This window comes from Notamacropus eugenii, chromosome 6 (assembly GCF_028372415.1).
Source record: "Notamacropus eugenii isolate mMacEug1 chromosome 6, mMacEug1.pri_v2, whole genome shotgun sequence".
Taxonomy (NCBI): domain Eukaryota; kingdom Metazoa; phylum Chordata; class Mammalia; order Diprotodontia; family Macropodidae; genus Notamacropus; species Notamacropus eugenii.
This window is the reverse complement of record NC_092877.1, coordinates 303,943,937-304,016,025: the sequence shown is the minus strand read 5'-3', so window position 1 is coordinate 304,016,025 and position 72,089 is coordinate 303,943,937. Positions and strand designations below refer to the sequence as shown.

General features: G+C 38.3%; 1 protein-coding gene across 2 annotated transcripts; it reads right to left on the bottom strand.

The window, feature by feature from the left end:
- Nucleotides 1-28,714: 28,714 nt before the first annotated feature.
- CPO (carboxypeptidase O) lies at nucleotides 28,715-67,660 on the bottom strand. 2 transcript variants are annotated; one of them, XM_072617390.1, is made up of 9 exons: nucleotides 67,544-67,660; nucleotides 57,563-57,662; nucleotides 55,441-55,542; nucleotides 52,499-52,603; nucleotides 51,307-51,417; nucleotides 45,104-45,194; nucleotides 42,270-42,472; nucleotides 30,261-30,345; nucleotides 28,715-29,065 (listed from the first exon to the last, which is right to left on the bottom strand). In XM_072617390.1, the coding sequence occupies exons 1-9, from the start codon at nucleotides 67,621-67,623 to the stop codon at nucleotides 28,803-28,805; spliced, it is 1,140 nt and encodes a 379-aa protein (XP_072473491.1). In that variant the 5' UTR covers nucleotides 67,624-67,660; the 3' UTR covers nucleotides 28,715-28,802. The 2 variants fall into 2 exon arrangements, with proteins under 2 accessions (XP_072473491.1, XP_072473492.1); XM_072617391.1 differs by lacking the exon at nucleotides 52,499-52,603.
- Nucleotides 67,661-72,089: the final 4,429 nt, after the last annotated feature.

Genomic DNA, 72,089 nt, shown 5'->3' with positions numbered 1-72,089 from the left:
TCACCTGGTAGATCTCTACCTCTACCCCTTTTCTTTGGTCTTGTCATGTATCGAGAGCTGTTTCAAGTGTCCATCTTTTGAAGAATCTGGACTCTGAGGCACTCATCTGGAAAAGCTCTGATAAGACCCAGCATGGCTCTCATTTCAGCCTTCTGCCAGGAAGACAAAGCAGAGGCTGGGGACCTCCCACCTCAGTGCTGATGATATTTTTCTGGGCTCTGTTATTGTCTTTGCCACAAGGGAGAAACCCCCCTGATGAGAGTCACATTGGAAACACTACTTTAGCAGGCATCTCAGATAGCACAACTTCCCTCAGTGTTATAACAGTCATCTCAGGGCTGTCCCAGCAGACTTCATTTTCTAATATTGGCAGAGAAATGTAGAAGTACATGGCTCTGCATCGAGGCTGAGCTGTGGTGTCTGGGCTTGAGGTGCTGCTGATGTGTTGGCAGGCCTTACCTCTGGGAAAACGTTTTCTATCCAAATGGATACACGTGCGCACACACACACACACACACACACACACACACACTTTGACAATCTTTTCTCCGTCTTGTGTTAGCCATTTTAGACAGAGAGACTTTGGTCGTTGGTTTTCTGTTGTCTGAAGCAATGTGGTCACATGGATGTAGTTCTGGATTACAACGCCAAAGTACTAACCTTTATTGCTGGTTTCTCTGCTTGGTGGCTGTGTGATCTTGGCCAGGTCACGTGGAACCTAGGGCTTTCTCTTGTGTAAAATGAAAACCAAAATACTTCAAATTTACCTAGTGCTTTTAACATTTCAAAGAACTTCAATATAAACTATCCCATGTGGCCTCCAACATCATCATCATCACATTCTTCATCTTCATCCTTGTCTTCATCCTTATAACTAGGCTTCAAATAACACAAAATGTTTGCAAAGTCCTCTATATGTATCTCATTCAACTTGGCAAATCAATTCCTCTTTTAATCGATGAGGAAGCAAAAAGACATAGCAAGCTTCAGGCCTGTGCTATTCGTGTGGGCTCTGTCATTGTTTCTGCCCCAGAGGAGAAACCCCTCTCTTAACTGCAAATACAAACCATGTCTCTCAGTCAAGAGACGGATTCATTAGACCACTTATCTAACCCACAGAAAAGAATACAACACTTCATCAACTTGCTGTATTAGTTTTGTTGAAGCTAATGCAACTAAGTGATAGAGAAATGATCAACTTTTTCCACCAAAATAGTTCTTCCTTCCAACTTTCCTCTTTTTTGTTAATGCCAACCAGTTTTTCCAATTACCCAGACCAAATATCTCACTATCCTCATAGAAAAGTGTTGAATTTGGAATCAGAATACTTGAGTTCAATTCTATCTCTACTTCTGATTTTTGTGACTTAAGTAATTTTCACCTCTTTGGGTCCAAGTGATCACAACTGTGAAACAGGCTAGGAGAACAGGTTAGGAAATCCAAGATGTCATCCAACTCTGAATGTAGGATTCTTTGCCTTCTAGAGACAAGACCTCCTGAAGCAGTTTTGGTAGGAAGCTTCAAGCAAAAACTAAATAGTTGGGCATCTTTGAGTTAATTTCATCACTGACTATTCTGCTTTGTTGGTTGCTTTATTAGAATCCCATATTCCTTGCTTCCAAGGTCTCAGGTAGCTATAACATGGTCTAGAGGAATACACACAGGATCAAAATTAAGAACTGACCTCTACTGTAACCAAGAGATGCTATAGAACAGCACACAAAGCAGACTCAGAAGGAAAAGAGGATAGCCATGATGGCAGCACTGGGTAAACCTTCCCTTTCAACTCTCTCTAACCATGGTCCTTCATGCAGCCAAAACATAACAATGACCAGGGATTCAGTGAAATTCCATTACATCCAGTGAAATTCCATTATATCCTTTCTCCTTGAGCTTGGCATCACCATGTGACACTTGCCTGATTGTTGCCCATTCCTTTCAGTGTTTCTACTGACCCTTCCTCTCCCACATTCCTCAAGTCTGATCAACTGCTCAGTTCTATTGATTTCGACCAAAGAAATGCCCCTATCATCAGACCCATCTTCTCCACTTCCACCAGCACCATCCTATTCCACTGTTTATTACCTACTGCCCTCAAGAGTAAAGATCACACCTTATTCACCTTATGTATCCAGTAGTAATGTATAGTAAATAATCTTAAGTATCTAAGAAGTGCTGAATGAATACATCTATTGAATTGAGAATTTGTATTAACTTCTTTAAAATCTAAACTCCTTGAGGACAGGGACCATTTTGTCTTTGGATTCTTTGTACCTAGCTTAGTCCCTGGTCCAAAGTAAGCACTTATGAGTTTAACCCAACATGAGAAAGCTATTTCAATGCGTATCTATTGTTTGTCTCTTCCTGGGCTAAGTGAATCTTAAATGTTTTGTAATTCTAGAAGATGAAACTTGTTTTTTTCCCCTCTCTTAGATTTTATGCTGTTGTAAAATAATGCTGCTTAAGAGCATCAGGTGGTCTCCATATTGATTATTCATATCCTTTCTATGAAGACATAGAAAAGGTACAGAACATTCAATCTGAAAAATGAACAAACCTACACTATTCATATGGACATATTTCTTTAAGGCTCAATTCTCAGTCCTGGGGTACCGTGACCTGGCAAGCTGGTCGTTTCAGCCACACTTGTGTATGGAGAACCAGCACTGTCAGTAACAGCATCTTTAAGACTAGATTATCATGATGTATCTCAAGAACCATGACCTAATTCAAAAGGAGAGAAGAAAATGTCTTACCCTTCTATTTTATTCCATAATCTGGCAATGAAAGCCTTCCATAGTCTGGCCCTGATCCTTCCTTCCCCACCCTTTCTTCTATCACTGTCTGAATAACACTGGGCAGGCACTTAGGAGATCAGATAGGCACCTTCACAACCTAGCTGTGTAACTTTGGACAAGTCCCCTGCTCTTTCTGGTTCTCAGTTGCCTTGCTTGTAAAAAAAAAAGAGGAGGGGGGTTTCAGTTAGATAATCAGAAAGCTTCTCTTAACTCTAAAAACTCTAGTCTAGAAAAGCTCTCCAGTCCATCCTGCAAAGCCAAGATCAAGTCCCAGTTCCTCCAGAAGGCCTTTCTGATCCCTTCAACCCACAGGGATCCATTCTTCTTTCAAAGTCCTATAACATGTTCATTCATTCAATAAGCAGTTATAGTCTATACCACTCATTTAGCACTTCCTGATACAGTATTCACTTGTTAATTTTTTTCATGTCTGCACTTCCTCACATAAAAATATTTATAGCAGTTCTTTCCATGGGAACAAAAATCAGGAAACTAAGGGGATGTCCACCATTTGAGGAATGGCTAACTAAATTGTAGTGTATGAATGTGATAGAATACCGTCATACTGTAAGAAATAAAGAAATTCATGATTTTTAAAAAGACATGAAAAAACTAAGACAAAGTGAAATGAGCAGAACCTGGAGAATAATTTATACAATAACAGCAACATTGTAACAACCCAATAATTGTGAAGGGTGTATGATGAATGCTTTGTCTGTTTGTGATTCCAGAAGGCCAATGATGAAACATGCTGTCCATCACAGAAACATGACAGAATTAAGGGTATGAGACGTGCATTTTTGTATACAACCAATGACGGAATTTGTAGTGCTTGACTATGTAATTTTGTTACAAGAAATATGTTTTTCTTTTCTTTTTAATCAGTTGGGATATGGGAGGAAGAGAAAATGGATTTACTTTCCTTTTTTTCTTAAATCGAGAGGTGGGTGAGTGATACAGATGTGAAATACTGCATGAATTTTGAGATGATACATTGTATCATTAGTTTTACTTACTGGTATTTCGTTCTTACAAGAGACTTCTCATCGAGTGGGAGTTATCTTAAGTGGTTGTAACGCCAAAAAAAAGTCAATAAAACAAAAAAAATGAACAAGATCATAAAATTCTGGAGGACAGACTGGAGGAGTCTGTTTGTTTTTCCAAGTACAGCTATGTATGCAGTAGACCTTCAACAAATATGATTGACCGAATGATTTCAAAAGTCATTGACAAAATCAGTTAGAAATTATGTCCTACATATCAAAACTCCCTCAAAAAACATCTCGAAGACACAGAGATGGGTCAAGAGTATTTTGCAGAGGAAAATGAGTTTAGATTCTTGATTCTGCTGCTGGAACACCAAATATTATCTATCCATCCATCCATCCATCCATCCATCCATCCAACCATCCATCCATCCATCCATCCATCCATCCATCCATCCATCCATCCATCCATCCATCCATCCATCTATCTATCTATCTATCTATCTATCTATCTATCTATCTATCTATCTATCTATCTATCCATCTATCTATCTGTCTATTCATCTACCTATATCTTATTTGTAGATAATTGTTTGTATGTTGTCTTCCCCATTTGACTGTGAGCCCTCTTTAGGGCTGCCTCTTCACCAAACTCAACTACTATAGCTACTGTCTCTGGTAGTGTCTGGTACTAAACCTGGTCACTAAGGGAACCTCTGAGTCTTCTGATACTTCAAATTTCACAAGGTTATAACGTGATTAATTAATTTTCCAGGTACTCATTCATCTATGATCAAGAAAGAATAAACACAAAAGAAACAGAAACCATGTGCTTAGGGACACATAGTGGTCAGATGAGATACAGAGTAAATTAAATGAATCTAATTTCAGGGATAATACATAAAAGAGTCACAACTTTTTAGGGTTACCTTATAATTTTGAGGTGAGGATTAGCAAATCACCCTCAAACTCCCCGTATGAATGGAGTTGGGGAACTAAGCCCAGTAGGGGTTTCACCTTGTCAGGCAGACTTGCAGCTTTCAGATACTAGACTACATTTTCTCCTTTGCTTGCATCCTGTTGATTCTTCCTTCACAATGTCATTTATACTCATTTATTCTTTTCCATTCCTATCCTATTTGGTTCTTATAACCTGTACTAATATAACCACCTTCTAATTGCCCTCCTTGCTTTGAACGTACTCTACATAGTAATCTTACTGAATTATTACTCAAATCTTGCTTCCTTCATGACATTTTCCTCCTCATAAATTTCCAGTGACTCCTGACCATACAACAAGATAAAGTTCAAATATATAGGCCCGACCTTTGAGACTGGCTCCAATCTACCTTTCCATTTGTAGCTTCCTTCGGTGAGCCCAGCTAAAGCCAAGATACTTTGTACTTCTTTTACCCAATGCTTTGGAAATTGATTTTGTACCAAATAATTAAAAAGAAATGAGCTTCAAGCTTTTTTGTCTTGTATAATTATGATGACAGTGATATTTAAATGAAAGTTCTAGAATAGAAGATTTCAGAAAAACAATCAAAAGAGTCATGGAAAAATTGCACAGGTGAGTTGGGAGTTCACTGTGTACCTCTACCTTTCACCCACTGATAGAGCCTCTTTGGAGCTTTATATTTTAAATGGCTGAATCTTATGAAAGAAATAAAATTTCCATTTCAAGTCAACTAGGAAAAGAATGTACAGCCTTGATTACAACTGAATTTCAAGACAAAAGTAGCTATTATAGTCCCATAAAGTCTTATCTCAGCACCAAATATTTAAAGATTTATAAGCTTTTAAACTTCTATCTCTTACAACATGTCTCCAAAAGAAGACACAATTAGAGAAATGTATATGTTTTCCCAAAGATGTAAAGCATATGTTCAAAATTCTTCCCTGAAACAGGGTTTCTCATATCTTTGAATGACTCCACCTTGAGACCAGGCAATACCTTTGTCCATTTGCAAGTCTCACACTAAATGTAACCAAATAATAACAAAATAATATGCTACCAGGGAAGCTGCAGCCTCAAGGCCACATGTGGCCCTCTAGGTCCTCAAGGGCAGTCCTTTGGATTCTGTCAAAGGGCCCACTTGAGGACCTAGAGGACCATATCTGGCCTTGAAGCTAAAGGTTCCCCACCTCTGGTACAGTTGCTCTCTGATCTCATTAATGTGGACATTCCATTCCTTCTTATACTGTATGATTATTGACCATGTTCTTCCATAAATACTCTGTTGGAAACAGGGAGACAAAGTCAGCTAAGTATCCTGGAAGCCTTTCTCTAAGGCTTTTAACATTATTTGGGAACTAATATTAGATGACCAGCCCATCTCCTTTTCCAGTCACACATGTCTTAGATGATAATTCAGTCCACTTCTTTCAAGTGGTCATTGCTAAAATACTACAGTCTAAATACGTCAGGCCATGTATCTTTTAATTGTCCTTTGGCCAAGCCACAATTTGAGTTCTTTGGAGGGTATGGTGTTATAATCCATAGCTCAAAAGCATTAATCAGTCTGTGTGACCATGGACTTCTCTGAGTGACAATTTCTTTGTCTGTTCAATGAAAGGATTGTATTGGATGGCCTGTAAGGTACTGGTTCATCTTTAAATCTAGGAGCTTATATAAGCCATTTGTTAAGCAACTACTATTTGAAAATAATGGAAATACAAGTGAGGAATTAAGCTAGACCCTGACCTCAAGAAACTTACATTCTACTGGGGAACAGGATGCAGGGGCGGGGAATGCAACAGGTTCACAAATAAATAAATACAAGGTGATTGAGCAAGAGGCACTAACAATTGGGAAATTCAGGATAGGTCTCTTGAAGTAGGTGGCATTTGAGAAGTGAAAGAAATCAGAGATTTCAAGAGGTGGAAATGAGAAGAAAGAATATTCCAGACGATGGGGAATGGAATGTTGTTTATGGGGAACAGAAAGTTGACTAGTTTGGTTATATCGTGGAATATAGGAGGGAGAGTGATGTCTAATAAAAACAGGGTAGAACGAGATTGTAAAAGGTTTTAAATGTCAAAGAGAGGAAATTATATTTTAGCCTATAGTCAACAGGGAGCTTTTGGAGTTTCTTGAGTAACAGAGTGGTGTGATTGATTATATGTGTGTTTTAAGATTATGAATTTGGAAGCTGTATCAAAGATGGATTGAGAGGAGAAAAAAGAAAGCTGCAGTGTAGCGAAATCAATTAAAATGCTATTGTAATTGCCATGTGATCATTCAGCAGGGTCAGGATACAAGGGATGTTAAGAAAGTAAAATCAAGCATGGACCTGTGATTACATCAGTATGGAAGCTTTCTCCACTCATGCAAACTGGCTATGTGTCTGTAACTTACAAGACTCAGTGTCTGGAACTCTGGGGCACTGACTTGCCGAGAATCACATATCCAGTATATGTCAGAAACAGGAATGAAAACCTGAGTCTTTCTGAGTCTAAGTATGGCCCTTCTTCCTCTATGCCAGATTGCCTTTTAATAATCTCAGGAAGAGTAGTGGCATTAAAAAGACTAATACAAATCATAACATTAGATGTTTGGGAATCATTTGTATTTTGGGGAAATTTTAGAATTTAAATTTTAATTAAATTTAAATTATTTAATTAAAAATTAATTTTAATTAAAATTTAACTAAATTTAAATTTTAGAACTTAAAAATGTTCACCACCACCAGAAAATTTTGACAGCTATTTTTTAGTACCTACTACATACTTAGTAGTGTAATGTACTCTATCCGACCAGTGTGATCCATCCTCAATTATGAGTTCACATCATATTTATATGAGCTATAAAAACAATAATAAAACTAGGCATCATAGATCTAGAATAAATCTTAGAGGCCAAGTTCAATTCATCATTTTATATTTGAGGAAACTGAGCAACTGAGAGACTTGTCCAGGGTCACACAGTATCTGAAGGGAGATTTGAAATCAGGTCTTCCTAACTCCAAATCTAGGGCTCCATGTACCGTATCACATATGGTAAAAATCAGAATGTGCATTTGAGAGTGCAGTAAGCTATTAAGGTATTTAAAGAGGAAATAAAATTTGGAAGAATTAGTCTATTTAAAAATTATGAAGGGATTTCTGATTGAAGAATCAAAAGGGAATAGAGTGAAATACTTATTTTTGAGACCTTTGTTCAAAACATTAGAAACAGAAGTCTAGGTATCTTTGGAAATGGTTAGTATCTTGTTTTTATTTCCGGCATGGATCTAGCAGTAATGGATTATACATAGTGAACTTAATTGATATATACTTGAATGAATGAATGAATACCTCATGTTGTCACTGGACAACACAAGTTAATTGAATAAATTCACACTCCGTTCAAATCTGGGTGCTTTAAGGGAGTGGGAAAGGTATAGTTTGGTGACTTGAAGATGGCTCATGGACTAGAAAATGCAGGAAGGATGTAAATTTCAAGCCAAAATAAAACAAAGAATTATGGAGACATTTTTATGAGCTCTGAGATAATACATTAAGCAATAGCACATTTATGCCTCTCAAGACTGAGTACCAGTGAATTTCTTCCAAAATTGTAACCCTTTAAAAGCTAGAAGACTAGATCATTTCTAAGGCTCTTTCCAGCTTAGAAAATCTGTCTGATTCAAAGTGATCTAGCTGAAGGAAATACTGTGCCAATAATAGAAAAATATTTCTGTTATTTTTATTTTTGTTTTTGTTATTGGCTATACTCTTGGATACTAGGGAGCTCATAGAAAGTAAAAAAAAAACCAACACAACAAAAAACTATGTAAGGACCCAAATTCCCTCATTAATTAGTTGAATGAGTCTCACTCAGAAAACTACGACTCATTATGATTATGTATCCACCGGACCTAGTGGAGAGGGGGGAGGGAGCAGGAGGAGGTGGCCATAAAGCCATTATCCCTTAGAAAGTTTAGCTGGAAGGCACCTTAGCTACCATTAACTCCCTCATTTAACAGATGAGAAAACTGAGACCCTCAGGCAGGCTGGTATTTGAACACCTGTGTTTGAAGCCCTCTCATGCTATAGTCATAGGCTGACTCTGGAACTGGAAATTTGTCTCTGTGAATATGAGGTGTTCCCACAGTACTCAGAGAGACCAGAATGGAAGCCTTAGACACAAAATTATAGGCTGGCCTCACATCTACAGAATGCGTGCCCCTTGGCCACTTCTCATCTGCTTTCCCCTTGCATGTGCCTTTGGGTGGTATGTGTTCAGTTTCATTCCTCCTAGGCTGACAGTTCATGAAACTCAAATTATCATCTCTTAACAATAAGACCATTGTGGTGTCTACATTTGGATGTAAATATCTATTCACTGATTCATTAAACTCCTCTGCCCCTGACATTTTCTCACATGACCTCTGTCAGCTAGGCACAGGGAAATACATAGAGAATGAGTAGGAAACAGAAAGGCAAGAAAAGAGATGACCAAAATGGGCCTTGTAAATGACTTCAGTAAGTTAACTTCAGAAATGGATAACTAAAAGAACATTGGGATGAGCTGAGAGCAACCCACTGTCAACTTTGTTGGAGGTCCTACAGAAGACACAAAAGAAAGAGAAGACATGGTCTCTTCTTAACAGAGAAGATAAGACATGCTGTCTTTTAACAACTGATATCTATAGGGTGCTTCATAATTTACAAAGAATTTGTTGTATGTTATCTTATATAGTTGAACAACAAAAAAAGGAAAACCCTTATTCAGCATTATATACAAAGCATCTTGAAGATAGATCCTTGCTTTCAAGGAGCTGAGATGATTTGGCAAAGATGGCAAAAAAAAGGTAAATAGTTGTTGGAGGGGCTGAGGAAAACAGGTACACTACTGCATTGTTGGTAGATATGGGAATTGGTCTAACCATTCTGGGAAGCAATTTGGAACTACTGCCCTAAAGTCACTAAACTATGAATGTCTTATGAATGAACAATAGTACTTCTAGGCCAAGGAAATCATATGAAGAGTAAAAGAACTGATCAGTACAAAAATATTTCAAAGCAGCCTTTTTTGTAATCAACTAGAAACTAAGGGAGTGTCCATCTACTGTAGAATGACTGAAGATGCATGAATGTAACAGAGTACAAGTGTGGCATGAGAGAGAAATGACAAAGCTGAAGGATTCAGAGGAACCTGGGGAGGCTTATATGAATTGATGTCAAGTCAAATTAATAAATATTTATTCATTTACTATTAAATAACATTTTCTTTTTCCCCAATCACATGTCAGAACAATTTTTTAAACGTTTAAAAAAAGTTTTTATCCAAATTCTATCCCTTCTTCCCTCCCCTCCCCTCTTCCTGAGATGGTAAGCAATCCAATATGGATTATACATATACCATCATGTAAAACATTTCCATATTAGTCATCAAACAACAAAAAAGAATGAAAGTGAAAACAGCATAAGTGAGCCTTTATTAAATACCTACTGTGTACCAGGTATGTTAAAAAAATATATACAGGATAAACTGGAAATAATTTCAGAGACAAGGCACTAACATTACGGAGGACAGGAAAAGTCTTTTTGGCAGAGTAGGACTTTAGATGAGACTTAAGTATACCTAGGGTAGTCAGGAGGTAGAGATGAGAAGGAAGAGAATTCTAAACACCAACGACCATCAGTGAAAATAACTGGAGCTGGGAGATGGACTGTTTTCTTTAAGGAACAAGGACGTCAGTGTCATTGGATCATAGAGCTGATAGAAGGCAGTAAGGCACCAAAAAGAAGGCCGCAAGTAATTACAGACAAAAAGAAAAGCTTTGAAACTGTCATACTGAATTTATTGTATTCTTAAAAGGGTAAGTAGATGGCCCAGTGGATAGAGTGCTAGTCCTAAAGTCAGGAAGACTCATCTTCCTGAGTTCAAATCTGGCCTCAGAAACTGTGTGACCTTAGGCAAATCAATTAACTCTTTTTGCCTCAGTTTCCTCATGTTTCTGGAAATGGAGAAGAAATTAGCAAACCACCCAGGTATCTTGGCCAAGAAAATCCCAACTGAGGTCAAGAAGAGTCAGACACAACTGAACAACAACCACAAAGAAAAATAAATGATAGAGATTCATGGTTTTGTGTACAATCCTCTTTTTCTATACTGCTACATATGTGAAAATGTTCAGTTTATTTAGTTTGTTAAATTCAGAATTTAAAAATTCAAAAAAGAAAAAAGGCAAGGAATTTAGAATTACTGTTACTCTAGAATCCTTCAATCTTGTTCCCTACCTTGCCCTCACTTCAATCCTCTTCAATTCCAGGATTAGCTAATTCCCATTCTTTGATAACCATACTATCTGCTTTTAACTACTTCCACTCCAAGGATTTTTAGTAACAGTAAAGAAAGCAATCAAATCAAATCTTCATTCACTACAAATTAATGGATCAGAATCTCAGCTGAACCATCCATATGGACAACAAAATCTTGACTGTTCTTATCAGCCACTATCTCATTTAGTTCTAAACTTCTCTTTTCAAGCTCTCAGTTAGACATCATGCATAATCATAGCAGGTAATTTAGCTTCCTATTTCATTAAGAAGACTAGATGATGGGATCATAGATTTAGAACTGGAAGAGACCATAAATGTCACTGAATCCAATCCAATCTCTTTGCTTTATAGTTGAGAAAACTGAAGCCCAAGTGGTTGACCTCAGGTCACACAGGGAGTAAGGAACAATTAAAACCTAGTCCTCTGGCTCTAAATCCAATACTTTTTCCTCTATACTAAGCAGTCTCTAAGGATCATGCAGCAGAAGATCCCTTAACCATCCTCCTCTAATAAAGTCTTCTCTTAAAGGGTATTCAGGATGGGGACTGGACCTAGGAGTCTATTAGTGTAGGGTAGGGGTGTCATACATGTAGGGCAGCCAAACCAGATTAAAATGCAAATGGGAAATAGTTAACAAAATATTAACAGCAATAAATAAAAATTTAATATAACAAAGATAATGTAAACAAGTGACTTTCTAAGTCAATATGTGGCCACAAGAATCACGACATACAATTCAATGACATTCATTTCTATGTGAGTCTGACATCACTCGTAAAGGGAATTACTGCTTGAGGAAATTCCATTTTCCAATGTAGATCAACAGCTTATCTTTTGATCTTGGAGAGTTGTCTAGAGCACTGAGAAGTTAGATGACTTTTCCAAGTTCACCAAGCAAGTATGTGTCAGATATGGGACTTGAATCCAAGTCTTCCTTGCTTGTGAAGGCTGGCACTCTGCTTACTACTCCACACTGCTGATGACCTCCTAAACACCAAACACAATAGCTGCAAAACAAACAAATTCTCTTCCTCTTTCTTGACCTCTTCGCACCATTTGACAGTATGGAGGACCACTCCTTCAGGTCACTCCTTTCTTTGCTTCAGGAATAACACATCCCCCTAGTTTTCCCCCTACCATCTTTCTAATCTTTCTTTATCTTCCACCTTCTCAAGTTCATATTCACAGAGGCTTTGTCCCCTACCTGTATCTTCTCTTTTTATGTCCTCTCTCAGCAATCCCATTCATCCCTATAACTTCAACTATCTTTGCAAACAACTTTCCTATCTATATCTCTCTTTTGAACTCTAGACCTGAATCCCTAACTGCTTATAGAACTCCAGCATGTCCAAATTCTGTGTTCAAAACTAAGCTTATAATTTTTTTTTAAATGTTCTCCTTCTTCTGAATTCACTATTCCCATCAACATTTTTCCCCCATTTGATCAATTTTCCATTTTTATCTTTTACTTCTAATATCCAACTTATTAACAAGTCTTGTTGATTCTGCCTCCTCCATATTTCTGGCATCTGGAGTGGATGTATAATGTCTACTATACATCAGGCAACATGCTAAGTGCTTTACGAATATTTGATCTGTCATCTGTCTAAACAATTGGCCTCTTAGCAGATATGGCCACTTTCACGCAAATGCTGATTCTCAGACATTTGTCCTAGACCTTCCAATTCTGCTGTAGTAGACCTGAGTTCAAATCCAACCTCGAACACTTACTAGACATCACCCAAGAGAAGGGGGAAAAGTTCAGGAAGTGTAGTCAAGGATATGGCTGTCACTGACCTTTGTATTTCCAATGCTCAGTGCCGTGCCTGGCACATAGTAATATCTTAATATATATCTTGTGGTTGACTGACCCAGAGTCATCACTATCCAAGCACCTTAGAATAAACTATACCTTTAAATACTCCCCAGGGACATTAAAAAAGAACTACAAGAGAACACAAATATAGGGAAAAGTCTCTAGAGCTGTTCGTCTCTGCTACACAGAGGTCTCACGTGTCTCTCTTCTACTGACAATAATTATCTTCTCATGATGAGGACCATTTGAAAAACACTGACCCAGAAACCTAAGATTTCTTTTCTTTTCTTTTCCAATTGGCTGGTAGCGTTATTGGCAGCAGTTACTGCCTTCCTGTGTCACAGATTAATTGCTTTGCCTTGCTGATTCCTTGCTGACTGTGGTAATAGCATCCTTCCTACCATTGCCAAATAATCTTTCTCCTACATTGATTTGGCTGGGCCACTTCTCTGCTCAGAAATCTTCAATGGCTCACTGCTGCTTACTGACAATGATCAAATTCTTTTGCTAGGTATTTGATGCCCTTTGCAATCTGCTGCCGCTCTACTTTACAGTATTATATATAGGATTTTAGTTTCCTCCATATATCCTTTGTAGCAGCCAAACTGTTCCCTAATCAGGCCTTGGATTTTCCTACCTACATACCCTGGCTCTTAAAGTTATCTTTGCCTAAAAAGTCTCTATTTCAGCTACAAATATTGAATTGCTAAGCATCTTTTAAAACCCAACTCTAATACCATTTTCAGGGCAGCTAGGTGGTACAGTAGGTAGAGTGCTGGGTCTAGAGTCAGAAAGACATGAGTTCAAATCTGACCTTAGATACTTATTAGCTGTGTGACCCTGGATAAGTCACTTAAACCTGTTTTCCTTATTTTCTCATCTTTAAAAAAGAGCTGGAGAAGGAAAATGACAAACCACTCCAGTACCTTTATGAAGAAAACCCCAAATGAGGTCACAAAGAGTCATTAGTGACTGAAATGAAGAAACAACAACACAACTTTCACCATGAGGTTAATTTATTTTGATCTCAGTCTGTAACAATCTTTTCTTCCCTTGAAGCCATAAAGCAGTGTGTTTTTCAGGGCTCCATTTTTTGTCTAGTAATATCATACATGTCATAGCCCTCTTCTGCACCACAGGTTCCATGAGGGAAGAGGCTATATCTTGTCTAAACGTCATCTCTCCCTTAGTATCAGCTTACTTATCTAGAGAGAGTAAATATTAAATCAGTGGTTATTGAATTACAGTATATCTAATAGAAGGGAAACATGGCGCTTTCCTTCCACTGATTATTACTAATTTGTCCTGCATAGATCTTCTTTTTACAGAATTGGTTAAATGTTGTCTCCCTCATTAGACTGTGAGCCCCTTCATAGCAAGAACTGTTTTTGCTTTTTTTTTTGCCTTCTTTGTATCTCTGTCACTTAGAGCAATGCCTGGCACATAGCAGGTACTTAATGAATACTGGTTCACTAATGACTGAATGCAAATATTTATGTTACAAGAGAGTGTGAGATAAAGGCAGAGGATGGGTCCAGGCAATGTTTAATGAATAGTAATTTAAGAATGAAACCATCAATTTCAGGCATAGGATTCAAGGGAAGGTTCATGGAGGACATCACATCTGAGTTGGATCTTGAAGGACGAGAAAGACTTCAATTGACAGAGACAGGAAATGGGACAATCAATTCCAGGTTTGGGGAACTGTATGGAAAAAGATTAGTATGGCATAGGAATGGAAAAGTAGGTCAGAGTCTGGCTGTGGAAAGCCTTGAATGCTAAGATCAGAAGTTTCTGGTTTATTCATTGTTGTTTCTTTTGTTGAGTTATTTTTCAGTCATATCTGACTCTTTGTGACCCCTTTTGGGATTTTTTTGGAAGAGATACTAGAGTGGCTTGCCATTTCCTTCTCCAACTCATTTTACAGATGAGGAAGCTAAGGCAAATAGGGTTAAGTGACTTGCCCAAGGTCACACAACTAGTAAGTGTCTGAGGCCAGATACAGATTCAGAAAGATGAATCTTCCTGACTTTGGGCCCAGCACTCTATCTACTGTGCCACTTAACTGCCTAGGTTATTCATTAAGTAGTGTGATACAGTTGGGAAAGGCATAAACTCTGGAGTCAGAGGATTTGTATTTAAACCCCTTCTCTGATGCTCACTAAATTGCCCTGACTGGTGAAGGGTCTCCAGATAGTCCTGACTAAGGAGGAGTTAAAAGAACTACAGATATTTAGTCTGGAGATGAGGCTTGGTGATAATAATAATTCACATTTATATAATGCCTACTTTGTGCCAGGCATTGTGCTAAGTGCTTTACAATTAGGATCCTCACAAAAACTCTGAGAGGCAAGTGCTATTATCATCACCATTCTAAAGAGGAAGAAATGGGCAAATAAGTTAAGTGATTTGCCTAGTTTTGTACAGTTAGGGTAAAGGCTGAATTTGAACTCGGGTCCAGACTCTGTGCTCTATCCACTATGCCACCTAGTTGTCATTTAGGGACATTGTAGCTGTCTTCAAGCATTTAAAGGGCTAAGGAAGAAGGATTGACCCTAGAAGAAATGGATGGAAGTTGACAAATGGCAGATTTAGACTTGATACAAGAAAACACATCTTAAGAACTAGTGCAATTGTCCCTTCAGAAGGGGAGTAGATAGCTCCTCCTCATTATAAGTCTTCAAGTAAAGACTGGGTGATCCCTCATTCACAATGCCATTGATGGGATTCTTAATCAACTGGGTTTGAGGTTAGATGACCTCAAAAACCTCTTCCAGGTCTGTGGTTTTTTGAGTGGATCATGAGGAAGTAGAGGCAAGGAATGGAAACATTTTTTCTAGAAGTTTGACATGAAGGAGAGGAAAGAAATAATAGCTTGATGGGAGAATTCTGTCTGAAATTATTTTATAGTTAAAACAATCATACTTGGAATATGTTTTAGAGTGAAAGGAGGTATTATTAGAAAGGACATTCTGAAGACTTGAGAGAAAGAGAGAGGGGATGATGGATGGAATAAAGAAATGGAGGAGACAAGAGGTGATGGGATCAAGGCTACAGATGGTGGCATTAACCTCAGCAAGCAGGAGGGCCACGTTTTCCTCTCACATTGGAGAAGAAGAGAGAATGGGTGATGACAACGAGATTATAAGGGTAGAGACAGAGTTAGGGGAGTTTCACAGTCACGCTTTGCTAAGTGAAGTAGGAAAAGAAGTCATTGTTTAGAGTGGGGTAAGAGAAGGGTAGAGTTAGAGACAAGAAGTTTTAAATACCTAAGGTAGGAAATGAAAGAAAGAACCAGCGTTGCTGTTAATTAGTCATTTCAGGGGTATTTGGTTCTTTGGGACCCCATTTGGAGTTTTCTTGGCAAAGACATGGAGTGAGGTGCCATTTCCTTCTCCAGATCATTTTATAGATGAGGAAACTGAGGCAAATAGGGTTAAGTGACTTGCCCAGGTCCCCTAGCTGGTAAGAGTGAGGCCAGATTCAAACTCAGAAAGATGAGTCTTCCTGATCCCAAGCCTAGAGTTCTACCTACTGTTCCACCTAGCTGCCTTGAAAGAACCAATATGAGACTATTAATAATAGCTCAAATTTATATGGCACTTTAAGTTTTTCCAGGTGCTTTATATATGTGGTGGGAAAGAAAAAAAGACTGTAGCAAAACAACAATAAGAACAATGTAGCACCTAGGTTTGGTTTTGTTTTTTTACAGGTTATCTCATTTGATTCTCTTAACAACCCTGTAAGGTGAGTACTATTATTATCTCATTATGAATATAGAAATTGAGACGGAAAGAGATTTAGTAACTTGCCCAAGATTATGCAGCTTGTGTCTGAGGCAGGATTTGAACACAGGTCCTCCTGGTTTCATATATATCCAGTACTCTATCCATCTCCTACCTAGAATAGCTATGTAGCATTGAGAGCTAGCTGAAGGTAACTGTATATATTTATAATAATATAATTATCATGGTTTTCTTATTTACTTCAGTAACATCTGACCAAGATGAGGTAGGAGTGGAGAATGAAGGAGATCTCCATTCTTAATGGTTAGCTGGGAAGGAACTGCAGATTAGGTATCCAAGGCAAGGTATCCAAAGATGGAGGAAGGAACATAGGAATGGCTGACAATTTCAGGAGTGGGTAGAGAGGGAGATGAAACATGTAGAGGGTTGGTGGGCTTGGGGAATACAGAAGAATCTATAGGATGAAGGATCTTCATTCTTGGAGAAAGAAGGTCAAGGTGAAAATCAAGAAATTGTATTGGAAAGCTAAGGGAGTGAGAGATGGAAGGACAGAAATTTGGGTCAGAGGGGGATGTTCCTGAGTTCAAAATGTTCAAAGTAGTAACTGCTTGTAAGTATAGATGTCTTTGGAGACAGGGTCTTCTGTGCACTGTTTCCACCAAGTATGGTCAGCTGTGCTGTGCTAGGGCACGTCTTCTCCCCTGCAAATATTTGTCCTCATAACAGCCCTGTTAGATAGGATGGGTGCTCTTATTCTTTATTTGACATCTAAGGAAACCAGTGCTCAGAATCAAGTCACTCACCTGCACATAGCAGGTCTTACTAAGTGCTTGTTGCTTATGGGGTCATATAATGAATAAATGACAAAGGCAGGACTGAAACCCCATCTACATAGAACACAAGTTATAGAGATATACCATTCACAGTCTGCTACAACAGACTCAAATGTAATTGATTCCAAGAAAGAAGTCAGCTTTTGAATAAAAAGTCAGTAGCAAGCATGAACATTCCTCTCATAAGCTGTCAATGGTCATGATCTCAGGAGATTCTGGTGCTGGGGGACTGAGAGCTGGAGACACAGTGTAATACAACATTATTGACCATGCAAAGGAGAAGACCCATTCCTAGCTCTTAAAACTCCCGTGCACTGATGAGAGCCTCTGTTGATATTGTCCTCATGGTATTCAACATTCCTTGGGAGGTAGTGAAGGGGTTAATGAATCAGTAATTTGACAGATGCAGAAATCTGCTATTATTGGATGGCATAAATAAATGAAGCAGAGAATACATTACTTGGGTCAGAGAGAAAATTTCCTGAGCCAGGGAAATGTGTGTTGGGGTTTGGAGGGGTACATTAGGTGGGCAGTAACTGTAATGTTTAGGTCTTCTCTCCCTACCTAATCATCTTTATTATTGGGAGAGGGTGTATGTGAGTGAGTGCATGTGTATGTGAGACTGAGGCTGTGTGTATAGGTGTCTGTGTGTCTTTGTGGGTGTGTATGTATGAATCTGAGTCAGTGTGTGGGTATGTGTGAGTCTGTGTCTCTAAGTGTATGTGTCTGTGAGTCTCTGTGGGGGTAGCTATATGTGAATGGGTGTGGTACAAGTATAGATGTGTGAGTCTGTGCCAGTACATGTGTGTGAGCTTATGTGTATAGGAATATATGTGTGTATATGAGAGAAAGAGTGTATGTGTGACTCCATGTGACTGCATGTGGGTATCTGTGTGTGTCTGAGTCTGTGTGGGTTTATGTGCTTGGCATGTGTGTGTATTTGGGGAAAGGGAAGTTCACAGCTTGTTCTAGGCTAACACCCACACCTGCACACATCAGAAATGGAAAGACAAGTGATAACAGCTGTGGTCAGATCCAGCCTAGAACTGCTCATCTGATCTATCCCAGTTCCATAGCTTTAAAACTTCCACCCTTAGGAAGGGGCATAGCCTGAGGATCCAAGTGGGATCTCTGCTTTCTCAGTACAATCATTATAAACCACCAACAGCCGTTTTCTTTGGTAAAGATTAATATCATGGATACCTGGGATCTCTGCAAGTGGGCTCTTCCCAATACGAAAACAAACAAAAATTAAGCCTCATATTGCCCCTACAAGTAAATAACCTCTTATGTGTGTTTAGATTCTTTCTTGGAAAATTGGCCAAATATTCTTTTGCTGGGTTTGAAGTCCTGGCCCCAAACTTTTCTGTGTTGAAGCACTTGTATCCTAGCCTGGACCTCTTCCTGGGCCCAGACCTGGACATTATCATCCAGGAAGTGTCTTAACAGTTCAACAGGGAAGGCTAATTGTTTTCCTGGCAATAATTTAAAGGCAGGTAAGGCAGTTGCCATAGTATAGGAATCTTTGGAGCTACCTAACCTAAGGTGGTCAAGGAAAGGAAGTGTGGTGTAATAGATAGAGACGTATACTTAGAATCAGAAAGTTCTTTGTGAGTAAGAAGTGTTTCATCTTTGTCCTTGTAAACCCAGTATGTAGTATGGTGCCTGACACATGGGAGTTGCTTCATAAATACAAATTTCATCGACCCAAAGTTGTTGTTTGTCCTTTGTTTTTGAAGAGGACCATGACATCAAGGAGGTGATGCCATGACATGCAAGTGAATTGGATTTAAGTGAGGAAGGGCTGTGTAATGTCAACAATCTCACTTTCTCCTCAGGAGCCATCTGGATTCAGTGGCCAGACAACTGGAGATATCCCTGGATATGGTGGGAGACCTTGACTTTTTTAATCTAAGGTCTTTAACAAGTCTTAGCTTGACTAAGGTAATGCCCATTCAGTGATTAAGGCTAGGTAAGAAGTGAGGCAGAGAGTAACCTCTTCACCTAGTCAAAAAGAAGGGGGGGGGGGATCAATGTGGGAGGAGAAGACCCTCAGGGTTTCTGACCAAAACAGAAATAATTGTTATTTACATTCACTCTGAACCAAAGTAGGGTTAGGAATAAAGAGTAGTACAATGATTTCATTGGCTTAAGGAAAACTCAGAGGGGGAAACTCCCTCTATCAATGCAGGTCAACACCTTTTCTGCAAATTATAGATACTGAGAGTTGTGTGGACCACTGAGATGTTAAGTGACTTATCCAGCCTCACACAGCCGCTGGGTAAAATTTGAACTCAGATTTTCCTGACTTGAGGTCAGCCCTCTATTTATTATGCCTCTCCATAACTTTAAGGTACTACGTAAAAATCAATTATGATGAGGAGGAAAAGGAGAAGGCGGAAGTTTGCCCTCCTGGTTCCAGTCTGATCCTGGAGTGACATCCACCAGCCCTGTTAGTGGTAAAATAGGATGGTCAACTCAGATACTAGTGAAAACCATCTTTAGACAAATAGGGCTCCAACATTTATTTCACTGTCCTTAATCAACATGGCACCAATCAATCGAGGGAACACTTATAGGGAACAAAATTCTACCTTACAGACTCTAATTAAAATCTGGAGAAAAAGTCCACATGGCTTCTGTCTCGAAGCAAGAATCGGTGGAGCCCAGGGATATTACTTTAAAGCTGATTTTCACGGTTGTCAGGATATATATAATAATTGCCAAGATGTCCATCATGCCATATTAATAGCATGATGGATGTGTTTGAATATTTGAAACATTATAATTTTTAAATCCTTTCTGCAAGTATAATATTTGAAATAAAATTTTTATATTTGAAATCTTTTGTACAAGTGTAATATTTGAAATATATAATTTGAAATTATTAGTTTTAAATCCTTTGTACGTGTGTCAGTTTTGCAGATGCATATAGGCTAACTAGGAGTTTCTGGAAATTGTAAAATGTGCTAGAAATGGAAAATTACTTTACGTTTGTTCGGGGTTTTTTTGAGGCCTTGAGATATCAGTCAAAACAACAGTCTTGGGCTACAGCAGTAGCATAGGCATCATCCCTGACTCCATTCCTAAAGGAAGGCAAATCAAAAAGAGAATTTGCCTACCCTGGCAATGCCATCTGGGAGGTGGGCTCCTGTTGGCTTGAGTGGCAAATTGGGGTAAGTGTACCATTCCCTCTCCAACTCCCACTCTCCAAATGACTGTATACAGTTTGTATTGACTTTTCCATGCATGTGATGTTTCTCACTAAGACATTAAGCTCCTGAGAGCATATAACAATTTTGTATTTTGTCTTTGTGTCTTTACTGCTTGGCATATGGCAGATGCTTAGTGATAGGTGCATAGTATGGGCTATCTATTTTCCTTCCACAGCTCTGTTTGCTTTGGACTCCATGGAACAAGACAATCTCAGGATGGGCACCGCTCCCACCCTCCCTGGTGCTCCCCAACTCCCTTCCAGCTTCCCATTGTGTGTGGTCTTCCCCCATTGTACTGAAAGCTCCTTGAGGACAGGAACCATCTTATGTATTAGTATTTTCAAAATTTAGTTTAGCGTTTGGCACTTAATAGGAACTTAATTAATGGTTATTATATTGAATTGAATTACTTAATAAATGTTAACCAGATGAATTTTCCACTGAGGCCAGTATATACAAAAAGCTTTCCATTAGTAAGGAAAATTAGGTTCAAGATCTGTTATTTGGGATTTGAACCTGACTACAAGCCCAGCATTGTATGCACATCCTCCTTTGTTTCTAAGAACAATTGGTTACCCCGTCCCTCGACAAACCCATTGTCCTAGTGAGTAGCCTGAAAGGCACAGTTGTCCTTTCCACATCATGGGGATTGGGCACATAGTGTCTCTGTGATCTGGAAAGACCACGTAAAATGTTTTGACCCTACCTTAGTACCAGAGAAGAAGTTTGAATTATTATGGTACTAAAAGATACAAAATATTGATATTATAAAATACTATACATAGATTTAATGCATTTCTGAGTTTCTAAACTTTTTTGGTGTTGTCTTCATCTGGGTTTTCCACAAAATTCCCACTTAATTTCTAATGCTGACCCACAAGATTTCAAAACCATGACAGGGAAGTACACAACGTGGAAGGGATAATGGTATTTTGTGTTCAATAAAACTTTCAAGGTAAATGTCAAATCAACATCAGGATGTGGTGCGGTGTAGGGAGACATTTCTAGTCTAGGAAGTATCAGGTTTTAGTCCCAGTTCTGCGAATATAAATTCATAAATTGTTGGAACTGGAAGGAAACCTTAAAGAACCTCATTTTACCATTCGGTCTCAAATTTCAAATCTGTAATGATTAAAAATAACTCACACTTAAATAATACTTTATAGTTTAAGATGGGCTTTCCTCACAACCCCTCAGTGAAATGAGTGGGTGGGCCAGAGTAGAGGCAGGGGGTTAGAAAGTATGCTGAAAAGTTTTGGTTCTGATACCGCCTATGAGACGTTGTCTAAGTCATTTAATCTCCCCAAGTCTCAGTTTCCTCATCTGTAAAGTGAGGCAGTTAGATTAGATGACAGTAGAGGCCCATTCAGGCTCTGAATCTATGATTTTCTGACCTCTAATTTCATGTTCTTGCTTTCAGACTTTATCTTTGCATGAGCTTATGTAAAGCTCTTTGGCAGCTAGGGAGCAAATAGAGTTCCAGACCATGATACAGAAAGACCTGAGTTCAAATCCAACTTCAGACACTTATGAGCTATGTGACCCTGGATAAGTCACTTAAGCTGTTTGTCTCAGTTTTCTCATCGGTCAAAAGAGCTGGAGAAGGAAATGGCAAACCACTCCAGTATCTTTACCAAGAAAACTCCAGTTAGGATCACAAAAAGTCAGACATACCTGAAAATGACTGAACAACAAAATAGGAGACTCACTAGATGCATTAGCAAAGGCACCAAAAAGACAAGGAAGGAACAGGAGAAACAGGGCCCCTTCAAAATCTGCCTGAAACTGCTGGTGTCTCCGCGAAAGGCCACTACAAAATAGCCTTCATAGAAATAAAAGAAGACAAATATTTGGAAATATATTAGCCACTCATTATTGGACCATGATAGTATAATAAAAATGACAATACTGTCTAATTTAATTTACAGTGCTATGGTAGGTAACCAAATAATTAACTTTAAAGAAGTATAGAAAATGTTAGCAGAATTCATCAGGAGAAACAAAAGGCCAAGAATCTCAAGGGAGATCATATATCTATATGTACAAATATATTTATAGCAACTCTTTTTGTGTTGGCAAAGAAATGCATGTGTCCGTCCTTCATTGCCAAATAAGACCATGCCATCAGAGAAATGATGACATGACTTGCTCCTGACTTTGTTTTGAGTGAGGGAGGGCTGTGCAGGTCACCAGCCTCACTTCTCCTCCAGAGCCATCTGAATCCAGTGACCAGATATTCATCAGGATGACTGGAGATGACCCAAGATGAGGCAATTGGGGTTAAGTGACTTGCCCAAGGTCACACAGCTAGTGAGTGTCAAGTGTCTGAGGTGATATTTGAACTCAGATCCTCCTGACTCCTGCACTGGTGTTCCACCCACTGCACCACCTAGCTGCCCTCATTGGCAAAGAAATAGAACTTGAGGGGATGCCCATCAATTGGGGAATAAAAAGTTAAACAAGTTTTGATTGTGAAGGAATATTGTTACGCTATAAGTAGTGAGAAGGGGGAGGGATTTCAGAGAAACCGAGGAAGACTTATATGAACTGATGCAAAATGAAGTAAGAGAACCAGGAGCATAGTATACAATGCAAACAATATTATTGTAATGATGATCAAGGGTGAAAGACTTAATTACTCTGATCAATGTCCAAGACAATTTCAAAGGACTCATGAAGAAAACTCTTATCCACCTTCAGAGAGAGAACTGATGAACTCTGAGAGCAGATTGAAGTCATTGTTTTTCACATTTAAAAATTTTTCTAGTTTTTGAACAACATGGTTAACATGTTTTGCATGACTTCACATGCATAATGGGTATCATACTGCTTGCCTTCTTAATAACTTGGAGAAGGGATAAAGGGAGAGAATTTAGGACTCTAAATTTTTTTAAAAATCAATGCTAAAAACAAACAAACAGATAAAAGGTGAGAAAAAAAGGCAGTTCTCAAAAGGAAAAAGGAAAGCTATTAACAACCATATCAAAAAAAAATGCTCCAAATCACTAAGAAAAATACAAATTAAAATAAATCTAAGATTCCTCCCCCTTATATCCACTATATCAAGGATGAAAAAAAAGGGCAAATGACAATTTCTGGAGTGGCTAGAGATGACAGGTATACCCTGCTGGTGGAATTGTAAAGTGGTTCAGCCATTCCAGAAAGTAATTTGACACTATATACTGAAGTCATGAAACCATGTGGACACTTTGACCTGGAAATACTACTACTAGAATTTATCCCCAAAGGATTAATGTCAGAGGAAAAGAACCCATATGGACAAAAATGTTTACAGTACACTTTTCATTACAGGAAAGAATTGAGGGGGAAAGTTAGTGCCCATAAATTAAGGAATGATTGAACAAATTATGATACAAGAATGTATTGAAATATCATTGAGTTCTAAGAAGTGATGAAAGATGTATTCTGAGGAATTTGATGATTTACACAAATTCATGCATTCTCCATCTGAGAAGTAGAACTTAAAGAACAACTATAATACTATAAAAGATATGCCTTTGAAAGACTTAAGCAGCCTGATCACAGCAATGATCAAAGACAAATGCTGAAGACGGAAGACATACTGAAGTAAGCTTTCCACCTCTTGGAAGAGCAGTGACAGAATGTAGGTGCAGAATGAGACACTTTTTCTGAAACAATGTCTACATTTTGGTTTTTTTGCTTAACCTTCCTCATTTATTACAAGAGAAGACTTTAATTTTTTTTTTTTGAGTGACAGAGTAATGGCAAGAATGCGGGGCTGGGAGTAGGGTACCCATACTGTATGAAAAAAAAGAAATGACTACGAAAGAAACATTTAAAGATACGCAAAAGAGAGCACAAGAAAACTCAAAAGGGAACACAGATAAGTGGGACACTTAGTACTACTATGTCAAATTTAATATGAACTTTTAAAAACAAACTATGTAATAGAGATTCTTAGTTTCCTATATGATTTTCTTTCTGTTCTTTGTATATGGAAATATTCCTGTTTGTTGGTACTTGACAAGTTCGTAATGAAAAAGAAGAAAATTTGAACTCCTTGAGGAAGCCCCAATTCTGACAGGCGAATTTCAGGTATTTTAATCTATGTGGCATAGATTTGTGGGCAGCTAGGTGGTACAGTGAATATAATGCTGGGCCTGGAGTCAGGAGGACCCATCTTCCTGAGTGTAAATCTGGCCTCAGATACTTCACAGCTGTGAGACATGGGGCAAGTCACTTAACCCTGTTTGTCTCAGTTTCCTCATCTGTAAAATGAGCTGGAGAAGGAAAAGGCAAATTGGAATATCATTGTGTTCTAAGAAATGGTGAAAGACATGCTCCAATATCTTTGCTATGAAAACCTCAAATGGGGTCATGAAGAGTGAGACATAACTGAAAACAGCTAAACTGCTACTGACTTAGATTCATCTTTTCAGTCATCTCAGTTTGTATTTCAGGATCATCTTCAGGTCCTCAATTCCTCATCAGTTGCCAAATCCTGCTGTTTCTGCCTATCTATATGTCTCTCCCATCTGACCCATTCTCTCTACAGCACAGTAACACCTTAGTTTAAGCTTTGATCCCCTTTTGCCTGGATTATTACAATAGCCTTCTAATTGGTCTGCCTCCCTCAAGTCTCTCATCATTTCAGCTCATCCTTCACACTACTGCCAATGTAATTTTCCTTAAGCACTGAACTCCCAACATTCTTCCTCAACTCAATCAACTCTAGTGGTTTCCTATTGCCTTGAGGAAAAAATATGAACCCTTTAGTCTAGCTTCTAAAACCCAGCAGCTCCTGGCCCCAATCTGTCTTTCCAGCCTCACTGGACGTTACTCCCTCTTGTACATTCTGCAGTTCAGGCAAACTGGCCTTCTCTCTATTGCCCACGCATGATACTCCATCTCTTGTCTCTGTACATTTTCGGTGACCAACTCGTGCCTGAAATGGATTCTCTCTTTACTTTCTCCCAGTAGAATTAATTTTTTTCTATAAGATGAAGCTCAAGTATGACATTTTCTGCTTGAATTCTTTCCTGATTCACCTACTTAATGCTCTCCCTCCTAAGTGAATTTGAGGAGTAAGCACACATTTAAACTAAATTTTTAAACAACAAAATATCAAATTTTAGGAAATTCTACTTTATATTTATGTTGCATATATTTATATATGTCCTTGTTGTTTCCCCATTAGAACATAAGCTCCTTGAGTGGTGGAATTTTTGCTGCATCCTTAAAGCCTAGCACATAGTAGGTGCTTAATAAATATGTATTCATGTTTTATTTATCTTCATTCCAAAGAGGCAAAGTCTATGAAGAATGAATCCCTCATCAGAGAATTGATTTCTTCCCCATAGCAAAATCTTCTTTTCAAATTAAAATTAAAGGTAATAAAATATCTCATTATAACATACATATTAAAAAAAATTATCTGTAAAGTCAGATCAGTGGGAAAACTGTGGTCGCATCCCATTGTAAACCACTGAGCAGCTCTTCTCCGTGGCAAGGAGATTAATTGATAACATTTGTTGTAGATTAAACCTAGAACTAGACATCTGATCCTCTTTGTCAGAGCTGCCTGGCATCTGGAGTCTGAAGCAGCAGATGCCCAAGCCATGGACCTCCACTCAGTCAGGGAACACAGACATGCCACATGGACTCCTGACTTCCTTTCCCAAGGGATCAGACAAGCTGCCTAATGCGTCGATGTAGAGGTTAACACAAAGGAACTCTGGACTTCCGTAACCAAGCTGCTATACCACTCCTAGCCTTACTTGGCCATCTTTGTAATGTTGTCACTTATCCTGGAAAATTTGCCCTGTCAAGTCTCTTCCTAAACTGTGTGCGTGTGGAAATGCGAATTTTAATTTCCATTAAGTAGCCCAAATGACACTATTTTTTCTCCCTCATTTTAATATTTACTCATAGACTGGTTCCTCCTGTTTGAGGTCAGAAAGCACAGACCTAGCCCCTGAATGTTCTTTCTGGTTTTAAAGTCTATTCATTCAGATCTCACAGGTGAGGGATAGCCATTTGTAACATTCCTGGTCCTAGCTATAAACTGAGTTTGGTAGAAAATGAAAAAATGGGAAGGGAAAATGGAGATAGAGAGAGAATTCTTACCTCAATGTATGACGGTAATTAGAGTGTGAGGCTGTGTAAGCTTTTCTAGTTTACAAAAATATTTATATAATAACACATTTCTGAAGCTCTTTAGCTGTCACTAGGTGGTACAGTGGATAGAATGTCCAAATTAGAGTCAGGAAGACTAATCTTTCTGAGTTCAAATCTAACCTCAGACACTTACTAGATGTGTGACCCTGGATATTTCATCATCTGTAAAATGATCTGGAAAAGGAAATGGCGAACCACTTGCAATATCTTTGCCAAGAAAATACCAGACAGGGTCATGAAGAGTTGGACACAACTGAAATGACTGAACAACAACAAAGCTCTTTAAATTTCCTAAGGAACCTTACAAATCTCATCTTACTGGAGCCTCCCAACTGCCCAGAGAAACGTGGACACGTCTTGTTATCCTGATTTTACACATTAAAAAATAATGAGGCTCAGAGAGGTTACGGGTCTTGACTACGATCACACAGTTGTTAAGGGTCAGAAGTAGTCTTCAAAGGCAGATCTTCCAGACTTCCTGTCCACTAGTCTTTCTACCATAGGTACCTTCTCCATGCAGCAGTCATTTCATTCTTATAAATGCTGTGTGAGGTGTATCATATCGGAATTATCATTTCCATTTATTTTACTGAGGCTCAGAGACATTGAATCACCTAAGGCCACACAGATAGTGAGTGCAAAGCTGTTCTTTGAACTCAGGCCTTCAGACTCCAAAGCCCATGCTTTCTTCAACATGTATGCTATACACTCTGGAGGGAAGGAAAACATCATCTTCTAGTTGGAAGGCTAGGATGACAGACAAGAAATTACAGAGCTGGGGAGGAGGGAAGAAAACAGTTTCTGGATCAGAAAATATAAACCAGGTACCCAGCCTTACCAGCAGTTTCCCTTGTTTATAATAATAAATAACTGACATCTATATAATTCTCAACATTTGCAAAGTACTTTGTAGAAACATGAGTCAAATAGATCTACGTTGTTTAAACTGGGTATGTGAGTTTGTAGGATCCTGGTAATACTGGGATAATCCTCTGGGAATATTTTTCTTTCCAAAATCAATTATAAATTATTCTTTGAGACTGGGGTCCCAATCAGTAATGATGGTCTTAGTCATTCACCTATTCAAGAGTAGTTCCCAATGCCTGCCAAATAAAATATAATTTTTTTCAACTCCTTGAAAACCTAGCCCTAATCTGCCTTTTCAACTGTATTATGTATTATTTCCCTCTCATGTTCTCTACTCTGGTCAAACTAACTGTCTTGCTTTCTACGTCTTTGTGCTGTCTATCCCCCATACCTGGCATCCACTCCTTCCTGACCTCTGCCATTTCATATCCCTTATTTCCTTTTAGACTCAGCTCAAGCACCACCTGCTAGGTCAAAGGTCCTAAATCTAGGGTCCACAAATCACTAGGGATTCTGTGAACTCGTTTTTTTTTAAAAGAATATATCATGGTAACTGTTTCAATATAATTGGTTTTCTTTGTAGTCTTATGTATTTAAAAACATTATTCTAAGAAGGGACCCATGGGTTTCACTATACTAGTAATGGAGTCCATGACAAAAAGGAGATTCTAGAGGAAACTTTTCCTAATTCTCCCAACTACTAGCATCTTCCCTCCCAAAACGAACTTGTATTTATTCTGTATATACTCATATATGTACAGGTTGTACACCTTGATAAAATATAAGATCCTCAAAGAGCAGGGACTATTTCATTTTTGTCACTGTATTTCTAGTGCTTAGCACAATGCTTTGGACTTAATAGTTGGCATTTAATAACTGCTTATTAACCAGATTCTTCATTTTATGTGTGTTCCTTATCTCTTATGCACTAAAACACATAGGCACAACTTTTATTCATCAATATGAACTGTCTTCATTGTTAGATCATTTGTTTTCTGTAAAACAAACAAACATTTTGAAAATACGGTGCTCTGAACTTTTATTGAATTGAGTTGACTTGAATTATATCCACAAGGCTGGGGATTCCTAGTGGAGCTGTGACAGATGTCCTTAAAAGAAAATCATGATGAACAGGAAGACACTGAGCCCCATGGTAGCTGGGGAGAGCACCACTGCTCTGGCTAAGCCCCATTCCTTCTTATAGATCTCATCAAGCATGGCCAGGACAGCTGCCGTGATCTCCTCACAAGTGGGCTGGATCTGGTTTTCTGGTAGCACAAACTTATAGGTTCCATTGTCTCTCAACTCAAACGTATAAGCAAAGGGAATCCCTATATCATAAGCCCAGTCTCGTGAGGATCCAGATAGAAAGTCTATTAATTAAAACAAGAAGACAGAATCAATAACCTGGATATCAGTCTCTGACAATAGCAAGAAAGGGGATAACTTTAGAAGAGTAAAATGCACACTCTGATGAAATAAATTTTAGAAATGTAGAATCTAAAAGTAGGCAGGGACCTCAGAGGTCATCCAATACAACCCTCATGCAAAGCATGAATCTCATTGACAAGAAAATATGTGTCCCTTTAGTTTCTATCTGAACATCTCCAACGAGAAGGAATTCATAAGGCAGCCCATTTCAATTTTAAACAACTATATATATTTTTTAAAACTGACCTATGATTCTACCATCACAGGGAAACTCTTGTTGAAGAAACTCCTCCTACCAACACAGGCTGGTACCTGTTTTACACCTTCCAGTCTTAGAGAACTCAAGAGCATCTGTGACTTGCCCAAGGTCACACAGCCATTATATGTCAGAGGCAGAACTCAAACCTAGGTCTTTCTGATACAAAGACCAGCTCTTACCTATGATGCCATATTGCCTCTCCTAGCTATTATTTAGTTCTTCTTATTTTAATCTAAAATCTGTCTTTCAGTCATTTCTGCTTCTCATCTCAAGATCTTTTTTTGGCAATGTTTTAAATACTAAAGGTGAAGCACATGTTCAACCTATATCTCCTTTTTCCCTTTGTAATATGTGCCCAGTCCTTTCAACCAATCCTCATATGACATCATTTGGAGTCCCTTTATCATTCTCTTTTAAGGAAATAAGAAATACTCTAATAATTAAGAAATATGAAATTATTTGGGTCGATGATCCAAGTTTGAATGACGTACATATTAATGTTATTATCTGGGTGGGCTTCGGAGGCAAAGAGAAGAAAAAAAATCTCCTCCTAGATTCTTTTGCTTTCAGATCTATCCTTCCAGTCCCACCCTACCCTGCTCTTGTTACTTGATAGGTCCTTTGGGACCTGAGTCAACAGATCAACTGCCACTGGACATCATCCTTTCTTCTAATTTCCAGAAGACAGCCTGGGCTGAGTCTGGGAGTTCATTCTTTCTTCTGGTTCACACCTTGTCCCTAGAGATCACAGTTCAGATTATGTACAAAAAACTCCCTTCTCTCCAGCTGCTAAGCCCAGGATCTTCTCTTTCTCCCTTGAAGTCCAGTCACTTCCTCCATGCCTTGTATAATGTCAAAGAAGCCAAACAGACACTTACATAACATTTCTGAGGTCGTTCCAACTTTATAATTGCTTCCATGCTTTGCTTTCAATTCTTTTGCTGTCTTCTTTCCAATTTGAATCTGTTAGTGGGAAATGCAGAAAAAGATGCCTGGTTTTAAAACAGAAACAACAGCTCATGGAGTTTTGCATTTTATTTTTTAAAAGCCAGAGAGAATAAAACAAGAATCTTCTCTCACTCCTCTCTCTGTCTCTCTCCCTCTTCCTCTCTCTCTCCTTCTCTCTCTCTCTCTGTGTGTTTCTCTCTGTGTGTATTTCTCTGTCTCTCTCTGTCTCTGTGTGTCTCTCTCTATCTCTCTGTCTCTGTCTCTCTCTGTGTGTGCCTCTCTCTGTCTCTGTCTTTCCCACCAGCACTTGTCTCCCTAGGTAATTCCTAGGTAAAATTCCTGCCTTGGAACTTTATAATCCCTAATTAGCATGTCCTCAGAAGAAACCGGGCATAAGATTTCAGGATATGACAGAGCTAGCATTTTCGTGCTAGAAAAAAAATCACCCTATCAGTCATATATTCCCTGAAAGCCAGAGTGTGAAAAACCAAAGTTCCCTCTCAAATTTAGCTTGCCATTCATATCCTTAAGCCCATTTTAACCAAAAGATCATGGCTAATAAAAAAAAAAGTCCCTGGGGACAGATGATGGGATGAAGAAGACACAGATGATAAAAAGAGGAAAGAAATTGTTGAGTCAAGGAAGCAATGAGAAGAGAGAAAGGATGATAATGGTGGGAGGGACAGAGATTCTGAGGAAGGAACATAAAATTAGGATGTGTAACTAGGGTGGGGCAACAGGGATTTTCCCCAAGGGGTCAAAATTTAGAAAATGCTGACAGCAATTGTATTGCTTTAGCATGTGGAAATAACCAAACTTAGAACTTAGTTCCTAAGAAAAATGAGTTAAAAAGATAGCAGACTCTCCTCCCTCTTGTGATTCCATCCTAAGTAAACTCCTCCTAGTGTCCTCCTCTCAAGCTGTAACCTTACCAGTGGCAGTCTCCTGATGCCCTGGGTTCTCTGCCTCTTTGCCTCTCCTCCATGGGGCAGTAACTTGTGACTCCTCCCTTGCATAGTACCTTGTTTCCTGAAGTCTATTTGCAAGTTTTCTTTCCCCTATATCCTCCCAACCCTTACTGCTCAAATTACTTTGGCATAAAAAATAATTTAAGGGAATCTTTTGTCCTGCTTGCCTCAAATACATCTTATGGTGTTTGTCCTGGGCGAACAATGACTAGTTACAACTCTATGTGTTAAAACATCAGATTTTTACTTTAAAACTGATTTTTGTAGCTGTTAAGATCTTTAGTTACTATACTTAGCTCTGTATCTAGTGACCGTTGGGAGAAAGCAAGACAGCTCCTAGCATACTGGGTGAACCATTAGTGGTAGATCTTTGGGAGAGCATGGATATGAGTTACACAGAATGGACAGGGATGGATGGGTTGCAAACTGAACTAAGAAGAAATTCCCAAATCAATGAGATCATGGATCAATGGGCATATCTGAAATCATTTGTTTATGTTGATTTTACACACATACATACATACATATATATATATGTATATGCATACATGCCCAAATACACACACACACACACACACACACACACACACACACACACACACACACACACCAAAGTTTTACTTTGATGCCTTCTTATGGTCTAAAAGGTACTCTGGGTTCTTATAAGCTATAAGCACTGAAGAACAAACTCTGAAAGGTACTACCAAGCTAGGAGTTTCCCTTATAAGTCTGGCAAAAGATTTCTATTGTCCAAAGACAAGACTAAGTTGAGAGGTTAATTCTAAAAGTTTGGTATCCAAATTATTTTTTTTAATTGGCCCAAGCAATTCATGAAGACCACATATTAAAGGCATGGAGAGGCTGTAACCAGAGAAAGAAGTGATATACGTGCTAATTAAATCCTGGATCATTAGAACTTGAATAATAGATTATAAATGATCTAATCTTATGTATAATATGTACATTACATTACATATACTATATAATTTATACATAAACTCTGTATTAGTTTGACCTAATGATCTGTGTAGCAAAAGACACATGGATAAGGAATATCTGTTGTACAGATCATAAGATACAATTAGATGGATAGCCCATAGAGCCTGTCCATCTGTCTATATGTCTTGGGCAGATGGTGCAAATGGACACTGAGTTGGACCCATAATTAAATAGGAAGAGGGGAGGAAGCTAAATTGCCTTGAGGAAATCACAGAACTTCCTCAATGACCTTAAGTTTCTCTCAGAAATAAAAGCCCATCTTTTTAATGCCAATATTATGCCAGTGTTGTATGTTGGTGAGTCATGGAACACCACAGTCTCCATGAAATTAAAAATGAGTATCATTTAGAAGGCAATAGAGAGGCTTATGCTTCATATAACCACAGAACAACAAATATCACACACACACAAAACAAGAGGAATAAAGAATGTGCACAAATGGTTGAACAAGTTGGGGTATATGAATGTAATGGAATACTATTGTGCTATAAGAAATGATGAGGGGGGAGGAGCCAAGATGGCAAAGTAGAAAGATATACATATGCTAGCTCCAAACTCACAGCCCATAAAATACCTGTAAAGAAGAACTTCCAACAAATTTTGGAGCAGCAGAAGCCACAGAACAACAGAGCGGAAGAGGTTTCTGTTCCAGAGAGACCTGAAAAACTGACATGAAAGGTCCCTTGTGCACTGGCCCCAGAGCAGAACCCAGCCCTGCCTTGGTCACCCAGCACCAAGAGGAGCAGATCCGAGCAGGCTTCAGGGAAAGAATCTCCAGCAGCCTGTAGGTCCCTCCACCCACCCACCCAAAGGTCAGTGAGAGGGTCTTTTCAGCTGGCTGAGAGGGGAGAGGGGTGTCCCCATAGCTCAGGCCCCCTCAGGAGGCAGCCGTGGAGGCAGCAGCAGACAGGGGCTCCCAAAGCAGGCAGGAGTCCAGATCAATTGTTGAAGGTCTCTGCATAAAACCTCTGAGGGAACTGAGCCTCGTGTGGTGGCCCTGCCCCCACCAGAGAAACTGAACTTAATCTCACACTGAATAGCAGCCCCGCCTCTGCCAAAGCCCTAAGGCTGGGAAGCAATATTTGAATCTCAGACCTCAAACACTAGCTGAGCAGATCTGGAGGCAAGGTGGGTGTGGAGAGGACACTTAGAAGTCAAGTAACTGGCTGGGAAAACGCCCAGAAAAGGGAAAAAAAAATAAGACCATAGAAGCTTACTTTCTTGGTGAACAGATATCTCCTCCCTTCCTTTCAGATGAGGAAGAACAATGTTTACCATCAGCGAAAGAAATAGAAATCAAGGCTTCTGTATCCCAAACATCCAAAATAAATATTCAATGGGCTCAGGCCATGGAAGAGCTCAAAAAGGATTTTGAAAATCAAGTTAGAGAGGTGGAGGAAAAACTGGGAAGAGAAATGAGAGAGATGCAAGAAAAGCATGAAAAGCAGGTCAACACCTTGCTAAAGGAGACCCCAAAAAATACTGAAGACAATAACACTTTGAAAAATAGGCTAACTCAACTGGCAAAAGAGGTTCAAAAAGCCAATGAGGAGAAGAATGTTTTCAAAAGCAGAATTGGCCAAATGGAAAAGGAGGTCCAAAAGCTCACTGAAGAAAATAGTACTTTCAACATTAGAATGGAACAGAGGGAGGCTAATGACTTTATGAGAAACCAAGAAATCACAAAGCAAAACCAAAAGAATGAAAAAATGGAAGATAATGTGAAATATCTCATTGGAAAAACAACGGACCTGGAAAACAGATCCAGGAGAGACAATTTAAAAATGATGGGACTACTTGAAAGCCATGATCAAAAAAAGAGCCTAGGCATCATCTTTCATGAAATTATCAAGGAAAACTGCCCTGAGATTCTAGAACCAGAGGGCAAAATAAGTATTCAAGGAATCTACTGATCACCACCTGAAAGAGATCCAAAAAGAGAAACTCCTAGGAACATTGTGGCCAAATTCCAGAGTTCCCTGGTCAAGGAGAAAATATTGCAAGCAGCTAGAAAGAAACAATTCAAGTATTGTGGAAATACAATCAGGATAACACAAGATCTAGCAGCTTCTACATTAAGGGATCGAAGGGCGTGGAATAGGATATTCCAGAAGTCAAAGGAACTAGGACTAAAACCAAGAATCACCTACCCAGCAAAACTGAGTATAATACTTCAGGGGAAAAAATGGTCTTTCAATGAAATAGAGGACTTTCAAACATTCTTGATGAAAAGACCAGAACTGAAAAGAAAATTTGACTTTCAAACACAAGAATGAAGAGAAGCATGAAAAGGTAAACAGCAAAGAGAAGTCATGAGGGACTTACTAAAGTTGAACTGTTTACATTCCTACATGGAAAGACAATATTTGTAACTCGTGAAACTTTTCAGTACCTGGGTGGTTGGTGGGATTACACACACACACACACACACACACACACACACACACACTCACACACACACATACACGCACACACAGAGACAAAGAGCACAGAGTGAATTTAATAGGATGGGATCATATCTTAAAAAAATGAAATTAAGCAGTGAGAGAGAAATATATGGGGACGAGAAAGGGAGAAATGGAATGGGGCAAATTATCTCTCATAAAAGAGGCAAGCAAAAGACTTTTTAGTGGAGGGAAAAAGAGGGAAGGTGAGAGAAAAACATGAAGTTTACTTTCATCACATTCCACTAAAGGGAGGAATAAAATGCACACTCATTTTGGTATGAAAACCTATCTTACAATACAGAAAAGTGGGGGAGAAGGGGATAAGCAGGGTGGGGGGGATGATGGATGGGAGGGCCATGGGAGGAGGGAGCAATTTGCAGTCAACACTCTTGGGGAGGAACAGGATCAAAAGAGAGAAGAGAAGCAATGGCGGGCAGGATAGGATGGTGGGAAATATAGTTAGTCTTACACAATACAACTATTATGGAAGTCATTTGCAAAACTACACAGATATGGCCTATATTGAACTGCTTGCCTTCCAAAGGGAATGGGTGGGGAGGAAGGGATGAAGAGAAGTTGGAACTCAAAGTTTTAGAAACAATTGTCAAGTTCTGATCTTGCTACTAGCAAATAAGAAATACAGGTAAAGGGATACAGAAAGTTATCTGGCCCTACAGGACAAAAGAGAAGGTGGGGGCAAGGAAAGGGAAGGATGATAGAAGAGAGGCCAGATTGGTGATAGGGGCAATTAGAATGCTTGGTGTTTTGGGGTGGAGGGAGGGGACAAATAGGGAGAAAATTTGGAACCCAAAATTTTGTGAAAATGAATGTTCAAAGTTAAATAAATAAATTTTAAAAAAAAGAATGACTTTGGGGGAAAAAAAAGAAATGAGCAGGTGGGCTTCATAAAAATCTGAAAAGACTTATGTGCACTGATGTTGAGTGAAGTGAGCAGAACCAGGAGAACACTGTACATAGAAATAGCCACATTGTATGATGACTGTCTTTCATAGATGTGGCTCTTCTCAACAATGCAAGGATCTAAGACAGTTCCAAAAGACTCATGATGGAAAATGCTGTCCACATTCAGAGAAAGTACTAGGAAGTCTGAAAGCAGATCGAAGCAGACTATTTGCTCTCTCTCTCTCTCTTTTTTGTTTTGCTTTGTTTCTTCTTTCTCAAAGTTCCTCCCATTGGTTCCAATTCTTCTTTACATGACTAATGTGAAAATAGGTTTATTATGAATGTATATGTAGAGCCTATATCAAATTGAATATTGTCTTGGGGAGAGGGGGAGAAAATTTAAAACTCAAAAGCTTATGGAAATGAATGTTGAAAACTAAAAATTAATTGATTTTTTAAAAAGAATGTGCACAGATAAATATGGGAGTTAAAAACAAAACAAACTGGTTGCATGGCAAGAAGAAATAGCTAGTAGACCAACTACCACATGCGCAACTGATATTCTTGAGATGCCAGGAGAAAGAGAAAGAGGAGGCCTTCAGCAAGTTGGCTGACTCACTTGAGGCAAAACTGTGGAATAACATGGACAAGAGTTGCACAAAATAGGCAAATGTAGATAGATTGCCATTTGCATCATTGGATGGAGCTTCCAAACTGTTGAGCTCAAAGATCCATTTGAATTGTTTTGAGTATTTGATTATTCAAATCTCTAAAATATATGCACATGAGTGTATATACATATATATGTATAGCAATGGATATATGAGTAATTTCTGAGAGTTTTAAATTGCTCCTAATTTGAATACCTGATCAATTATTTTTGGCTTTGAAAGGCAGCTGCCATAATGAATAGAGTGTTAGAAGTCGAAGAATATCATTCTTCTGATATTTAATGTGTAATCATGGTCAAATCATTCAAATTCTCTAAAGCTTCCACCTCACAGAGGCTGTTGGGAGGTAGGTATATGGTAAGCAGATAGAACAGGGAACCTAGAATCAGGAAAACCTGAGTTCAAATCCAACCTCAGATACTTTTTCAGCTGTGTGACTCCAATTTTTTACCCACTTAATAGCATTTTATTTTGTTCAATTATATGTAAAGACAGTTTTCAACATTCACTTTTATAAGATTTTGAGTTCCAATTTTCTTTCTCTCCCATCCCCTCCCCCTTCCCCAAAATGGCAAACAATCCAATACAGGGCACATCTGTACAATCATATTAAACATATCTCTACACTAGTCATATTGTGAAAGAAGAATCAGAACAAAATGGGAAAACCAAGAGAAAGGAAAAAAAGAGAGAGGAAATGGTATACTTTGATTTGCATTCAGACTCCATAGTTCTTCCTCTAGTTATGGATAACATTTTCCATCATGCATCTTTCAGAATTTTCTTAGATTGTTACATTGCTGAGAAGAGCTAATTCTATCAAATTTGATCATTGTTCAATGTTGCCATTACTGTGTACAATGTTCTGGTTCTTCTCACTTCACTCAGCATTAGTTCATGTAAGTTTTTCTAGGCTTTCTGAAATCCACCTACTCATCATTTCTTATAGCACAATAGCTGTTCCCCAGTTGATGGGCATCCCCTCAATTTCCAATTATTGACCACCATAAAAAAGTTGCTATAAGTATTTTTGTACATGTGGGTTCTGCCCCCTTTTTATGATCTCTTTAGGATACACACTTAGTAGTGGTATTGTTGGATCAAAGGGTATGCACAATTTTATAGCCCTTTGGCCATACTTCCAAATTTCTCTCTAGAATGATTGAATCAGTTCACAACTCCATCAGCAATGCATTAGTGTTCCAATTTTCCCACATCTTCTCCAACATTTAACATTTTCCTTCTTTGTCATATTAATCAATCAGATAGATTTGAGGTGGTATTTCAGAGTTGTTTTAATTTTCATTTATCTAATCAATAATGATTTAGAGCATTTTTTCATGATTATATATAACTTTAATTTTTTTGTCTGAAAACTGCCCATTCATATCCTTTGACCATTTATCAATTTGGGAATGACTTATATTCCTATAAATTTGACTCAATTCCCCATGTATTTTAGAAACTGGGCTTTTATCAGAAATGGTGGTAGTAAAAACTATTCCCCAGTTTTGTGCTTTCCTTCTAATCTTGGTTTCACTGCTTTGTTTGTGTAAAACTTTCTAATTTAATGTAATTAAAATTGTTAATTTTGCTTTTCATAGTGTTTTCTATCTCTTGTTTAGTCATAAATTCTTCAGTTCTCCATAAATCTGACAGGTAAACTATTCCTTGTTCTCCTAATTTGCTTATGGTATTACCTTTTATATCGAAATTATTAGCTCATTTTGTCCTCATCTTGGTATATAATGTAAGAAACCTAATTTAATCTATACCTAATTTCTGCCTTCCTATTTTCCAGTTTTCCTAGCAGCTTTTGTCAGATAGTGAATTCTTATCCTAGAAACTGGAGTCTTTGGGTTTATTAAACAGTAGATTACATTGACTACTGTGTCTTGTGTACCTAACCTATTCTACTGATCCACCACTTTATTTCTTAGCCTGTACCAAATAGTTTTGATGATTGTTGCTTTATAAAATGGTTTCAGATCTGGCACAACTAGATCACCTTCCTTGTTTTTTTTCATTAATTCTTTTGACATGCTTGACCTTTTGTCTTTCCAGATGAGTTTTGTTATTATTTTTTCTTAGCTGTGTGTTTCTGGACAAAGTCACTTAACTTTTATCTGCCTCAGTTTCCTCATTGGTAAAATAGGAATAATAACAGCACCAACATTCTAGGGTTGTTAGGAGATAATATTTGTAAAGTATTTTGCCCACCTTAAAGTACTTTTTAAATAATAGCTATTAAAATGAGATAATGTATATGAAGTAGTTTGCAACTCTTACAGTGCTTTGTAATGTCAGTAATTGTTACATTATGTCTTTAAATGCTTATGTTCATTGTTCAATGTCTGAGAAAGTAAAAGATGCAGAAATGAAGCAATCTTTTCCATTTAGACATATGAACCACTCTAAGAATGTGCTACTCTCACTTATATCAATGATGGTACCAGCCAACTATTTGCAGGGCATGCTCTTTGAGTTGCTTTCTGGTAATGATGACAGAATTACACTGATCCAGCCACATTCTCTTGGCCTGTTGTAATGAGATCAAATACATACATCAGCAAAGTACCTACACCCTTCCCCCACCCCTGGCCTTTTCTCCATGACTCAGTGACTTTAGACTCATAGAAGGAATTAGAAGAAATGATCTAATTCAGCCTCATCCTAAAAAGGAAGAATTTAAAGCCCTGAGTGGTGAAGGAATTTCTCCAAGGTTACATAGCTGGTAAAGCCAAGACATCTAACTCCTAGTTTTAACCAATTCAGCTAGCCCACAGAGTCTTTACATGTTTGAAACCAGAGCTATAACTATAGTGGGGCAGCCAGGGCTTTGTTCCAGGACAAAAAATTTAGAAGGCACTAACAATACCTTGGAGGGGTGGGAGAGGATGACATTTCAACCGTGATCTCTTAGTGACAGTGTCCTTGTTCACCAGGTCCACTTCTTCGCCTGCCCAGGTCTGACCCTTATAGCAGCACTGCATTTCTTCCCCTTAGCAGAAGCAATCTCAGTAGAGCAAAACCTTGGGCAAACCAAGGTGTCATTTCTCCCTCTAGTGGCAACACTCCAGTTGAGCAGAAATTTAGGCTTGATGTAGGTACTCTATGGTCAGACCCCATTTGGGGTTCTGAGTTCAGCTCTTGGCATCATAGTTTAGGAATGATATTTGTAAATGAGAGATTTTAGGGAAAGTAAGTGAGTCTTGGGATCATGCTATGGATTATTTGAAGCAACTGGGAATATTTTGCTTGGAAAAGACTCAGGGAAGATATGATTTAATAGTCTTCCTGTCTGCTTGGACCAGTAGAGAAATGAGTAGAAGGTACTAAAAGGTAAATTCAGATTTGAAGTAAGGAAGAACTTTCTAACCATAAGAACTATACAAATGTGGAATAGCCGCCCCCCCTCAGAGAGCAGAAGGTTGCCCTTCACTGAAGTTCTTGAGAATTACTTGTTGCATATATGTCGTGAAGGAGATTTTTACACATGGAATCCATGATTCTGAGACCTCTTGGTTCACTAAAACATCCATACTTTCCACCCATGAATCTAGCCATCTGTTCTCCCACTCTGTGTTTGGGAAAATATTTTATATTTATTCCCATTAAATTTCATCTTAGTTTTAGTCCATCATTCTACCTTGTTAATATTTTTATACATTTAGCCACCAATCAACAAGATATATCTTTCCTGAGTCTTCTTTACCTAATGTTATAGGTTCATGTCACGTGTACCAATTTAGCAAACATCAATAAAAATGTTGAACAGTCCAAAGTGCAGGACAGAGGGAACTCTACTAGACACTTCTTTTCCAATTAATACTAAGGACTAATTTTTGGATTCTGACATTCAGCCAGTTCTGAATCCTCTTAACCTATCACCTAGCTCAACCATATCTTTCCATGTGTTCACAAGGAGACTGTATGACAGTGATGTCAAGCTCCTATAGAAATGTGACAGGAGACACTAAACTCTGTAAAAGAATCTCTGTGGCAGACAACCACAAATTAACATTATCTATGTTTTATTATATTTTTATTTATTTTGCTAATATTTCCCAACTACATTTTAATCTGGGCCATGCTCAAGAGTCTTTTAGGCCACCTACAGCCTGTTGGCAGCTTGGGAAACACCTACTATATAGATTAATACAGGGAGATAGCCCATTCAGGATTTCCCTATATGAATGAAATCAGAGGTTCAGTCCCTATCCCTTATTTCTTTCCTATGCCTGTTTACTCACCTGTAAAAGGGGAAAAAAGGTGTTACTCTTCCACAGGGTTGTTAAAAGGATAGTGTTTTGTAGATTTATTTCAATTCCACCAAGAGTTATTAAATGCTTATAGTGTATCAAGTATCATCAAGGTGGTGGGGATATAAAAACACATACTAGTGCATGTGCACATGCTCACACACATACACACACACTCGCTACCTATCTTCAAGAAACTTATATCTCACTAGAAGGAAATAGAGAGGGAGGTGAGGAGGGAAAGAGGGAAGGAAGGAAAGAAGAAAGGAAGGGATAAGAAGGAAGGAAGGAAGGAAGGGAAGAGGGAAGGAAGAATTTAATAAGCATCTACTATGATTCAGGCTCTGTGCTAAGCACTTTACAAATATTATCTCATTTGATCCTCAAAACAAGCTGATGAGGTGGATGTTATGATCCCCATTTTAGTTCAGGAAATTGAGGCATACAGAGGTTAAAGGACTTGCCCAGGGTCACACAATTAGTATCTAGCAGAAGCCCTATTTGAATTCATATATTCCCAAGTACAGGTCCATGTGCTCTGTTCACTGCACCATCTAAATACAAAACAAATACAAATAAATGAGGGGTGGGGCATTACAAATGGAGGAATCAGGAAGACCTCTTGTAGCAAAAGGCACTTAAGTTGAGCCTGTAAGTTCTATTGAAATTTGATACTATGATCACAACTGTACAAAACACAGTGACTTGTACATAGTAGGCATTTAATAAATTTTTAAAACTGATTTATGGTTCAAACAATTCCAAATGGGCAATCAGTTTTTCTTGTTGCCTTTGGGTACTCCCAAAGAACCAAAAATCAGAATCCTTTTCTACTACTGCTCTTGTTCCAACTTAGATCTACATTGCCTAGTGAAAGGTAAGATGCCCTTCCATAATGTGAATTTGAGTTTTCATTGGCAACACACTTTACAAATGTTATCTGATTTTATTTTTACTACATCCCTTGGAGGTAGATGCTATTATTAACCTCATTTTACAGATGAGGAAACTGAGGCATATAGGGGTTAAGTGATCTGCTCAGAGTCACACAGCTAGTAAAGGTCTGCGGCAAGATTCAAACCTAGGTCTTCCTGACTCTAAGCTTAGCACTCTGTCCACTATACCATCTAGCTGCCTGTTTGCATTGGCATTTTCTCCTTAAAAGGCTCCTCACAAAAATAAGAGGGAACAGAGTGGGGGAGATGAACATTGTGTTTGGAAGAAAAGGGAGCAGAGATTACTTTGGGGTTTTGTGGGGCTATTTCTTGCTGTCACTGGTTGGTTGGTTTGTTTTTTAAAGAAAACATATTCCACTTTGGAGAACTCACAGCTGGTTACTTCTCAACAGACACCCAAGTGCTCTCTGGTGCTATAGTGTTAACCATGAAAGATGAACATTTCAATTGTTTAATCTCCTTACCTTATTTATAGTTATGAAAATGGTATTTCTCAATTTGACAACTTAAAGAAATAATATGGTACTTATTTAAAGCAGAGTAATACTATTCAGACCTGAAGACAGCCCAGTAGGGATCTGAGAAAGTGGTGTAAATAGGAGAAAAGAAAAAGAAAGATGGAGAAAACAAATGGACAGGAGAGACATAAATCAAACCTTTGCCTCAGTGATTAGAAGAGAGAGAAAGGCTGGTTTACTTTACAGGGAGTGGACCAAAGGGGCTGATCTCTTACCAACTCATCATAGTTACGTGGTCTCTTTTTGGTATAACCATAAGGGGTGAGGATGCGCTGACCATAAGAATGTATTGACAGGTAGCATAGGATGCTGTCCTTCTTGTCTTCAATTGCCCTAGAGATGGCTTTTGTTTCAGGCTCAGAGACTGGTCCTGTACCACAGAATGTTACGTGTTTACAATTTTTAGAGGCTCCAATACCTGTAAGAGGGAAAGGAAAAAAAACTATGAACATCTGAATTCTGAAGTAATAGATGAAGAGTGTGGTGTTGGAGTCCTAGACTCAAAAGGCTTGGTTTTGCCACTTACTAGCAGTGTGACCTTGTGTGAGAGGGGAAGGGAAGGTCATTTCATTTTTCTGGGTGTCTGTTTCCCTTCCCATATAATGATGGGGCTGGAATGGGTTGTCTCTAAGCCCCTTTCCAACTTCAGCATTCTGTGCTTCTACGTACAACACAGGACATTCCACTTTGAATTAGATTTGAGATTTGGCTTCTAGATTGGTCTTTTAAAGCAACTAAAGGCTTTCTCAGGATAAAATTGTAGGCAATCTGTGTCACGATAGCACATTCTCTTCTACTATATATTTGCCCACTAACCAGATATTCATTAAAAGCCTACTACAGCACTAATGACCCTAGGTGTTGGGAGATATAGAGAGATAAATAAAACATAGCCTCCACCCTCAGAGAGCTTAAAGTCTGATAGAGAGATAATCTATATTCACAAACTCTTAAAAGCCAAGAGAGCACTAAAAATATATACCATCTATGTCTAACTCATAAAGGAAACTATAAACCCAATGATTTTTAACTTACCATTTTCAAACTCTCAAGGCAATATGGTAGAGTGGATAGTGTGTTGGATATGGAGTCAGGAAGACTTGAGTTTAAATCCTGCCTCTGACATTTACTGGTTGTGGAATCCTGGATAAATCACTTAACCTCTATTGCCCCAGGCAACCCCAGTTACCTATAACTCCCAAGTTATAGAAGGATTGTTGGTCTGCGGGATGGAGGGATGAAGGATGTTCTCAAACCTAGTAGATCAAAAATGCTTAATTTGGGGTCAATGAATTAGGTTTTTTAAAAAATTATTTTAGTAACTGTATCGCAAAATAATTGATTTCCTTCATAATTCTATATATTTTATCTTATGCATTTAAAAATATTCAGAGAAAGGATTCATAAGTTTCATTCAACTGCCAAAGGGGATCATGACACAAAAAAGGATAAGAAGCCCTATAGTAGTAGGAGGTTGTTCCTACACCTAAGAGTCCTCCATTGGCAAAATTATATTTTCAAATTGACATTGGGTACTTGTTTAAGTGACTGAAATCAAGTATTTGAGATTCCACTCAATGCTCTAATTCTACATCATTGGCCAATATTTGCCAACGACCTTTATGTGTTTTGTGTTTCCACTCTTAGGCACTTCCAGTTCATATAGGAATGTGTCACCGGGGGCATGCTGGTAAATGTTTAACAACCAGCTCATCCAAAAAAATGTACCCAGGATAAACTTTTAAGTTTAATGTGCATTATCAAAATTTTCTCCATTACTTTCTTGACTTTAAATTAATAAAAGAATAAATCAAGCCCTGATTTGTAGTATTTGCTGATTTCAAAGGTATAAATACTCACATTGACAACTTAACAATTGGCTCCAGCACACCTCTGAATGTATAGAATGGAACATGGATGCCTTAGAACACTCCAACTCCCTCAAAAGAAAACCTGTCCCTTAGGATCCTTGGAGAACAGATTGTTATAGATTGAATTAACAGGTAAAAAGACCTGTTAACCTAAAAAAAGGCCTCTTGCATACATCAATATTTCAAATATCTGTAATTTCATTTGTGCAGCTATTCCTTCCACCAATGCAGATGGGCTACAACAGTGTCCTTCTTAGTAGACCATATCATTAGTTGTTGTGGCCTCAACAATTCTTCATTTGATGAGCCTTTCCTAATTTAGACAAATTCACGTTTGGAGTACAGTTATCCCTTCCATAGAGTGACTTTCTGCATCATGGTTTCAACATATTGTAGGTCAGCATAAGAAATTAAGTGGGATTTGGGGGAGCATGTTATAGAAACTGCATAGGATACTCAAAGATTAGAAGATGACACAGAGAAAAAATTTAAAACTCAAAAATTCATAAAATATATGTATGGTATTGTATAATAGCAACATATTTATCTATAATTCAGACTTCTTTAGTATGATAGGAGAGCCAAGATTTTTTGCATGGATTTTCCAGATTACAGGGGTGGGGGTGGATAAGGGGTGTCATGTCCCTAACCCCATGATATAGAAGCAATAAATGGATATATCACAATCCATTTACTAGGCTAAGCTTTCAATTTGGTAGGACTTGACAAGATTGATGGTTAACTAGCATAGCTTTCAAAAATCCATAGTTCCCTTCATGATGGAATGAGGCATTAGAACAGGACGTTTGATGAAGTCCCGTAGTTTAACTTAGATAAATCATTATTGTCTTTTGAATGTTTACATTTCCCTGCCTGAAATATGAGAATGGTTTTAGAAGAGGAGTGCTGAATTTCAAGTATGGACAAATCAGTCCTAAAGTCCACTGTGTGCTTCTTAACCTCACCTGGCCCAAGTAGAATACAAGATAGAAACTCTATTGTTTCTAATTGATGGATAATGATGATCAGACTAGGAGGAAGATGATGAGGAAAGGAATTGGTGAAGATATGTGAGCTTGAGTATATTTTTGTAAATTAGATCTCTAGGAACTCATACCTTCCTGTTGCTTTTCTACCTCCTATGCAATTATAAACTCAAGTCTCAAACTTGCACTTACTACACCAGGATGAGTTGAAATTTCTGTTGAGGTCAGTCCCAAAGCAGGTGCCATTACTATGGGATGCACGAGATTTTCTCCAGCGGCGATTCTAAATAGAAACACAGGTATTACAGCACCTAAAGATGTTCTAAACACCACAACATAAATCACAGTATCCATGATTATATTTGGTTCTTGACCATGAGGATGGTTGTCTCACTCTGACCTACTGGGGAGAATTTCTCAACAATACTTCTGAGTATTCCCAAGTAATTTTCAGTCACCCTGTTGTATACATCATATGGCTTGAAACTATAGAAAACAGGCATTTCTATATATCATTAATTCCTTAAGTGAAAACACAATCATTAAATAATACATTTAGAGCCAGAAGAGACCTCAGAAACCATCTAGTGCAGACATCTTTAATGTGAAATCCCTGGATTTTATTTAAAAACATTTTTATGATAATTACATTTCAGTATAATTGGTTTTCCTTTGCAATCCCACTTATTTTATTTTGTTCATTTAAAAAATATTCTGGGGGTGGAGCCAAGATGGTGGAGTAGAAAGACACATATACTCTAGTGCTTCCCCCACAACCCACAAAATACCTGTAAAAAATGACTCTCAACAAATTCTAGAGCAGCAGAAGTGACAGAACAACAGAGCAAAAGAGGTTTCCAGCCAAATATAACCTGGAAGGCCAACAGGAAAGGTCTATCTCACAGGATACTGAGCAAAGCAGAGCCCAGCCCTGACCATGCAGCACTGGGAAGAACAGGACCTGAACAGAACTCTAAGACAGAGTTCCCAGCAGGGAGGGTCCCAGATCTCTCAACCCACAAGGGACAAAGAAAGCTCCAAAAGTCAGTGTGGGAGGGCTTTCCCAGCTGGGCAAAAGGGGAATGGTGTTCCTCCAGCAATAGCCCCAGGCAACAGCAGCAGCAGCAGACTGTAAGCAGCTACAGAGACTGGGAAGCAGCCTGGGACCATTGTCCAGGAAGCTCAGCTTAAAGCCTCTGGTAGTAGGGAGCAGCTGATCTAAACCTCAACCCTGAGTGATGGCCCTGCCCCCACCCAAAGCCCCAGGGAATTGAGCAGCTGAGTCAAATCTCAGCCTTGAACATAGTACTGGGAAGAGGAGGGGCAATAGGATCATTCTCTTGACAAAGAATTCAGAAGTCAAGTAACTGGCTGGGAAAATGCCCAAAAATGGGGAAAAAAATAAAACCATAGAAGGTTACTTTCTTGGTGAACAGGTGTCTCTTCCCATCCTTTCTGATGAGGAAGAACAAGGCACATTGTCACAGGAAGTCAAGGCCCCTGCCTCCAATGCCTCCAAATGAACTTAAACTGGGCTCAGTCAGTAGAAGAGCTTGAAAAATGAATTAGGAGCTTGCTAAAGGAGAACCAAAAAAATACTGAGGAAAATAACATGTTTAAAAAGATGCTAACTCAATTGGGAAAAGAGGTCCAAAAAGCCAAGGAGGAGAAGAGGGCTTTTAAAAGCAGAATTAGCCAAATGGAGGAGAAGGTTCAAAAGCTCACCAAACAAAATAGTTCTTTGAAAGAGATAATTGAGCTCAGAAAACTGAATGACTATGAGATAAACCAAGCAGTTAAAAAACAAAACCAAAAGTTTGAAAAAATAGAAGATAATGTGAAACATCTCATTGGAAAAACAGCTGACCTGGAAAATAGATCCAGGAGAGATAATTTAAAAATTATGGGACTACCTGAAAGCCATGATCAAAAAAAAAAAAAGCCTAGACATTATCTTCCATGAAATTATCAAGGAAAACTGTCCTGATATTTTAGAGCCAGAGGGCAAAATAAATATTGAAAGAATCCACCAATCACCTCCTGAAAAAGACCTGAAGAGAGAAACTCCTAGGAATATTCTGGCCAAATTTCAGAGTTCCCAGGTCAAAGAGAAAATACCACAAGCAGCTAGAAAGAAACAATTCTAATACTGTGGAAATACAATCAGGATAACACAGGATTTGGCAGCTTCAATACTAAGGGATCGAAGGGTTTGGAATAGGATATTCCAGAAGTCAAAGGAACTGAGATTAAAACCAAGAATCACCTACCCAGAAAAACTGAGTATAATACTTCAAGGGAATAAATGGTCATTCAATGATATAAAGGGCTTTCAAGCATTCATGATGAAAAGACCGGAGCTGAAGAGAAAAATCTGACTTTCAAACACAAGAATCAAGAGAAGCATGAAAAGGTAAACAGGAAAGAAAAATCATAAAAGACTTTCTAAAGCTGAACTGTTTACATTCCTACATGGAAAGATAATATTTGTAACTCTTGAGACTTTTCTCAGTATTTGGGTAGGTGGAGGGATTGTACATACACACACACACACACACACACACACACACACATACAGACAGAGAGTATAGGTTGAGTTGAATCAGAAGAGAAGAGATGTCCACAAAAAAAAAAAATCTAAAAATTAAAGGGTGAGGGAGGAAAATACTGGGAGGAGAAAGGGAGAAGTGGAATGGGGCAGGCTATAACTCATAAAACAGATAAGAAAAATCTTGTTTAATGGAGGAGAAAATGGAGAAGGGGAGAGGGCAAAAGTGAAGCTTACTGTCTTCACATATGGTTTAAGGAGGGAATAACATGCTCACTCAATTTGGCATGAAAATCTATCTTACACTACAGGGGAGGAGGCGACAAGTGGTGTGAGTGGAATGATAGAAGGGAGGGCAAATGGGAGAAGGGAGTAACTAGAAATAAACACTTTTGGGAAGGGACAAGGTCAAATGCGGGAATAAAAAAAAATAAGGGGAGATAGAATAGGATAGAGGGCAATATAGTTAGTATTACACAACATGATTATTATGAAAGTCTTTTGCAAAACAACACAATTTAGTCTGTATTAAATTGCTTGCCTTCTCAGTGGGGATGGGTAGGGAGGGAGGGAGAGAAGCTGGAATTCAAAGTATTAGAAACAAATGTTGAGAATTATTATTGCATATAACCAGGAAATAAGAAACACAGGGAATGGGGTATAGAAATTTATCTTGCCCTACAAGGAAAGAGAGAAGATGGGGATAAGGGAAGGGTGGAGTGTGATAGAAGGGAGGGTACATTAAGGGAAGGGATAATCAGAATGCAAGGTATTGGGAGGTGGAGGAGGGGAGAGATAGGGAGAAAAATTGGACATGTTACAAAGTGATGTAAAAGCAATTAGTATTAAAAACAATTGACTGAATTAATTACTGAGACTAAATCAGAGACATCTTTAGTTTGGGGGAAAGAATTTTAGTCTTAGTTTCCTAGAGGCAGGTAACCTTGGGTAAAATTTGGCATTGATGGAAAAGTTAAGGTTTTAATGGTAAATTTGATTTTATGATTGTTATTTAATCAGGAACTAGAACAGGTATAGAAAGGTATGTAAGCCACTTAAGACTTGCCTCAAAAGATGTTCCTTAGCCAATGTGAAATTATAGTCATCTGAAACCTGGTTATTGGAACTTGCTATTTTAAGATGCTATGGGACTATTAATTGACTGTTCTTCTGAGTCTAACTCCAGGTATGGATAGCAAGAAAGGGGGTCTGAGCCTCCAATCCATGATGCCAGTAAGCCTGTGAGATGCTGGTAGGAACTTCAAAAGGTGATCTCATGGGAAGGGTGGGAGAATGGCTATTCAGCCTGGGCTGAGGTAGGATTCTCCTGACTCAATTTCCCCACTGACACCTGGGAGACTTTAAGCCTGACTGAATGCAAGTAGACAATCTACTCCTGCCTGGAATTGACATGAAGTTGGGGAGATATTGTTTCCCTGCAATGTCCCTACTCTTATTTCCTATAGTCAAAAGGTTTGTAAGCTTAATACCAGATCAATTAAATTACAGATTGTTGGTAGGGGAACATCCAAGGTGAAGTCTAAAATTAAACTATTAGCCTTTGTTCTTTAGACCAACAACAATAAATTTGGGTCCTTTAATTCTCAGTAATAGTGTGGAGACAATTAGGTCAAGGGCTTGTGAAGTTAGCAACATAGTTATTATTTGTATCTCCGTTGGTTAATGTTAAAAAAAAATCCATTGGTTTATATTGTAAATGCTTTAAAAGAAGTATCACCTGACCAAAAGCTGGAATTGTTTTATATGATATGAACCATGTTAAAAATGAAATAAATAAATAAATCTAAGAACAGAAAAAAAAATTTTCTGCCAGACACAGCAGTGTATGCCTGTAACTTTCGCTACTGAGGAGATTGGATTTGGCAGCTCTTGAGGTTTGGAGTTCTGACTAAAGTAGAATAAGCTGATCGCCTGCCCAAACTGTTTGGCATCACTATGGTGAGCTCAGGAAACCAAGGAGACACCAGGTTGCGTATGGAGCGGCAAACTGTTTCAGATCAGAAAGGAGTACAGTAGTTCAAATCTCTCATGCTAGTAGAAAGGACTGGTCATGGACAAGAGGGAGAGCCAGCCTTAAACAAAACAAAACTAACAAATAAATAAAAAAACACATTCTTCTGAGAAGGGTTCCATATGTTTCACCAGGCCACCAAGGCCTGACCAAAAAAAAAAAAAAAAAAGGTTAAGTGCCACTGATATAGCTCAGCCCTCTCATGTTACAAAAGAGAGGTGAAGAAATTTATCCAAAAGATCTTATAGATAGTAAGTAATGACAGCTAGAGGGTGTGTTCGTCCTTCATTGCTGAAGAAGACCATACCATCAGAGAAATGATGACTTTGACTTTATTTTGAGTGAGGGCTATGCAGGTCACCAGCCTCACTCCTCCTCCAGAGATATCTGAATCCAGTGACTGGAAATGACCTGGGATGAGGCAATTGGGGTTAAGTGACTTGTCCAAGGTCACATAGCTAGTGAGTGTCAAGTATCTGAGGTGAGATTTGAACTCAGGTCCTCCTGATTCCTGCACTGGTGCTCTATCCACTCCACCACCTAGCTGCCCCTGATAGCTAGAGAGGAGAAACAAGAAGATGTAGGGGCTACAATCATATTTCACTTACTAAAAATAATAGCATTTATGTAACACTTTAAGGTTTACAACACACTTTACAAATACAATCTCATTTTATTTTTACCAAACCCTTGGAGGAAGATACTATTATTATCCTCATTTTACAGATGAGGAAACTGAGGCATATAACAGTTTAGTGATTTGCTCATAGTCACACAACCAGTAAGGGTCTGGGGAAAGATTCAAACCCAAGTCTCCCTGGCTCTAGATTCCATGCTCTGTCCAAGGTGCCACCTAGTTACGTCAAAAAAAAAAAAACACTTCAATAACCACTTAACCAAATAAAGCTTCCCAGAATTGCTTTAGGCAGTGTGTTAAAGGATGAAAAAGGATGGACAAAACAAATGTAAAGAAGTAAGCCTTTTAAAATATGCCCTGTATAAATATTTGGTTTTGGGAGACAGACAAAGGAGAGGAAGGACAAGGAGAAGGCTTTACCTATTACAAATAGAAAAAGCAATTTGGAGAAGATTCTAGAATTAAGGGCCTTTAAGTAAGCTAGTAAAGGGTTTTCTGTTCCACGATTGAGAGTTTGGTTTTGATACATTGGGAGATCATAAGGCCTGTGGCAGGGAGGGAGGGGACAAGGGTGAAGAATGAAGTGATGTAGTTTGAGGGAAAAAAGAAAGGAAGGAAGGAAGGAAGGGAGGGAGGGAGGAAGGAAGGAAGGAAGGAAGGAAGGAAGGAAGGAAGGAAGGAAGGAAGGAAGGAAGGAAGGAAGGAAGGAAGGAAGGAAGGAAGGAAGGAAAGAAAAAGGAGGAGAAGAAGAAAAAGAAGGAAGAGGTGTATAGAATTTTGCCCATTATGCAAAGATCACATTTGCAAGAAGAAAGTCCTTTAGGATTTGAAGAAAAAGTCCAGTAGAGGTAAATGTAAGCTCCTTGGGGGAAGAGACCTTTTCATGCTTGTCTTTTTACACCTAGCAGCTAGTATATTGCCTGGCACATAACTGACACTTCAGAAGTTGTTGTTGATTAACTAATAAAAATCAGCCCCCAGAGAAGACTTTAGCCAATCACAGTAGGAAACTATCTAGGCCCTAGAGTCTAGGGGATGCTGCATAAAGGTGCTGTTGATGAGAAGCAACAGGTAGAGCAATGAGATTGGACAGATGACCCCTGAGGTCGCTCCTGGCTCTCAGGTTCTGTGGTCATGCACATGTCTCCTATCCAGTATAATGGGATTAACTTGCTTACGGTTTTCCAGCTGTAGACATAGCCATCAATATTAATAACTGGGAGGATATAGAAGTCCAGCTTCCTAAGAAATCTGCTTATTCTTAGGTCTGTTTTGTAGTTTTGTAGAATCTACAAATGAAAAGATAGAAACACTTGGAAGATTGTGGAGAGATTGCCTTCTCTTTTCCTTTGTCTCATCTCCTCAACCTGATCGCAAGAAATTGTTACATTTTTTCCTCAGGTGTTCTATTTTCCATGACTTCATATGTTACCAAGATTTGTGAAAATGATCATTACTATTAATTTTGAAAACTTCCTAAGTTCCTTGATACCCTGTTTTGAAGGTTAGTATACACTCTGTTTAATAGAGCTAATATGAAGGTTGTCTTTAAAAAATATCTTGTGTTCATACATACAGCTGTGTCAAATGTTGGCCTTTTCAAGTGTGGGGATGGGAAGGATGCACAGCTCAGAGCCCAAATGTAACAATATATATATATATATATATATATATATATATATATATACACGTATATATATTATATATACGTATATATATGAGGGAAAGTATCTTTCTCTCCTAACATATTCCACTGTTTTCATTTTCCCACCTTAATTCCCCCAGTTAATTCCTGTAAGGAACTTTTAATGTTACTTATCATGTTGACAAATTGGGACACTAAAAGATTAAGTGGTTTATTTATACTCCTGTAACGTACATATGTATGTGTATGTATACAATACACACGTGTGTTTGTGTATTTGTGTATGTATATAGATGTGGTATATGTGTGCATGTGTGTATATGTATATGTACATATATGCCTATGTGTGTCCATGTATTATGTATATGTGTGTGAAGAAAGGCAAATCTAGGGCCTCAACTTCAAAGATAATCTTGTAACCATTATTACTATACTGTCTCTTCTCTAAATTCCACTGAAAATGAATTTTTGATGCCAAGGATAAGATCAGATTCTGCAATTCAGTTTTGTTTCCAAACCCGTTGATATACCTAGCTCCTTTGGAGGTAATGAATAATCCTGTACACGTGCAAAAGAAAGGAGGCATTTTTCAGTAGCTGAGAAGTCACCATTCTCCCTATCATCATCTTCTTTACCACTGAACTCTTTTAAGGAGTTTTTCAATTCACCAAGGGCTTTACATACCTTCTCTCATCAACCCTGATATATGTGATAGAGGCACTCACTTCTCTTACAAACCACTGGCAAAAGGCAGGGGAAATCCACTCGTTGCCATGAATTCCACAGTCTATCCAAATGATCTTTTTCAAGGTATTTGCTGGCTTACTGATCTAAAAGGGGTATCAACATGGTCATTAGAAAACAATCATGTTACAAGAATCCATCCCACTATATTTTTGCTGTTGAGGACTAACATCGGGCTGAATTCAACCCTGTGCAAATTTACTATTTGGCATCTGAGGAGTCCTCCTTTATGGTTGTAAGCAGGAAAGAGGATTCAGACAGACACTTCAACCAACATGAGCCTCTCCCTTACAACTGCTGAATCTCTGCAGTAAGTGGGAGGAATTCCAGTGGTCATAGCATAAGGTATGGAACCTTGCACAGACCAAGGACCTGTTTTATTAAAGGGTATCTCATCTTCCTCCTTTTCAATAGTGGGAGCTATGGGTGTAGAACAGTGAATATTATAACGTCAAAATTTTTTGATACCCTGGTTAGTTTTGCTGAAATGCCTCCCTCCCCCCTTTATTTTTTTTATCTTTGTTAGAATGAATGGCTTGTTGGGAGGGGGAGAGGAGAGTAATGTAGTGGTTATTTAAATATTTCAACAAAATTCAACCAAAAAGGTTTTATTCTGTCCCAAACTAAGGATAGTAGGGGCTGAGAAGTATTTGAGTTTTTACTGTTACTAAGGGCCTGCTGCCTCCTTACAAAAAGCTTGAATTTAAGAGACACCTCATAATAGGTTAGGTTTTCTAGTTCACTTTACCTCATTCATTTTTTAACCCACTGACACAATCCCTAAACCACCTCTGACCTCTACTCACTCTGATAATTACAGTATTTATGGGAATTTTTATATCAATGACTTGCTCATCCTGATTGCCTGCTTGTTATAGCCATTTCCTTGACTGTTGCTGGGGCCCTGTCTACTCATTCCCATTAACTCTCACCATCAGGTCTGGGCAGATCAGCCTTGCTTCTGATGAAAAGTCCCAAACTCAGTGGTCCAGATTCCCAGGGACAACCCTAGGCAGGCTTTGCTTCAGGGTCAATGGGACTCTGCATGTAGCGCTGCCAAACTCAGAAGCTTCTGCACACAACTGTTTAATAGATAAGGTACCACATCTGCACCAAGAGATATACGGAACTTCCCAAGGAATCTTTCTTCATCTCAGGGCCCAAAGATCCTGGAACTGAGACAATTTACCTGTGCTCCATGTCTGCACACTTTGCACTATGGACCATGAGAAGCCAAGGGGACTCCTGCTTTCCATGGACAAGAGTATTTGACCTGCTTCCCATCCCCACACCCCATCCTCAACTCACTTGTCAGAAACGCTTGTTGTACCCAAGCATTGACTGTGGATCTTCTGGATATTCAATAAATACAAACCTGGCCATAAAGTAAGATATAGTCCAAAAATGTGTGCAGATTTTGAAAGATGTTACAAATCTGTTCAATGCAGTAATAAATAACCACTCCAGAGGAGAATAGATGAAACAGTGCTAACTTACTCTTGCCAGAGAAGTGACGCACTCAAAATACAGAGTGAAATGAACTCTTTGGGGAAAGAGTCAATGTGGGAATTTGTTTTCTTCCAGTATATTTTCTCTTTCCTTCCTTCCTCCCTCCCTTTCTCCCTCCCTTCCTCCCTCCCTTCCTCCCTCTTTCTTTCTTTCTTTCTTTCTTTCTTCCTTCCTTTCTTTCTTTCTTTCTCTTACCTCCTTTCTATCTTCTGTTAATAGAAGAAAGAGAAATATTTGTTAATTGGAAAAATAAGTTAAATTTAAAAAATAAAAAGCAGATGCAAGATAGTCTATTTCATAGGATTTAAAGTGGAGGACAACTAATCTCCCTTTTCAAACCCTGTATATTCATCTAGCAGATGACAAAAACTGAGGTCTGAGAAAGTTAGACTATTTACCCAAGTTCACACAAGCAGCAACAGAACAAAACTCAAACCTAGGTCCTCTGATTCCAAAAGTCAGTGCTATATGTCCACTAGAATAGCTAGTACTTTTACAAAGTTTTAATGTTTGCAAAGTGCTTTAAATGTGTTCCTTTATTTGAGCCTGTGTGGTAGGTGCGACTATTATAGATGATGAAACAGGCACAAATTAGATGACTTGCCCACACTAATGAAAGCCTGAGGCAAGATCTGAATACAGGTCTTTCTGACTCCAAGTCCACCATTCTACTCACTGCACCACTTAGCTTCCACCTCATACCACAGCATCTCACAGGGCCAAATGTGGCAAAGATCTTCGGAACTGATGTCTCCTCCCCAACACACTTTAGCCCTTCTCTCCAGTGGTTCTTAACCCTGCTGCTCTGCACTCAGTGAACACTAGATGAATATGCTGGAAAAGAGTTTTTTCTAAGTCTTGCTACTGCTGTTCAGTGGTATCTGACACCATTTGGGATTTTCTTGGCAAACACAGTTAAGTGACTTGCCCAGGGTCACACAGTGGGGAAGTGTCTGAGGCCAGATTTGAACTCAGGAAGATGAGTTTTCTTGACTTCAGGCCTGGCACTCTATACACTCCACAGCCTAGCTGCCCACATGTATATCTGTGTATAAACACACACGTGTAGACATACTTGTACATATATGTGTATATAATCTGTATGTGTATATTATTGTTATTGCTGTTGAGTCACTTCAGTTGTGCACAACTCTCTGTGACCACCTTTGGGGTTTTCTTAGCAAAGACACTGGAGTGGTTTGCCATTTCCTTTTCCAGTGCACTTTATAGACGAAGAAACTGAGGTAAACAGGATTAAGTGACTTTCCCAAGGTCACACAACTAGTAAGTATCTGAAGCCAGATTTGAACCCAAGAAGATGAGTCTCCCTGACTCTAGGCCGAGAGCTCTATCTGTTGTGTCACCTCACTGCCCCCTTTTAAATCTTAATAGCATTTTAAGCTCTTTTACTCACCTTCAGGTAATACATTGGTCGGGCCTCATAGGTCATGCCAAGAAAGTGCTGTGTCACCAGTTTACTGTACATCTTTTCTATCTGAATCATCCATACATAGATCTGAAATAGTCATAGAGAACAGTTTGTATCAATAAGATCCCCATCTCCCTATCTCAACTGAAGATAACAGCTTATCTCTCTCAGATACAGAGAATACACTGAACTCTATAGGGTATGGAATAAAAAAATTCCAACATCTGTATGGAATAACATTTTTTTAAAATATTCAGACCTATGATTTCAAACATGAACCTTAATTCTGTTTGGAAATTCCCTCCCTCGATGTAGATTAGCAACTCCTCTGTAAGGGATGGTTGTAGACATTTGCCTGGGGCACTGAGAAGGGAGTGATTGGCTCGTGATCACATAGGTAAATGAGTAAGAGGCAAGATTCAGAGCTGGCACTTCTTTTAGATTCAGAGCTGGCACTTCTTTTCTTTTCTTTTCCCCTAACATTTATTTTATCCACTACACCATGCTACCTCTTATGAAGGAAGTCTAATGGCTTTAAACCAATATATGAATACTATTGGCTTATTGGATTTTTAAAAAGCTTTCTTTGTCACACCACCCAGGATACTTTTATAGATATTTTTTTTTAAAATCACAATCATTGAGCATCTCTCAAAACAAAAGAAATCAATGAATATATCTGTCAAAGCATTTACCAACCATAATTTCAAGAGGGCATAAAGTCACAGGGAAATTGAAAGCCACATCAATTTGGAGAGATACCAAACAACACTTTACCATGCTTTGACCCATCACAGGTGGTGAATTATCAGTACCTGGCACTGGAGCATGGTATCCAGGGTAGCTAAATCATATTAATACTGTTTTCCTTTTCAGTTTGGTAGTTTGGGTGGGACTGATTTAGTTGATGAAGGGAAACAGGGAAGGGGCATCTTATCCTATTGCCTAAAATACAATAAATTCAGGTTCTGCGAGGATCAATAAGATAAGAGAATTTTTAAGTCAGCAACTCAAAGACAGCACCGTCAGAATGTCACTGAGTCATTCTCCACGCATATAAGGCATGATATATTTGGAAGCCCTAAATGAAAGGAACTAGAAATGCTCATTAGAAATGCCAGTGATCTGTTTCAAAATGATTCCAATGTGATTAGCTTTCTTTTCCTTTTGTGGGAGCTGTAGTCAAATGGAATCATAATGTAAGAATTATCATAACAATAATCTTCATAAAGAGGCTTGCATTTTTTCTGTGCAGTTCAGTGATCAGATACAACTGGAGAAAAGAAAAGAAAACCAGATAGTGTTATGAATAAGAATTCCAGACACTGGAATTATACATGCAAACACATACATATATATTTTATATATTATGTCCATACATGGATATATACATGGGTACATATATGCATACTTAATATAGATTGGTATATTAAATAATTAGTAATCAGATCCATTTGGTGGACCTCATGGGAGAACATGTTATATATAATGGGCAGGCAGGTATGTACATGCACATGCATATACTTAATACATATTAAATACACATCTATACATACACATATATATGCAAACATGTACATATACACATATATACACGTACACACTATACACATATATCCCCTGGGAAACTCTAGTCAAGGATATTGTGGATATATATGTATGTGCATTTATATACATGTTTATATATGTGTGCATTTGTGTATATGTATAAATGTATACATATACACATATATATGCACACAGACTGTGCATATATGTATAACTTACATATGCATGTGTATATATATAATTTAGAGAAAACAATCAAATCAGCTTTGTTATTATTGAAACTACTTTGGAAAAGCAAATTTAATGCTTTCCCACCTTGAAATAGACCCTCCTCCTTGCATCTTACTAGAACAGAGACTCTTAGTCTAGGGTCCATGATCTTTAAAAAATATATCTTTGATAACTATATTTCATCACAATCTGTTTCCTTTGTCATCCAACATACTTTGTGCATTTATCCACAATGTTCTGAGAAGAGATTTGTAAGCTTAACCTGACAATTGTTCCTGTTCAATTGTTTCCTGATAAGATGGCTATGCCCCTTTGGGTGCTTGCTCACCTCCTCAATGGGATGATACTTCTTATAGTCATAGACCTCCACACTGCTCCTAGGACTCTGTTTCTCCTCTGGTATTCCATGTCCATTATTTGATGACGTTCTGTGAAGGGCAGCCATGAAAATTCCAAAGTCAATAGGATCCTAACTCCAGAGCTGAGTGGAGCCACCTGGTCCAATCCCCCACCACCACCACCACCAACCTCCTTTTACATATGGGAGAATTGAGACCCAAAGAGGTTGTGACACCTAAAGTCACACAGTGAACATCAGAGAGAGGATTTGAACTCAGGTCTTCCGACTGTAGAGTCAATGTTCCTTCCACTCTACTTACTGGGTATATTCTATCAATTGCTAAATAACCATTTTATGAAAGTTTTATGCTGAAAGAAATCACTTAAGTACCTACCAGGTCATAAGATTGACATTCGGACACCTACAATATTAATTAATTATAACATTAATTAATTAATTAACCTGGTGTTTAGTGGTGACTAGAGCATAGGACCTAGAGTCAAGAAGACCTGAGTTCAAATGAGGCCTCAGACACTTGTCACAACTCCATTTGCCTCAGTTTCTTCAAATATAAAATTGGAATAATAATAGCACCTACCTCCCACTGTTGTGGTGAGGACCAGATAGGCCAATATTTGTAAAAAGTGCTTAGAACAGTGCCTGGCATAGAGTAATATAAATGTTGACTCCCTTCCTCTCCCTTTTCCCCTCCCATTCATTCAGCAAACATTTATTGAGTATCTTTTGTATATTTGATGCTGTTAGGCACTTTAGAGATCACTATATATATATATATATATATATACATAAGGCATAGTCCCTGTTCTTGATGCATTTATAATTCAGTTGGGGAAGTCAAACAGAAACAAGAAAAATTAACAGTATAAATACAAAAACTCTAGAGATGTAACAAGGCTGTATATGCTAAGAGCCAAGTAAATGGTAAAAATAACCACAATCTACAATTTCCAAGAAAAAAAGAGATCAATGTAGAAAAGAAAATTGAAGCTTATAACTGAGATTTAGAGGCAGATTACTTGAGTTTGAATCCCAGCTTTGCCACTAACTACTTGTGTGACTTAAGGCAAGTCATTAAAACTCTTTGGGACTCAATGTTCTCATCTGTAAAATAAGTGGGTTGGATTCTCTCTAGGGTCCTATGTGATCCTTTCCTTAAATCACGGAACCATCCAGCTGGTAGTAGCAATAGGAGGTACATGCAAAGGGCAAGGGTCTAATCAACAACAAGCTTATTATTCACAATCACTGTGAATTCTCGTTTGTGAAGAATAATTGTAATATGCAATCCCCACCATGTATGATCTTTGGTGGGTTACTTGTGCCTGCTGTCATAGGGAAGGAGTATGCTGAGCCAATTTACAGCCCAGGACCTCCAAAGGCATCCCAGAGCTGTTATTCCTCAAACTCGGGTAGGCAAAGGCCCTTTGTTTCTCTAAGAAGTTGGGACACTGACTACTGTGCATCTCATTAGCATGCCAGAGTCCCATTTGTTATAGGAATTAACCAGACAAATTGCTCAACCAAGACTGGCCATGCACCAGCGATCTAGCTCCAAATCTTTTGCTTGTGAGCAAACATGTATCTTCCTGATTAACACCAGTACGTCTACTTGTTAACTAAGCAAGAAAATCTCCAAACAGAAATTCATTATAACTTGACAGTTTTAGCCATTGGCACAGCTATTTCCCAAGCAAACCCTGTAAGTCTTGAAGGAACAGCGACTGAAAGTGATCCTTCCAAGAGCCAAAAATCAGGTATATCTTAAGATTATTATGGGAGACTAAGGAAGTTTACATTTCCAAGCAAGACTCATATGAGATGTTTCCTAAAGCAGGGGAAACATATACTTCTGAACTGTTACTCACCTTTTAAAGGGTACTACTGCTGATGTGATTGCAGTCAGAATGGGGAAAATGCAAAAGGAGTTAGAACTCGAGTATAGGAAATAGCCCTTGAAGGATAACCTTGGTTACCATCCCCCACCTCTGCCCACCACCACCTTTTTTTTTTTTTTTTTTTTTTTTTAGTCTGAGAAGCATTATGGCAATGTATAGAGCTCTGGAGACTCCCATTCAAATCCAGCCAAACCCAAATACTTATTAGTTGTGTGACTCTGAGCCTTGGTTTCATTATCAGTAAAATGAGAATAATATGACAGTTATCCTTTCCACATCATGGGGATTAGGAATGCAGGAGTCAGGGGCATGGCACCCTCCAGCATCTGGAAAATCCATGTAAAATGTTTTGGCCCTCTCTTCACACCACAGAACAAGTCTAATTTTTTTCTTTTTCTTTATGGGGTATTTATAGTATCTTATTGTAAAATCTGGCTTAAGTATTTGGTCATAGACTTTGTGCTGTCTATAGCTTGGGCAGAACTCTCCCAAATTTTCCATTTAATTTTTTTATGTCAGCCATGATGGGGAAAGTCACCACATTGACAGGATAATTGTACTAAGTAAGACTTACCACATAGGGCTGTTGCAAAGATCAAATGAGATTTATTTAGTGTTTTGCAAAACTCACAGTCCTGTGTAACTATGGTCTATTATTATTTCTGTCCATAAATATCTAAATTCCAAAAGAAGAAATGCTGTTTTACTGAGCCCAAGGTTCCCAGGAAAGCAATGATTCATCTTTTCAACATTAACATTGAATTACTATTGTTACTGCAAGACAATAACACAGGGAGTGCCTTTGCCTCCAAAGAACCACAATGAGTATCACTTCTAGAATAATGGGGAGTTCATGGTTTGGTTGGGCAAACTGCAAAGCAGAACCAAGGAGGAACTTCTAAGAAGCATGGGAGAAAGGAGCATCACGAAGGAATTGTCTGTCAGGAAGAGAAGATGGGCTGGTCATGTGGCAAGAACAAGGCACGACGTGTGGACAGCCAGAAAGCTCCCTTGGCACACTTGTTCTGATGCCAGGAGAATTCAAGGAAGTCCTAGAATATGTTTGGTGGACCCCAATGGGAGAATTTTGGGACGAACGTGGAAAAGAGTCATACATGATGAACAGGCAAGTATAAATTGCAATCTGCATCATTGAGAAGAATCCCCAGATTGATGTGATTACATACAGAACCATTTGCATATTTGAGTATTGAGAGGAGAGAAGGGAGAGCCTTCCAGGACAAGGGGGACAGTCTGTGCTTCATTGGGACAGGAAACGGAATGTGTATAGGAAATAAATGGGTGTGCCAGTTTGGTTACTGGTTACACAGAGTGCATGAGGGGTCACTGATGTGCAATTAGCCTGAGAAGATATGTTGGAGTCACATTGGGAAGGGTTTGAAATGCAAAACAGAGCATTTTACATTATTAAGCAAGGGAATGGTATGTTTTCAGGTAGTAGAGGAGCAAGTAGATAGAGACAGAAGGTTAGAAATAGAGAAGATGCCTGAAAGAGCAAGCTCCCAGAGGAAAGAGAAAATGAGGAGACCAAGGGTGCAGATAGAAGAATAGGCCTTGGCCCAGAGAAGTACCACTTGTTTTTCAAAGAGAGAAGCAGAAGAGCAGGAAGTAGGGAAAGCTATTGAGGGAATCTCAGGATTATAAGTTAAGAAAAGAGAGAGTCCCTGACAGACGGACCTTTACTGGAGAGGTGAGAAAGGGGGCCTTGGATCTTAAAGGGAGGTTTGGAAAAAATGCTCTGTAGAGTGAGTTGGGGAGGTAATCAGAGAAAATTAAAAGGATTGTAGCATAACGGGAAGGTCCCAGTTGAGATGCAATAGTATAAATTTGTGGTGGACTCTACCAACACAATTGCATGACTTCCTTCAACAGTTCCATAGTTCCTTTATAGGAACTGAGAAGGCAGATGGTGAGAAGCAGTCTAGGGCTGGAATTTGGAAAGTTGAACAGTATCCCACAAAAGGGCAGGAGATCTGAAGTAGAGAATAGGGTAAAATAGAACTGGTATTTTTCTATTATATGACAAATTCTTTCCCTGATAATAATTATGTATTCCATAATGAAGGCTCTCTCCATCCACATCATGTCAAAAAGCCAGTTTTAAAGTGAAGATTGAAATCAGTCAGCTGGTATTTTTCCACAAGCCACTGAATGGACTGATTTTTAAGCTGAATTTGAATGAAGTATCGGTTAAAACATCACACAAGCAGAGTAATTTACTAGAAGAGGAAAACAAAGCAAACCAAAATAAAGTCGATTTCAGCCAGTCTTTTCTGTGGGACACAATGCAACTGGACAGATTGAATTTTTCTCTTCTTACTTGATTATTTTGCAATCACATATAGACAACTACAGTCACTGACAATAATGATAGCAGATCACATAAGTACATGCTTTCCCCTCAACAACCCAGTGCGAGAGAGGCAGTGCAAAGCATTGCTATTCTCATTTCACAGGTGGGGAAACTAAGGTTCAGAGATATGAAGTCATGGCCATTTTAAGCAAATTCAACATATGAAATATGTGGTTACAAAAATGATAAGTTAGGGGGTTTACTTTTAAAAAAGATACACATTCCAAACATGGTGAACAGCCTTTCCAAAAGCATGGAAGATGGAATGTTATCTTTGGGAGAAGAGTTAGCTGGCCAATTTTGACTAGCATAAAAAATGTGACTATAAAATTGGACTTGTCAGGTAAGCAGAGGCCAGGTGATATAAGACTTTAGGCTGGGTATCTCAGGCTGGGGAGAGGAGAGGGAGAAAGGGAGAGAATCTGGAATGCAAATTTTTTTTTTAAAAGACTGTTAAAAAAGCAAAATCTTTAAAAGCAAATCTTTGGATTCCTCTATAAACTTAAATAGTTCTCTCCCCTAATAAAGTTATAATTTACAAGTCAAATTTATACACAGCCTTTTTAAAGTATGTATATATACATATGTGGTATTGTAGAAAGAGCATTAGATTTGGTCAGAGGACTTGGGCTTGAAATTCTTTCCTATCTGCTCTCTAACTCTGAGCAATTCACTTAAGTTCACCATGTCTCATAATCCTCCCATGTAAAAGGGAAGGGTTTAGGCTAGATGTTATACAGAGTTCACTTCCAATGTTAAATATCCTATTTAACACAGAGATAATAGAACAAATAGATCCTAACAGCTGAGAGTTCAGAAGCAGAATTGACCCTCTCCTCCCTGCCCCCAAGCCAAATTCATCTAAGAAGCTTCGTGACAGAAATATGGTTGCAGTTGGGTTGGAGTTTTATCACAGCTTTGAAAATACATGTAAACATTTATTCCTCCATGAACTATCTAGTGCTTTAAGGTTTTCATAGTTCTTTGCAATTGTTAACTGTTCCATAGAGGAACTTCTAAGAAGGATAGGAGAAAGGAACTTCCCAAAGAAATTGTCTGTCAGGAAGAGATGATGGGCTGGTCATGTGGCAAGAGCAAGGCATGACGTGTGGACAGCCAGAAAGCTCCCTTGGCACACTTGTTCTGATGCCAGGAGATTTCAAGGAAGTCCTCAAATATGTTTGGTGGGCCCCATTGGGAGAACTTTGGAAGAACATGGACAAGAGTCATACATGATGGGCAGGCAAGTATAAGTTGCAATCTGCATCACTGAGAAGAACCCTCAGACTGATGTGGATAAATGAGGATACAAAATGGTGGCCATTGAGCACTCCTATGTCCATAGTTTAACAAACCTTTCAGAACTGGGCTTTTCTGCCTACATCTAGACAGTCCGAACACTACTCAACTTAATTAGATTACATTAAACAAACCATTTATGTATTTATTACTATGCTGAGCTAAGTGTTGAAGATACAAAAACAAAAAATGAGAATCTTTGTCTTCCAGAAACTTACATTCTGCTGACAGGGTACAATGTGTACACAGAAATGTAAATAAAATGCATATACAAAGGAGTACAATTTAATATGGAAGAAACAGTGAGGGGGGCCACCTGAAAGGTGTTTTTAAGGGATTCTATCAGGCAGAAATAAGAAAAGAGCACATTCTAAACATGGTGAACAGCCTTTCCAAAAGCATGGAAGATGGAAAGTTATCTCTGCGAGAATAGTTAGCTGGCCAGTTTTGACTAGCATGAAAAGTGTGACTATAAAATTGGACTTGTCAGGCAGAAGCCAGGTAATATAGGACTTTAGGCTGGCTATCTCAGGTTGGGGAGAGGAGAGGGAGAAAGGGAGAGAATCTGGAATGCAAAATTGTTTTTAAAAGACTGCTAAAAATGTTTTTACATGAAATTAGAAAAAATATTTTAAAAGACTGAATTACAAAGTGAAAAGGGAGAAAAAATAAGTCAGAATAATAAAAGAATTTGATAGATGAATGAATAAATAAACTTGATAGGTTTTTAGCAAAGTTCTAGTCCAGATCCATTTCACTGAAAGGAATACCTAGAGTCTGATCTTGGGCTTTTACCTTGCTCTGAAGTAGTTGTCAGGTCCTCTAAAAAGGGGTTCTTAACCTTGGTGTGCAAACTTGGGTTTTGTGATAAGTATTTTGATAATTATATTTCAATATAACTAGTTTCCTTTGTAAACTTATATATTTTATTTTATGCATTTAAAAACATTTTTCTGAAAAATAGCTTTCACCAGACCACCAAAAATATCTACAACAAAATAGATGAAGAATTTTTGTTCTATAATAATACATGGACCTATTTGTCACCTGAAAGAAGTCATTCCTCATAGAGTCAGTTCCTCTTAAGGTTTACATGGGTTGGGGGCAGGAAAAAGAGTCTTAGAGCTAAAAAAGACCTTGGACATCACGTGGTCCAGCTCTCCTCTCCCATTACCACTTTACTGATTAAAGGTCCAGAAGAGCTAAATGATTGTGTTAATATTTTTCAGCATTTTGGTAAGCATGTCCCTTGTGCTCCTCACTAACCATTTTCAGAAGTTATCTTTTTGAAGTGATTGGCTTTTAGGGTAGGGCAAGAAAGGATCAAGAATTCTTTCTTTCTTTCTACCCAGTTCATCTAAGATGGGAAAAAGCTGACCCTCCAGTGTTCAGGTGAAGGCCTTTGATATTAAAAAGAGCATACCCTTTTAATATCGAACCAAAATATGATACTTAATCTCCCCAAGTCAAATAGAACACTTAAGCCAATATTTAAACCCCTCATTCTGAGACTGCTATTGCTTTTACCTTGTCAGTTTCAAGGCTGATGCATAATACATGAGGAATGGGAAGGAGAGGGAAAGCTAGCTAATCCCCCAAATTAGCGCCCTTCTTATTTCACGTGATCAAATGGAAGGATTATTGTATTTTGTGTATTCTTTTTGAACTGGAACTCATAAAATGTTTAACAGAGAAAATGATTCCTCAGGATTCATCATTAATAAATTCCCCAGATCAAAGATCACCAGCCAGAGTTTTGACAGGCATCCACGAAGATGTTTCTATATAACAAATACTGGTGCAAAAATGAGGTATTTGGGCACCCTCAGGAGAAAAGAAGCTTTTTAAGCATTTTATGGTGTTTTGTTTTCAAAGCAATTAACAGAAGTCTGGTGAGTTTCTAGAATGGAAATGATAGCCAGTAATTATTGTTTTTTTGGAGTTGGTAGGAATCATAAAACAAAGAGCATTTTGCTTCGATACTGGCAAATGAAAATGAATTTGAAAATGATCAATAAGGACAAATAGACACAATCTAAACTGCTGTTTTTCCCCAAGTTCTATAATGAGGTGAGGTCAGCAGGGAGCCAGCTTATTTGAAGCCCCCTGACTGGGGTCAGCCTCTTCAGTGGGTTGCATAGGCCTTGGTAATTATCTTTATTATTCTTCTGTCCAACCCCTTGTAAAGTTGATGAATATTCCTAGCCCTGCTTGCAGATAAGACATTTCAGGAACAATGGTCATGATGATGGTCATAATGATGATGATGAAGATGATGATGTGTAGTGAAAGGAGTGCTAGACTTGAAGTTAAAGGGCTCCTAATCAGATCTGGACTTGAATCTCAGATCTGCAACTCTCTGTTACTTTGGGCACATTGATTCATTTCTCTGGACCTCAATTCCCTTATATGTAAAACAAGGTGATTGGATTAGGTCAGAGGTTCTTAAACCTCTGGTAGTCTGGTGAAGCCTATGGACTCCTTCTTTGAATATTTTTTAAAAATTCATAGTTGAAGTGTTAAATTTCAATTAAGAAATAATGAAAAGTAATAAAGAAGGTTATAAAAATAAAGATGTGACTTTTTCCTCATTTGAGTTCATAGGCTCCCCTTCCCTCTTTGCCTTGAAATCTCTCCACTGACCCCAATCTAGATTAAATTAGACCAAATGACCTCTGAGATTGCCTCCCAGTTCCAAGTCACTAGTCTTATGACCTTAACAGCAATTCATATTTCCATAGTGCCTTAAAGCTGATGAACATGATGTCCTCAAAGCAGCTCCGTGAGGTAAGGAGTACAAGTATTACCATTACCTTTTACAGATTAGGAAACTGAGACTAAAAGAAGTGAAATAATTTTTCCCATGGTCATCTGGGAAGTGCTGAAGTTGGGATTCAATGTCATCTCCATGTTTTTGACTCTTTCCCTTGTTGAATCTATGAAGTAGCATATTGTTGGTGTATAAGATGAAATCCTATGTGTGGTACAGTGGAAAGAATGCTGACTAGTGCCATGGGACATGGAATCCCGTCCTGCCTGTAAGGCTTACTAACCTTGTGACCTTAGGGCAAGTTACTAAAACTCACTCTGTCCTCATTTTTCTCAATTAAGTGACATCTGAGCTCCATCTAACTCTAGATCTATGATCCTGATAGGGCAGCTAGGTAACGTAGTAGGTAGAGTGCCCAAAATGGCATCAAAAAGACTCATCTTCCTGATTAAAAAAAATCTGGCCTCAGACACTAACTGGCTGTGTGATCCTGGTCAAGTCACTTAATCCAGTTTGCCTCAATTTTCTTATCTATAAAATGAGCTGGAGAAGGAAATGCAAACCACTCCAGTACTTTTGCCAAGAAAACCCCAGATAGGGTCACAAAGAGTCAAATACAACTGAAACGACTAAAACAATAAGAAAAATGATGCTGAAAGTGAAAAAAATGTTCAAACACATTATTTGGTAACATAGAGAAGCCAAATGTCAACAGTTTGACTGAATTTAATCTGTGTATCTGATGAACTTGTCCCCAGTCACAGCACATGTTGGGGGCATGGAGGAGAACGGAATTTGGGATGATCTAAGACTAAGTCTATTTGCTTGGTCTACTCGGTCACGTGGCATAAATCCATGCTGGCAAAAAAGAACAGGCTGAGAGTAGCATGTCAAACAGAATAGATAAGTGAACCAGAGGAAGCAAACTAAGGGATGATGAAAACATGAAATGTGGATTTCTTTCCTTTTGCTTTTAATATTCACACTTTATTGAACTAAGGAAAAGTATTTCCAAGAACTGACATGTGGTAGGCAAATGTTTGCTGTTAGATATGATTTCCTTTTTCTAAGTAAATTTGGTTGACAAAAAGTTCCGGTACTTCTATCTCTTTCATTGCTGAAATGAAGAAAATTTTTTATCTTGGAATGTTTGGCTTTCTTTAAGGTTCAGCTAATATGTCAATGCCTACTGGAAGTCTTTTCTGATTCCTCTAGTTGTTAATACTATTACTACCCTAAAATAATCAGCTATCTTTTAATCTGTTTATATATTATCCTCCATCTCTCCTACCCCAGAAGAATATAAGTTTTTGAAAGCAAGGGATTGCTTTTGTTTTTGTCTTTATATCACCAGAGCCTTGTAGAGTATCTTACTTATAGCAACTGCTCATTGGATTGGATCTTGAATGTACTGTAATGGCCCAGTTGGACCCAGTGGACTATCCCTTTCCCCTCTTTACATTGTTAAAAATTTTCTTTTCAAACTATATACAATAGTTTCTTCTCTAAAAAGACAGGGTTGTACTAGGTGCCTTATCCAAAGTAACTTCTAGCTCTAACACTGTATTTATCTATAACCTTCTAAATCTCCCTTTCCATTTCATACTCACCCATCATACTGCACTTTCAGTCCAAACATTCTAGGGACAAGAATCCCCAAGAGACAAACAGTCCAAAGCAGCATCTTCATTCTTCTGTGGAGATAGTATAGCTGCCTAGGCCCCACTTAGAGGAAAAGATGTCTCAGATAAAATAGGAAAGGACTATTGTCATAAATCAAGATGAGATAAAGCACAGCCATGCCCTCTGATTTTTATGGCTAACCTAAGTGAGCAAATCTAAAGTCAGAGTGGGATAAACCAAACAGGTATGACTCCTGGTCCTTTTGAAATTTGGCACAAATCCCTTAGTTGCCGGTTGTATTTTTCTTCCACCTCCTCTAGCCATTTTCCTGATCACCTTCTTTCTGATCAGTAGAGGAATAAGAAGGCCTTTAAACAAGATAAAAATAGATGGCAGATATATAAAGATAGGGAAAGAACTTTGCATATACTGTCTCATTTGAGCCTCTGTACAGCATTGTGAAGTGAGTACTAGCATTATTATCCCCATTTTACAGACGAGGAAATGGAGGGTCAGAGAGTTGGAGTGACTTGCTAATGGTCATACTCTCTGAAATACTAAGTACTACGGGGAGTGGGGATTTGAACCTGAAGCAGGTGTTGAAAGAGAATGCAGGACAGTTGGGGCTCTTCTTGAATGACAGTACTGAAAAAGAGGAATGATTTTATAGGTAAAAACTGTCAAGGTTGAATCTAAAGTCTTGGTTATGCATAGACAAATGAGTTGTGTTGGAAAGTCTAAGGTTTATTGGACTATGGGGCAAAATCTAGGGCTAGGGGCTGAGACATGACAAGATGGCAGAAGGTTCTGTTCTGATAGGAATTTATAGCAGACATAATCCAAGGGAGAAGGTAGGGGATGGGATAGAGGAAAGCAATGCTGCAGAAGAGATATCATAGGAAACTCAGAAGGAAAGGAAACTTATCCCATGGCAACTTGTGTTCCTCTCAATGACCAGTTCTTCCAGCTTCCTGCATTCCTGATTGACTCTTGGTCACACAGACTTCTATCATTGTTTTTCTACTGTACATCAGCATCCAGCTGATCATTCTTCTTGTGGTTTCTACAAAACTTGCAAAACTTACAGATCATTTGTTACCATTCCCTTTGCTTTGGTGTCCCACTTATTTCCTTCCCCTCACTCCCAAACTTTAATAGCTATGTTTAAATACCATAGGACAAAATCTAAATCCTATGATAATGATGAAACTCAGGAAGGTTCAGTAACTTCCCCAAGGTCATCTTGTTCATGTAGCAGAATGATCCCTGTGGGACTTGATACTCATTGCCTTTTATCCATAGCAGCTAGGGTCTTCCCTAATCTCATTGTGCTCCTGAGATGGTAATTCTAGGTCATAAAGAGTCTGGGACTATTAAGAAAGCAGAATTGGCCAAATGGAAAAAGAAGTACAAAAGCTCACTGAAGAAAATAATTCCCTAAAAATCAGAATTGGGCAAATGGAAGTTAATGACTCCATGAGACATTAAGAAACAGTCAAACAAAATCAAAAGAATGAAAAAATAGAAGAACATGGGTCATTGGAAATACAAATGACCTAGAAAATAGACCCAAAAAAATCATTTAAGAATTATTGAACTATCTGAAGGCCATGATCAAAAAAGGAGCCTAGATATCATCTTTCAAGAAATTATCAAGGAAAACTCCCTTAATATCCTAGAACCAGATAACAAAACATAAATTAAAAGAACCTAACAATCACCTCCTGAAAGAGATTCGAAAATGAAAACTCCCAGGAATATTATAGCCAAGTTCCAGAGCTCCTAGGTCAAGGAGAAAATAAGACAAGCATCCAGAAACATTTCAAATGTTGTGGAGCCACAGTTACAATAACACAAGATTTAGCAGTTTCTGTATTAAAGATCAGAGGGTTTGAAATATGACATTCCAGAGGGCAAAGAACCTAGAATTGCAACCAAGAATCATCTACCCAGCAAAACTGAATATAATGCTTCAGGGGGATAATTTAAAATGGATATTTAATAAAATAGAGAATTTTTGAGAAATTCCTGAAGAAAAAATCAAAGCTGAATAGAAAAATATGACTTTCAAACACAAGACTCAAGAGAAGGATTAAAAAGGTAAACAAGGAAGAGAAAGTCCAAGTGATTCAATATGGTTAAACTGTTTACATTCCTACATGGGAAGATGATACTCATAACTCTCTAAGAACTTTCTCATTATTAAGGTAGTTAGAGGGCATGGGTATGAGTTGAATATAAAGGAATAGTATTGGGATTGTATCTAAAAAATTAGAATTAGAATGTGAGAGAGAAATGCACTAGGAGAAGGGGAAAGGGAGAGGTAAAATAGGATAAATTATCTCACATAAAAGAGGCATGAAAAAGCTTTACAGTGGAGAGGAAGATGAGAGAGTTGAGCCTTAATAATCAGAATTGCCTCAGAGGGAATAGAACACACTCAATTGGGTATAGAAACCTATCTTACCTGATAGGAAAGTAGAAGGGGAAAGAGATGAGGAAGTGCTGACAGAAGGGAAGATGGATTGAAGAGAGTAGTAGTTAAAAGCAAAACATTTTTGAGTATGGACAGGGTGAAAGGAGAGAGAGGGAACAGGATAAATAGGTGAAAAATAGGATGGAGGGAAATACACAGTAATCAAAATTATGAAATACTTACATACCAAGCTTCTCTGATAAAGTTCTCATTTCTCAAACATATAGAGAACTGAGTCAAATTTGTAAAAAGAACCATTTCCCAACTGATAAACGGTCAAAGGATATGAATAGGCAGTTTTCAGATGAAGTAATCAAAGCTACCTGTAGTCATATAAATAAAAGTGCTCTAAATCACTATTGATTAGAAAAATGCAAAGTGAAGCAACTCTAACTTACCACCTCATATATAGATTGGCTATTATGACAGAAAAGGAAAATTGACAAATGTTGGAGGGGTTGTGGGAAAATTAAGACACTAATGCATTATTGGTGGAGTTGTGAACTGATTCAACCATTCTGGAGAGCAATTTGGAACTATGCCCAAAGGTCTATAAAGCCGTGCATATCCTTTGACCCAGCAATATCATTACTAGGTCTATATCCCAAAGAGATAAAAAAAAGGAAAAGGACCTAAACATAAAAAAATTATAGCAGCTCTTTTGAGGAATTTTAGGGAATGCCCATCAACTGGGGAATGGCTGAATGAGTCAAGGTATATGATTGTGAAAGAATACTAATGTGCTATAAGAAATGAAGAGCAGGGTATTCTCAGAAAAACCTGGAAAGACTTACATGAACTGATACAAAGTGAAAGTGAGCAGAACCAAGAGAACAGTGTATACAGTAACAGTTATAGCAGTATGTATGATGATCAACTGTGAATGGCAGCTATTCTCAGCAATACAGTGATCCAAGACAATTTCAAAGAACTTATGATGAAAAATGTTATCCATCTCCAGAAAAGAACTGATGGAGTCTGAATGCAGATTGAAGCATGCTTTTTTCTACTTTCTTTATTTTTCTATTTTGGTCTGTGTTTTTCCATAACATCACTATTATGAAAATATCTTTTGCTTCACTGCACATGTATAACCTATATCAAATTCGTTGCCTTCTCAATGAAGGAGGAGAGAGGAGGGAGAGAATTTGTAAATCAAAATTTTTAAAAACAAATATTAAATATTGTTTTTACATATAATTGGGAAATGAAAATGGGGGCAAAAAAGAAAATAACCTGGCTCAGTCTGCTATTTAGCTCTCACCAGTCTATGCATTCCTATGTTTCAAACTGATAAAAGCCTTTAGCTGACTTACTTGGGTAGAATTGTCACAGAGAAGAAAATTTATCATTTGCTCAGCAATAAAGCTTATGTGCATCTAAATTATCAGCCTAGAGCAGAAAGAACCAAAGGACCCAAATCCCAATTGGACTCATTTGCCTTTTCTTGTCCTGGGGAACTTCTGGGAAGGAAGAGTCTACAGAGGTCATGGCAATTAAAGGCTCTGTGGTTCATGCACAAGTGCCTTTATTTAAAGTAATAAAACAATATTATGTTTCTGTTTAATGATCAAAAGATGTGAAGCAGCAAATCAACTCACCTGCTAAACAAAAGGTTTCATCCTGCCATACGGCCTCATTTAAGGGCCAATTTGTTTACCTGCTTGTTCGCTCATTCATTCATTCACTTATTTATTCATCCAGTTGTTCATTGTTCATTCGTTTGTTTGTTGATTGATTGATTGATTCACTGGTAAAGTGGGGAGAAAAAGGGGAAGGGGTAAGTGCAAGTTCCAGAGAATATTTTGAGGTCTTGGGGATACTTTCGGGGAATTTCTCAACTATGGAGTTGCTTGCGGAGAATTTCACCCTCCAGTGGGTTGAGGGACTAGACATCAAGTAAGCTGAGGAGCTGGACTGAAGAGGAGAGGATTTCTCAGTGCATCAGGAAACTACCTGCTGGAAGAAGCTTCTGTTTTCCCAGGGAGTAGCATTTGCTATGTGGTCATATAGCAAAGTAGAGTATTAGAAGCACAGTAACCACACAGCATTCTGCT

Coding starts and splice junctions, on each gene's coding strand:
- CPO (XM_072617390.1), bottom strand. CDS start 67,623: ATGAAGATGCTGCTTTGGACTGTTTGTCTCTTGGGGATTCTTGTCCCT. Junction 55,543..57,562: donor AGTATCATCCCATTGAGGAG/GTGAGCAAGCAC, acceptor TGACTATTTCAG/ATCTATGTATGGATGATTCA. Junction 52,604..55,440: donor GACCAATGTATTACCTGAAG/GTGAGTAAAAGA, acceptor TACCCCTTTTAG/ATCAGTAAGCCAGCAAATAC.